Source organism: Quercus lobata, chromosome 4 (assembly GCF_001633185.2).
Source record: "Quercus lobata isolate SW786 chromosome 4, ValleyOak3.0 Primary Assembly, whole genome shotgun sequence".
Lineage (NCBI taxonomy): Eukaryota > Viridiplantae > Streptophyta > Magnoliopsida > Fagales > Fagaceae > Quercus > Quercus lobata.
Genome location: NC_044907.1, coordinates 39,867,348 through 39,928,295, shown reverse-complemented (window position 1 = coordinate 39,928,295; position 60,948 = coordinate 39,867,348). Strand labels below are relative to the sequence as shown.

The 60,948-nt window shown below is 33.5% G+C and overlaps 3 protein-coding genes and 1 long non-coding RNA gene across 18 annotated transcripts; 2 read left to right on the top strand and 2 right to left on the bottom strand.

Annotated features, from left to right (window-relative positions):
• Positions 1-6,615: 6,615 nt before the first annotated feature.
• On the bottom strand, positions 6,616-10,776 carry LOC115983463 (probable pectinesterase/pectinesterase inhibitor 36). Its single transcript, XM_031106138.1, has 3 exons — positions 10,389-10,776; positions 8,689-9,018; positions 6,616-7,307 (listed from the first exon to the last, which is right to left on the bottom strand). The coding sequence occupies exons 1-3, from the start codon at positions 10,774-10,776 to the stop codon at positions 6,616-6,618; spliced, it is 1,410 nt and encodes a 469-aa protein (XP_030961998.1).
• A 5,921-nt stretch (positions 10,777-16,697) lies between these two features.
• LOC115983247 lies at positions 16,698-18,298 on the top strand. Of its 2 annotated transcripts, none has more exons than XM_031105885.1 (4): positions 16,698-16,990; positions 17,133-17,200; positions 17,316-17,433; positions 17,529-18,298. In XM_031105885.1, exons 1-4 carry the CDS (start codon positions 16,708-16,710, stop codon positions 18,146-18,148), a joined length of 1,089 nt encoding a protein of 362 aa, XP_030961745.1. In that variant the 5' UTR covers positions 16,698-16,707; the 3' UTR covers positions 18,149-18,298. The 2 variants fall into 2 exon arrangements, with proteins under 2 accessions (XP_030961745.1, XP_030961744.1); XM_031105884.1 differs by having other exon boundaries at positions 17,133-17,242.
• Positions 18,299-20,002: 1,704 nt separating this feature from the next.
• On the top strand, positions 20,003-31,536 carry LOC115985482. 14 transcript variants are annotated; one of them, XR_004090579.1, is made up of 9 exons: positions 20,003-20,275; positions 21,426-21,487; positions 25,951-26,079; positions 26,853-26,946; positions 27,064-27,188; positions 27,856-29,412; positions 29,725-29,891; positions 30,033-30,088; positions 31,183-31,536. It is a non-coding gene; the product is annotated as an uncharacterized LOC115985482 (long non-coding RNA). The 14 variants fall into 14 exon arrangements; XR_004090577.1 differs by lacking the exon at positions 31,183-31,536 and having other exon boundaries at positions 27,856-29,132; positions 29,302-29,412; positions 30,033-31,176; XR_004090582.1 differs by lacking the exon at positions 31,183-31,536 and having other exon boundaries at positions 20,006-20,275; positions 29,090-29,132; positions 29,302-29,412; positions 30,033-31,176.
• An 8,244-nt stretch (positions 31,537-39,780) lies between these two features.
• Positions 39,781-40,694, bottom strand: LOC115985179. Its single transcript, XM_031108140.1, has 2 exons — positions 40,545-40,694; positions 39,781-40,203 (listed from the first exon to the last, which is right to left on the bottom strand). Exons 1-2 carry the CDS (start codon positions 40,692-40,694, stop codon positions 39,781-39,783), a joined length of 573 nt encoding a protein of 190 aa, XP_030964000.1.
• Positions 40,695-60,948: the final 20,254 nt, after the last annotated feature.

The following is a 60,948-nucleotide window of genomic DNA, read 5'->3' as shown; positions in this document are numbered from 1 at the left end:
CTAGTAAAGAAGGTGGATCTTTCAAAAGAGGAAGATGGACGATGCCATTAGAACAACATAGACTAAATTTTGGATTTTCAATCTTCCTTGATTTTTTAGTCCTCTCCTCATACTAAGCTTGTGCTCCATGAGTAGGAGTGTAAGCGACTAAATTTCTCGTTTCGAAATAAATCAAACAAGTAAAATAGTTACACAAATGCGAATTTGTATTTATGATTGTGTGGTACAATTCTCTGTGATTACAAAAGATTGATCCTCTGATTCAATCTCCTTGAAAGATTTGTTGATTGGATTTATAGTAATGTGATTTTGATTTGAACACCCAATGTACTTCAATTTGGCTGAAGAATGGATCGAAGATCTTTGGAACAGAATTACAATGAATCTCTGGTTATGAGCTTGTTGGAAATCCTTTGTTCTTCACGTTCTTCGTGTTCTTCGTGTGTTCTTCGTCTTTGAAGGTTTGTTGTGGAAGTTCTCCGGGGCTTTAGAGGCTTGAATCCGTGGAGCTTCACCGATTTGTGATTGTTTGAGGTTTCTGGAAGCTTTTGAGCTTGATTCCAGTAAATTTTGAGATCTAGGCAGATAGTTTGGATGATTCTGCTTCGAATGTTCTTTGTATTTGAAGATTTGTGGTGGAAGTTCTTCGGGGCTTTGGAGGCTTGAATCCGTAGAGCTTCACTGGTTTATGATTTGTTGATGTTTTCGGACCTTTGAGCTTGATTCCCGCAAACTTTAGGATCTAGGCAGATGATTTGGATGCTTCTGCTTCGAATGTTCTTCGATTTTGGGGTTGAAGTTCTTGAAGTTCCTGGAGGCTTCAGGGCTTGATTCCAGCAGAGCTTTTTCACTTCTCAATTCTGGTTCCTCTGAATCTTCGTCCTCTGAATCTTGGTCCTCCTAAATGTCTCAGGAAGGCTTCTATTTATAGGAGTTTTGGGGTGGGTGAGTGACACGTGGCGGAACTTGATTGGTGACACATATCACAGCCTGATTGGTCCGCTTGTGTCATCGCTTACACGTGCTGGACTGCTTGAGTCATCGCTTACACGTGCGAGGCTGCTTGAGTCATCGCTTACACGTACGAGGCTGCTTGAGTCATCGCTTACACATGCGCTGATGCGTGATTGGTTCTTGCATGACACTTGGCAAATTTCTGTTGGCTTTTGAATAGTGATAGCAAAACCTAGCAGCAATACATGGTGCTCTGTAATTGGCTGTATTTTGTGGACTTGGTAATGTGACGTGTCAGCTTATGATAGGTCGGGAATTTTCCCTCTCTACAAGGAGGACCAAAGTTCCAAGCTTCGATGAGTTTATATAAAACAAACACATATATTCAATGAAATTAATTTTAAATTAAACTAATTTTAAAATGAGAAATCCATAAAGAGGAATAAAGCATATTAAGTAAATAATATATCATTTACGATAAGTTTATCTAGATTCCTCTAAAGTGGCTCTTCACTTGATTGCATTACTGAACTCCCACCATTATTCATGTGTGAACTTCCTAAGATCATAATTGAATAATAAGTTGATATTTGTTATGGAATAATTTGGCATGCTAACAACATTTTAAAATATATAGATTTCACCTATTTGAGTAGAAAAATGCAGCATTTTAGTATGACGTTCTATATTTGATACGTTATGAGTAAAATGACTATTAACAGAAAGAACTTGGTCTTCAAATACGTTTGTGGTGAGAACAACATCTTCATTCAAACTAGTGCGTATACAAGTATTAGATTTTTTTTTTGCAGTCTCACAATTATAATCATGTCGCCTCTATCTAGTGCTCCTTACAAATAGATTATCCTCCATATGTCTTGAATGACCTAAAGAGTAATCAAACATAAGTAAATCCATCATTTAGATTATTATTATTTTTTTAAATAGAAGACTTTACAAATATACAAAAATGTAACTTTATGAAAAATCTACCAACAATACTCTATGAAGGTGAGACAATCGTAAACGAAGCAAATCTTCTTTCTACACAAACCTCTCCTCTCAAAGTATTAACATTGTTGAAGTTATTTATTAATAAATTACTTCTATTATATGTCGAATAAATCATATTTATTTGCCTATTCATCACAATACACTTATTCAACTGCAAGTCAATAAAAATGCGTTGAGTTGAGTTGCAGGAGCATGAATATTGGTTGGAAAATTGTGATTTCTCCTAGATGCAAGAATCATCCTTATTCTCAATTGTGCACAATAAGAAGACTCCATACTACCTATTAACCATCATTTACTATTTGTCATTATAGTAAAAAATCATTTCAAACATAAGAGAAGGGAAGAAAATGGGAAAAAGTTTTTTACAATACTAAATGTAGATTAAGGATAGGAGAATTTGATTCCAACTTCTGGACTTGCAATCTAACAGTTATTTCGTGATTAACTTGGTATAATATGAAAAGCTTACAAACCAAAAGATAATATAAGAAATATTTTAGCAGAGCTTTTTCATTTTATTTATAATTGACATTTAAAGATACCTGAAGAAATATTCCAGCTTTTGAACATGCAATTTAATAGGTAATCTATGATTAACTGTTGATAATATGAATAACCTACACAATTGAAAAATAATATGAGCATTATTTTAACATAACCATTTCATTTTATCTACAATTGAGATTTACAGATACTTGAAGAAATAATCAAGTTGTTGACCTTGCCATTTAACAGATAATTCATTATTAATTAGTGGATAATATGAACAACCTACACAACCAAAAGATAATATGTGCACTATTTTAGCAGAACCATTTCATTTTGTTTACAATTGATATTTACAGATACTTGAAGAAATAATCAAGTTATTGACCTTGCAATTTAACAAGTAATTCGTGATTAATTGGTGGATAATATGAACAACCTACACAACCAAAAGATAATATAAGCACTATTTTAGCAGAACCATTTCATTTTGTTTACAATTGAGATTTAGAGATACTTGAAGAAGTATTTCAAAACAGAAGTGACATTAGTGCTTGCAAACATTAATATTTGCGGAATAACATTGAAGTTGAAAAGATGGGAATTATTTAGGGGGTCATGAACAAAGGCTTAATACATGTATGATTAAGAATTAGGTTTTGAAAAGCAATTGATCAGTTCTATTAATGATTGTTTTAGCTATTTCAATATTAATAATTTATTTATGTAGGAATTTTGATAGTTCAAATATATTGTCTTTTGATTTTTTAAGGATAGTGGCAATTGAACAGGTATGAAGGAGTGATTAAGTTAAATGAGATGAGGAAGAGCTAAAGAAGGAGGGAGGAGAGAGAGATAGAGAGTTGGCGTTAGAAAGTTGTAGCTTTGAAATTTCAAAAATGTGAAAGATAGGAAGAGAAAAAGAAGGATTGGCGACTGAGGGGGGTTGGCGTTAAAGACTAATTAGGATGGGTTTGGACTTTATGGTGGAGAGCATTACATAGAAGAGTTGGTGTTAAAGAGCATAGAAGAGCATTACTATAACGTTTGGGCTTTGTGATGGAGATAGGGCCGGAGGAGAGGAAGAGTTGAAGGAGGGACGAGAGAGAGATTGGTGTTAGAAGCAGAGGGGTTGGTGTTAAAGACTACTGGGTTGGGCTTGGGCTTTATGGTGGATAGCATTAAACGTAAGGTACACACACACACACACGTATATATATATATTAAACACTCTAAAGCATGGGCTTTATTATGGAGATAGGGTTGGAAAACAATTGGAATGTATATTTAATAGTAGGCGAAAATGCACTTTTAGTCCCTATATTTTGACTTTTTTCCATTTTGGTCCCTATATTTTAATTTTACCACTTTTAGTCCATAAACCAATTAACGCGTGCTATTTTCGTCCTTCCCGTCAGTCAACCGACGGAAATAGCTGAGGTGGCTGTTAGAGGAATTAAAATATTATAAAAAATGTCATATCAGCATCTAATTTTTTAAAAATAATTTATCAATTTTAACTAAATAAAAAAAGAAAAAATAGAATTAAAAACAATAAAATACATCAATTTAGATCTAATTCATTTTGAGCAAGAACACACAAGAACATTCAACAAAAGAACAAGAACATAAGGGCACAAACCAGAACCAAACACAAACTCAAATTTCAAAACACAAAGAACGTTAATCTAATTTTTTTTCTTTTTTCGTAAGAACATTTCTTCTTTCCCAGCACATGAATATCATGTTATTCCCCAATCAACAAACTAGTAGACCCAAAAATTTTCTTAGGAAACAAACACACAAAAAACCCAAAAAATTTCAGCTCAAACACAAAATCATAAATCTCAAAGGCACCCTTTTCTCAAGCCCAGCAAAATCATCAAATCCCAAAACCCCAAAGTACCAAATCAATCCAAAAATATGACACAACCAACCTAAAAAAAAAAAAAAAATCTCAACCCAGAAAAACACATCTCAAGAAAATTTTTACCTTGCTCTTAGATCCAACAAACAAAGAACACAATAACAAACTAGTAAACCCAAAAATTAAAAATCTCAAAATCACCATTTTCTCAAACCTAACAAAATCATCAAATCCTAAAAGCCCCAAAGTAATCAATCCAACAAAAAAATCTCAAACTTAGAAAAAACCATCTCAAGCAAGTTGAACCTAACAAACCCACCTCAAGCAAAACCAGATCCGGTAGCCATGCTCCCCACCAACGAGCTCTTCTTTGACGGAAACCCGACCCGAATAATACTAGACTTGATTCTATGACCCGTACCAAGGGATCCAAGTCTCGATCCCGGTTCACAACATCTACGAACTCCCCACCGCCCCTCAATACCTCTTCGATGAAGAAGCTTGCCGGAGCCGTCGTAATCTCAACAACAACCTCACCTTCTTCATCGACTGCGGCTACCTCCTCGGAGCTCTAGGCGGTGGAGCTTTTAGCCTCGTCGTCGTAGTCAAATCGTTCGAGCCTGGCGACATCGCGAAGCTCCAGGCCAATCGGGTGCTCTAGGCCACCAGATCTGGGTTTGCTTGAGGTGGGTTTGCTGGGTTTCAACTTACTTGAGATGTGTTTTTCTGGGTTGAGATTTTTTTTTTAGGTTGGTTGAGATGAGAGAATAGTGTGTGGCCATGTAGTTTGAGTTTGAGATAAGAGAATAGAGTTTGAGTTTGAGATGAAAAAAAGAAAAAGTGTGTGGCCGGTTTAAGAACAGTGTTCAGATTTGGATCTTATGTTAATTTTTTGGGTTTTAAAATTTTTGGGTTGGTGTTCTTGTTCAAGAAACTTTTTGATCTTAATTCATGTAAATTTTAGTTTTTAATTCTGTTTTTATTTTTATTATTTAGTTAAAATTAATAAATTAATTTTTTAAATTTATATGCTGATGTGTCATGGATGATGTGACATTTTTTATAATATTTTAACTTCTTTGACAACCACCTCAGCTATTTCTGACGAAAAGGACAAAAATAACATGCGTTAATTGGTTTAGGGATTAAAAGTTGTAAAATTAAAATGTAGAGACCAAAATGGAAAAAAGTCAAAATGTAGAGACTAAAAGTGCATTTACGCCTTAATAATATTTAAAAATTATGGTAAAAATGTAGAAATAAAAAGGGTAATGACATGACTGTTGATGTAGTTTAACTAGAACGTAGCAACATTAAATGCTATACTTCAGTTTTTAAATAAATATATATATATATATATATATATATATATATATATAAATATATAAATATTTATATAGATGAAAGGGGTTGGCGTTAAAGACTATTTGGGATAGGTTTTGGCTTTATGGTGGAGAGCATTACACGGAAGGTACATATCTTGAATACTAGAAAGTTTTGGCTTTATGATGGAGATAGGGCCAAAGGAGAGGAAGAGTTGAAGAAGGAGGGAAGAGAGAGAGTATGGTGTTAGAAAGCAGAGGGGTTGGCATTAAAGACTACTGGGTTGGGTTTGGGCTTTATGGTAGACATCATTAAACGTAAGGTACATACACACACACACACACACACACACACACACATATATATATATATATATATTTATTGAATACTCTAAAGCATGGGCTTTATGATGGAGCTAGGGTTGGAAAACAATTGGAATATATATATTTAATAGTATTTAAAAATTACGGTAAAAATGTAGAAATAATAAGGGTAATGACATGACTGTTGATGTGGCATAATTGAAGCGTAGCAACATTAAATGCTACGTTTCAGCTTTTAGATATATAATGATATATATAATAGGTATTTCGACCAAATGGAACAATTATTACCATGCATACAAATAAAAATTGTGTAGTTGTGGTCAATAAGCATGGGCTTTATGATGGAGATAGGGTTGGAAAACAATTGGAATATATATTTAATAGTATTTAAAAATTATGGTAAAAATGTAGAAATAAGAAAGGTAATGACATAACTACTGATGTGGCTTAACTGAAGCGTAGAAACATTAAATACTACGTTTCAGTTTTTAGATAAATATAAATATAGATATAGATTGATTTTTTTGACCATATGGAGCAGTTATTACCATGCATACAAAAAAAAATTGTGTAGTTGTGGTTAATAAGCTAGTAAAGCACATTATCACTTTATAGTAGTATCTTAAATGGACAAAGTGACCCTTAAATTCCAGGCCCCATTGGCACACCAGTCATTGGAATCCATGACTCCCCCTGGATAAAATTACTAATTGTAAAAGGACTAGCTTCCTGAGGATTTTTAAGCACATGAAAACCAAGCCATTGCACCCTCCCTTTAGTAGAGGCACCAACACCTGTGTTCATATACTCCCCATAGAATAGTGTAGAAAGTGCAAAGTCTCCTAGCCATTCTATCCACCCCTTTGGATCAATTAGACCATCTAGGTCTGTTTTCATATACACAGTCCTAGAATATCTTTTCCATGGCCTACCCAAGTAAGTTCTAAATGAATTTTTGACACCAACAAAATCAGGTGCTGGCCTAACCCGTGAACCTTGAATTGAAATTCCTGAATTTTCATTTGGATCATCTCTACCTTGTGCTGTAATGATGTTGGCTTGGTGGTCCATTGGCCTCCTGACAAAGATGTCACAGTTTTGGAAGACTACTGAGGCATCACCGAATATGAAATCGATTGTGCCATATATGTGACAATCGCGATAAAATTGCCTTAGGGAGTGCACTAAAAGAGTGTCTTGGTACCCTTTGAAGCTGCATCGATAGAACACAGCATGGTCTGACATCACCCTTAGGGCCACTGCTTGCTGCTTTTGGGGACCTGCTGTGTTCTCAAATGTCATGTCCCTTGCCCAGAAACCATCCCCCCATACACCTGTTCAATGCAAATATGATTTGGTAAAACACAAAATTGTTATAATATTCAGATATAAGTGACATGATAAGTTGAAAAATGATGGGTGAATAAATCATTATTGGGAACCTATTGGCTAAATGAAAATAGTTATACTGTAAACATATATTACTTATATTGTTTCATTGAAGGTAAGTAGTGTTACATCAACGACATATTAACTCATTCTCAAAAAAAGAAAAAAAAAACATATTAACTAAAAGAGATTAAATTCTATATTCTCAAAAAAAAAAAAAAAAAACATATTAACTAAATGAGATTAAATTCTATAAGGATATGGTGTAAAATGCCACATCATCATATTACATATCAAAGAATAGGTACAACCACAGTCAATCAATTCTAATACACATTTGAAAATCAAACATTTTTTTTTTTTTTTGAGAAAGATTTGAAAATCAAACTTAACTGTGAGTTTTATTGAGATGTTATTATGTGAGGCAGGATTATGTATTGAGTTTTAAGTAAAAAACTGATGTGACAATCTTTTATTGGATGCTGTAAAACATGAGTTTTACACCAAATCCTTATCAAGTTTGGACTCTAAATAAATTACTAATAACTTTTTTTGTTTTGGATTTATAAGCTATTGCATAAATCTATTGCTTATATGATAAAATGTATAATATCCATAACATTAATAAAATTTTCTCATAATTTCTTTTTGAAAGAAAATTTTCCTTTACTATGCTATTAATCGATGTTTAATATTATTCATTTTTTCTTTTTAATTTGGTATTACATTTCCAAATGAAATATTACAGAGTCAACATTATTTAATATTTTTCAGTTATTATTCTCACCGGATTTATATCTTAACTTTTTTTTTTTTTTTGGAGCATTGCATCCGATTTTAGCATTAGAGAAATGTTCTTGGTACTGTTTAAGGCAAAATTTATCCTCACCCTAGTCCTTCGTATCAGCATAAAAACATTTATAAATATTAAGGGTGTGTTTGGGTACCACTTATTACTGAAAATGAAAAACTATAAATACTGTAACAAAATAAATTTTAAATATGTGAATAGTGTTGTAGAACCCAGTTTTGAAGTTATTTTTGCTTAAGAAAGTACTTGCAGGTCCCGTAAATAGTACACAGAACCCACTAAAAAACATGAGATGCAGCTGAAAAGTGCTATTTAGCACTATCCAAACATACACTAACTAGCTAAGGGCTTGTTTGGTAAGAGATTTATAGTAATATTGTTTAAGTGTTGTGAAAATACATGTATATGAAAAAGTATTGTGAAAATATGTGTTCTTTTGTTTAAACGACGAAAACTGTTATTCAAACAACATTACTAAACATGCTCTAAATGACATTTTCTTTTATCATTCTTACCAAATGTAGCTGAGTTAAAAGTGGTAAAACCACCTGGGACATTTCGGTTGCCAGTGACAATTGTTTTGTCCATGCCATCACCTACCAACATGACATTCTTCATGTTCCTTTCAATTTCCACATTCTCATTGTAAACTCCAGATTTCACATAGATTATCACTCTTTGGGATCGAATGCGACTCATTCTGGAAAGAGCAGCAACTGCATCGTTGATTGTTCTGTGAGTGCCAGACCCATCTTTTGCCACTATGAAATTGGCCTTTGAAGTTGCTGGATTCCATGATAATAAATTGCCCCCATTTTGGTCCATTTTTTGTCCATTTGGCTTTCCTAGAAAAACAAAATTGAAAGAATATTTAAGTTCAATCTTACAAAAACCTTATTCAGAAAGAAAGAGAAACACAGCTGGTATTTTGTTTTTGTGTACGTGCCCATACCATAATTTTTTGGGTTTATGACCTGCCCAATGGGCTGTGCAGATGGACTGGTCTCCATGTCTGTTTTTCATGTATGGGTTTTTCTTCTAAATGATGCAGATGGCTCCAGCCCATCTGTAGTCCCCCCCCCCTTTTTTTTTTTTTTTTTTTTTTTTTTTCATAAAAAGAATACTGGGCTAGTGGTTGTATATGTGGTAAATGAATCAGGTAAGTTTGAGGCTAGAGACTAAGGGAGTGTTTGATACATGTACTTAAAAATTGAAAACACGTGTTTGAAAACATGTGTAAAAATACAAGTAGATGAAAAAATGTGTAATATTGTTTAGAAATTGAAAAGATATGTTTGAGTAGGTGTACTAAACGCCCCCTAATAATCAGAATTTTAATAGGCTAGTAAATGATTTAATATTTAAAAAAAAGAAAGAAAAGAAAACAAATGAATTAATTGATAAAAAAAATTACAGTGGCAATACCACCAAAAAAAAAAAAAAAAAAAAAAACCATTAAGGAAGAATAGAATATGAAGAAGTCAAAATATTAAAATTACTAAGAGACTTGTAGTCCAGCATCATAGTTTATTTGTTTGTTTGTTTTTTTTTTTTAATAAAAGAAAAAGATAAATTAGGGTTCAAATCCCTCTCCGATACTTATAAGTAATAATTGGATTAAAAAAAATACCATTAATATTTGTGTGAAATGCTTAATCGCTATATAAGTTTAGATAGGATGGAGACATTTGAACTATTAATCTTCGTTTCATGAGACGTGATCCGCCAACAGTTATAATATCCTAAGTTTTTCTTTTATAATTTTATTCAGAATTAGTTCAGATTCACATTGAGTTTATCATTTTTCATATCCACCCCAATAACCCAAGTTACTCATTTTTTTTGGCCATTAGGTTACTCGTATTTAATAATGATACTTCCAAGTGCAACATGTAATCGGAAAGAACAATGTTTTTTTTTTTTTTTTTGGAAAACTGGAAAGAACAATGTTAAATGTATTACACATTTTTTATATATAAAATTTACCAACATATGCATAATGAATGTGATTAATAGACTTTAACATCGTAATAAATAAACATTTGAATTGTTTTTGACGATTGAAGATACGAGTTGTTAAGTCTTACATGGTAAAATTTATCATATCCCTAACGTCACTCAATGTTAATCATGTTTTTTAAACCTTCAATTTAAAATATTACATACCACAAGGTGAGACAAACGGAGCAACTATATATGGTTATATACCGCTTACCCTTTGTCTTGCCCACACTCTTCCCATACAAAGCAAGAGCTTCACTCAATAACATGGTCAAATTTTTTACCACTTCATGAGCCTCAGCAAAACCCTTCTCACCCAACCCATCCAAGCAACTCCTATAGTTCGCCGAAACACCACTTAGCCACGTACGAGCATCATCATGTGTGTAACTCTCATCGGAGAATAACCGAGCAAGCCGGGACTCACTCTCATCGTAGAGCTTAGCACAGTCACTAAGAGACATACCAACATGATTATTCCAATCTTGGCTAGATTTATGTAATGCCACAAAGGCTTGGACCCAATTTCTAGCTTGCAAAACTTGGGTATGAGCCATTTGTACCACCTCCAACTCTTGGAGGCAAGAGATAGTGGTAACCATGGCTAAGAGGAGAAGAAAGGTAGTGACACAAATAGACATATTTTTTGTTCTATGAAGAGTGATAAAAATGCATGGGCTTAGTTTGAGCTGTCTTAGTTTTTATAGATAGGTGAGTGAAGCATGAAAACACATGGATCATTGTTGCATACAAGTGTCATGAGTAAGGGTGATAGACTGAGTATGTGGAGGTCCCTTGAAAGCATGAAACTATGGATAAGCGGTGCTATGTAGCAACAAAAAAAGGGGATGATCTAATAAAATCGAATAATGTTCAAATTTCTTCTTATTATTTTCAAACTTTCTCTTAATAAAATAATAAGAGGACCGGATCTTTGATCCATATAGAACAATTTCTAAATCATATTTCTATTGTAAATAAAGTAACTAAATTTGTTTTTATAGCGATCAAAGAATGATATATTAAACATTCTTTCTGTCTATTGAAAAAAAAAAAAAAAAAAAAAAAAAAAAAAAAAAAAAAAAACACACACACTACGCTAGTAGTCTTTGAACCAAAATGAAATACATCCCTCATACACAAGAGGTAAATACAGGGTGGATTAGTCATATTTACCTAACAAAATGATTTAGGCCTACATAGGGTCTGTTTGGATTGAACTTATTTTGCTGAAACTGAAAACTGAAAATACTGTAGCAAAATAATTTTTAAATGTGTGAATAGTGCTGTGGGACCCATTTTTAATGAAAAAATTGATAAAAAGTGGAGTTTGTGGGATCCGTGAACAGTGCACGAGAGCACTGTTCATAGAAGACCGGTCAACAATTGTGGGTTGAACCAAAATAAAAGAAAAAAAAGAAAAGAGAAAACGCAACATTGAAAACGCAGACTTAAGATAATCCAAATCCAAACTCCCTCATAATGACTTTTACCTTTAAAGAATTCATTTCATTGTTGCTATGTAATCATGCAATTTTTGAAATTCATAGGTTCATAATTTCATATTCATTGTCTAAGAGCTTATATTTTATTGCTATGTACTCTTATACAATAGATATATTAAGTACATGCTATATATACCTCTTCTTTCAAAGTCTGAAATAGTTCAACAACAAATAATAGTTAGCGTGACATGGTTTTTTCATTAACTTATAGTGGTACATTGTTTTTCATTTTCAATGATATATAACTAGCTAGTACGTAGTTAGAGTTGATTTTTGGATTAAAAAAATATGGAGAAACGTATTAGAGATGCACTAAATTTTCAAAGTATATATTCGTTAAAAAAAAGAATTGTTAAATAATATTTTGATCACATGTCAAATGTGTAAACAATATGTATTAAACTATGAGATGAGAAGCTAAAAAAAAAAAAGAATTGTTAAATAATATTTTGGTCACATGTCACATGTGCAAACAATATGTAATAAACTATGAGATGAGAACTTTCTCAAAAAAAAAAAAAAAAAAAAAAAAAACTATGAGATGAGAAGCTAAAGCACGGTTAAGAATATTGTATTCCTGTGTGGTCTGCCTCTTATGGGAGAGAATCTAAGTTCTTCTCTCACTTAGGGTCCGTTTGGATATAGTTGAAAACTGAAAATATTGTAACAAAATAATTTTTAAATATGTGAATAATACTATAAGATCCATCTTTAATGAAAAAGTTGCTGAAAAGTTGTAGAAAGTCAACATTCACAGCTAAAAAAAAAAAAACTGAAAATGCAAACGCAAAATGCAAATCATCCGGATCCAAATGCCAACTTATTGTGATTTAGGGAGAGGGAAAAAAAGTTTACTAGTCATTGAAAACAATACTAAAGCCCTGTAGAACATTGAGGTCCAATTTCATGTTGATGCGGCAGGTGGCTTAGCATTAAGAGATTTGGGCAACAAGACTTCAGTCTTAGGTTTATTGAGTGTCTCTCCTTACCAGGTTTATTGATGTCTCTCCTTACTAGTGAACGTGTTGATACTCATCTCTTTTTTTATTGTCCTGGAGATATAAGGGTCGCCTCATTATCCTATGCATTTTTTCTTTCTAAAAAAAAAAAAGAAAAAGAAAAAAAAAAAAGACAACAACAACAACAATGTTCCCTCTTTAATGTATGGAAAAAAAAGGACAAAATAGAGGGTTTTCAATCAATATTCAGAACCTACTTTCATTTAAAACTTCTCTTGGAGTCATGGAAAAACAATGATACCAATGGCAGCAGAAGTATGTATAGTTGGGTGATTATTAAGAAACAACGTGTTTAGAAAAGAGTAAGCTCAGGGTGATTTGGCAATAGGTTGTAGCTTGTGTACGTGTTTGGTTTCCATCACTAAAATTACATTGCAATGAATAAATTTTGGCATATAAGTTGGGATCCGGAAAGTTAGACAAGACACGGTTTCGAGAAGCCTTGATGGAGTAGGAGCTTGGAGGGCTTAGGTACATTGAGTAGATTAGGCTTGGAGGGTCTCTTACTATTCGTGTATTCCAACTAATTGTTTAGTGGATCGATTTAACGCTTGGAGGGCGGCGGAGAGGTTTTTCACCAAGTTCTTTGGTTTCCTCTTCGATAACACATCGCCGTATTATCTTGTGTTTGCATCTTTCTTCCCTTACTCTTGTGCTTTACTTTTATTGTTTGTTATTCATGTTTATGCACTAAAGTAGTTATCAGTTTATTGCGCTTCATTTACTCTTGTTCCGCACTTAGATAAGTTAGTGTAAAAGCAATTTAGCCGTAATTTTAAATTGGGGGGTCTCAACAAGCTCTTGTGTTTTCACACATAATCAAGCTTTCATTGTTGCTAATGATGATGATGATGATGATGATGATATGGAGGAGTTAATATATTATTTTAATGTGTAGTAAGTATTATTTTAATATATAAAAGTGAAGGATAAAACATCTGATGAATGAGATATTGTAAAATGATGTGGTAAAATAATAAAGTAAGCTTTTGGTGTGTCAAAATGATATTTTTTATTAAACAACTAATGAGAATGCTCTTATTTTATTAATTTTAAAATTCAAGTCTCATATTGTGTCCTAATCAACTTGAAATTTGATATCTACGGCTCACTAATAGATAATTAATACTTTATTAATTAGTTTTTTTATTAAAAAAATATAAATAAAAAATACTGATGTGAAAAATTGTAGAGAGAGCAGAAGTTTCGGTTATATATATATATATATATATATATAGAGGCTAGTATAAGGAAATACTATATTTAAATTTGCTTAGGATATGATATATTTATTATTTGTCTTGTGAAACTTATGATATGAAAAAATATATATGAAATATAGATTTTTACATTTAATTAGATTATTTTAATTAAATACTCTGTTTATACTAATTTAATATATTTAGTTATGCAAAAAAAAGAGTTCCATAAAAAAAATAGTTATACAAAAAAAATATATATTTAGTTATATTTAAATAATTATTAAATTAATTATAACGTCATCATGATTCGATCTTGGTCTAACATTAAAAACCTTAAATTTTTTTTTTTTTTTTTTTTACGTTAATTGAACCGTTCAAATATGAAAACCATGCAAAATTTATGAATTTATTTTACTGTAGACATTACTGTTGACACTCACTCGGTTGACTGGAGTAACTGGACCGGTAGCGGTAGACTGGTAGGTAGCTATGTGATAAAGAAACTTTGTATGTATTTGTATAACTCATCATCTTTATACAATTACCCTAATTTGTCCTTTCTTTTTTTGGTAAACCTAATTTGTCCTTTCAAAAAAGGAAATTACCCTAGTTTGTGTTGATTGAGGCGAGAGAAAATGGCGAAACACTCGAGGCGTATGAGACGTGTCGACCAGCTTTCTCGACGCTCCGGGTAACAGTTTTTTGATACTGTTTTCTCTGTGATCGTATTTGCTAGTTTTCTGTGCTTTCTCTGTTTTTGCTATTTTTTTTTTTAAATTAAAAAAAAGAGAGTATCAAAATTGGCACAATTAAAGAACATTGAAGGCTAAGTCAGAGGTGCAAGGTACCTCTGACATATCTTAAGACATGTTTAGTAGCTTCTTAGTGAATGGTAGTAGGAATAGTATTAGTGGTAGTATTTGGGTGTGAGGTGGAAAGTGTATGTAATGGAGGAGCTAGCAGTAACAGGTAAGGCCGCAGATGCAGTGATTGGTAAGTCAGATGCAGGTGCAAATGCAGATGTAGGTGGAGTGATAGGTGATGCAGATGCAGGAGAAATAAGTGCAGATTTGGAAGAGCCTAGTATGGAAGGTTAATTGCTGGAGTGAAGATATAGCAGATTTGACGACCAAAGAGGTGTAGAGAAATGAGAAAGACAGATTCGGTTTTTGTTTGGTGGAAGCAGTGAGACTAGGAAAAGGGAATTTAGACTCATTAAAGTAGACATGTCTAGAAGTTATAGCTTCTTAGATACTCTATCTAAGCAGATATAACCCTCGAAACCACTTGGATAACCAAGAAAGATGCATCAGTGGTTCTTTGGTCCAACTTGGGATTGGTATATTGTCTAAGAAAGAGATAGCAGGCTGAACCAGAAATCTTAAGTTGGGACAGATCAGGTGTTTGATGATAAAGTTTGGACCAAGGTGAATGGAAATTTAAGACTGAGGTAGGTAGGAGATTGATAAGGAAAGTGGCTGTCAATACATCAAATGGCCAACAAACAGAAGGCATGCAGGCTTGAGAAAAAAGAGTAAAAGTTGTCTCAATGAGATGTCTATGCTTTCTTTCTACTAGCCCATTCTGTTGTGGAGTGTAGGGACATGACATTTAATGAATGATGCCATTAGAGGATGGAAAAGTCTCAAAAGCTTTGGAAGTGTATTCACCTCCTCCATCAGACCTTAAAGCTTTAATTTTAGATGAGAATTGAGTTTCAACCATAGCTTTAAACTGAACAAACTTGGCATGAACTTTAGATTTATGAACAAGCAGATATATCCAAGTGAACCTAGTGAAATGGTCTACAAATAGAAAATAGTATGATCTTTGAAAAAGATGGAGATTGAAGCAAACAATGCTATTACAGTATTGATCAACGAGAAAGTGTAGGAGAAAGGAAGAAATATCAAAGAGAAAAATACTGAGGAAGAAAAAATAGAGAGCTCCAAAGAGAGAAAAATTTGTAACTGAATTTTCTTCTTTCCTGATTATCATAGATTACACACACTTTGATTTATATAGTTTCATACACTCACGCCGATACACTGATATATGTATAATAACATAATTAAAACTCTGTAACCTCTAAAACAGAATTTCCAGAATTCCTGCGTGCACAGTTGTATCCATAACATCCTATAAAAAAAAAATGTTGTATCCATAACAAACTTTTGGAAAGCTAATGGCTACTGCCGAAACAACACCGTTTGATGCTCTTTACTTGGCAATCAGTCACTAACCTAAACGATGACATTTAGATTAGTGTTAATACGTGTGTTATTTCTGTATCTTGGTTTTGGCATGTGGGTCCTGATCTGATGCTAGCTAGCATGATGTTGTTTGGACCCTCTGCTTCATCTTCTTTAATAGGTACTGGTTTCCCTTTCTTTTCTTTTCTTTTTATAAAAATTTTATGACGAGAATTGATTTTCAGATGTATGCATGCAATACACTGTGGCTTCTCTGTTTGACTGTTTAAATGGATGGGATATTCTGTTTTAACAAGTTTTCTTTGGTTTTTTTTTTTTTTTTTTTTTTTTTTTTTTTTTTTTTTTTTAATTTCACTCAGGTCAAGTGAAAATTCATCATCTGGTTCTAATATGAATATCCACCCCCGGCCTTCATCGAAAGTGCAGCCTGCACGTCTTACTAAGCGAAAATTGAATGATGGACAACCATCCAGGCATTCCCTTGCTTCTTCAGATGCCAGCCATATTGGCTATGCTTGTAGAGCAGATTCTCTTCAAGCCTTAGCAGAAGAGTGGGTTGATAAAATCTCTTTAACGGATGACGATCTCCAAAAAATGATAAATAAACTTAAAGTTATACTCACTGGTACGAGTAACGGCCACCCATCTAAAATAATTTGCAGATGCCAAGACTGCTTCAAGCTGATTTGTCAGATAATCGAGTCATATTTCAAAGCCTGTGACAATACGCCAGCAATAAGGGATTTTGATCTTTCAAATAGGAACTTAAGCGATAATCCACAGGATGATCTCTCATGGATACGTGAGGCTATCACAATCCTGACGAAGAATGGTACTAAATCAATAACAGCCAAAAATTCATTTGAGATTCTCCAAGGTACATACACTTCATTGTAGTTTTGAAAGCCTTTTCCTGGGTTTATTTCTCATCTCTATTTTGGGGGTGTTTGCATTTGAATTTGAACTTATTGTTTTGGGGGGATTCTGACATGTGTAATTGTGTATGTCTCTAAATGAAGAGCTTTACATGAATGCAACTAAGAGCGTGGAAAATGGGGAAGGCGGAAAGCTGATAGCCCCACAAGAGGTAAGCAATCAAATTGCTGAAGTGGGCAGGAAGATGGAAAGGGTAAATAATTAGTTGATCACATACTTTCTTGTTCTGTAATTCACTTTAATAACAAATAAAATTTTCTCTGCAGGACATGCACTGTTCTTCTGAAGGACATGCCCAAGTCCAACCCTCGGAACAGCTTCCACCCCTTGTCGATGCTGGTGGTGCACAAACAGAGGATGGTACTAGAAATGAAGTCCCATCAAGTAAGCCCGTCATTTAGGATTTATTGCTTTACTCGGTTTTGTCTAAGAAATTGCTTGAGCATATGCTTTTTTTTTTTTTTTTTTTTTTTGTGCAGGTCCAAACTCTTTGTTTCCTAACTTTCCTTCCATTCCAGAAAATCTTTCGGTCTGGCCCAACCTAGTCCTTCCTAATTTATCTTTCCATGGAACTTATTCTTCTTCAAACAATACAACCGGAGCAACTTCTCTGTTTCCTAACTTTCCTTCCATTCCAGAAAATCTTTCGGTCTGGCCCAACCTAGACCTTCCTAATTTACCTTTCCATGGAACTTATTCTTCTTCACACAATACAACCGGAGCAACTTCTCCTGATCAAGAACAGATCCTAGATGATTTCTTCCGTACTCACCCCACTGTCGAAGTTCACATCAAGGGTTTACCTGAGAGTTTACAGCAAACCCTTTTTGAACGCATGGCCACCTTGCTATACCACCTGAAGTTTGTTAGGGCGAGGGACTTTGATGAAGCAGCAAGGGCTCAAGTTCAAGAGGCCTGGAATGACCTGACTGGTGCCGGGTGCGAACTTCAGGATTTGGAGCCTGCGGTGAATCAAGCTCTTACTGCAGAGGCGACAAGAAGGAAGAGGGAGGAACTTACAGCGACCATCCAAGCCTGCCGAGATCAGCTGGACACCCTCCCACTCCAGAACCCCGATGACCCGTTTCTTCCGCTTTAAAGAAAAACTACCATAGATCATTTGCAAAAGACTAAAGTGACACATATCAGAGATCATGAGCATGGCACATGACTTGTTTGGAGGTTCAAGCCTTTTGGTACTTGCGTTTAAAAACTGAAAATTGTTGTTTAATATTTTTTGTAGAAACATGTGTGGGTAAAAAAATATATGGAAATACGTAAAATATTGTTTAAAAACTGAAAATTGTTGTTTAATATTTTTTGTAAAAACATGTGTGGGTGAAAAAATGTATGGAAATACGTGAAATATTGTTTAAAAACTGAAAATTGTTGTTTGGAAACACTCACCAAACACCCCCTAATTATCGGATTTTTTTTTTTTCAAAATAACCTCATTTTTCTAATGATTTTATTAGACAGCGCCATTTGAAAACTATTTAGAGAACTAACATCTTGAATATGAGAAATCGAGTTTCTAAAGTTGTTGTAAGGAGCGTATTTCTTTAAAAGTTTTGTGTGGTACACTTATTTTATGGGATTTATATGTTTTATTATTATTTAAGATATGAGTGATTTATGAGGTTAATAAGTCCTTGCATGGGACTGAGAAATTGAGTATGTGAGAAATTGAGTATGTGAGAAATTGAGTATATTTCTAAAGTTGTTTTATATATATATATATATATATATATCTATCTTCTATTTGCTCCATGTATAAATCTAATATATAATTCCATATATACTATAGTAGAACTTGTCCACATGGACCACACTATGAAACATATTAATATTGCATGATTTGAAATGAAGATATCCTTCTAAATTTTAATATACAAGATTCTTTTTCTTTTGGCATAGATTTCACCAACATTTTAATAACCCTCAGAATATTTCTTTTGACCAAAGAGTGTATAGATCGAAATCTTATTTCCAAAATTAATAAAAAGCAAACATGATTCGTAAATTTCTCTTAATTTATTTCAAAATGTTACCAGAACACATTTGTGCTTGTTTTGTCCGTCCAGTTTTTTTTTTCTTATTTAATTTTTGTACAGATTTTTAAACTTCATTTCTTATATATAGATGTAAAAATACTTTTATCCTGATCCAACTTATTCTTAAACAAAATAAGTCAATAATAATTACCTATATTAATTCTGAGAGTTTGTTTAGACCCCTTACACAGATTGTTTAACCTAATATATTAGCCAAGTGATTACTTAGAGTATATTTCAGATCTAAGTTAAAACAAATAAATCATATCATGCAAAGATGCGGAAAAATAAATAACACCACGATATGATTACTCAGGAAAACCAATAAAACTAACCCGTTTCAAAGTAAAATCTTGGGGAGAATTTAACCTAACTATTCTCAAGGTAAACCAAATCCACTATAAGAGAATTGAAGTTTTTACAAAAGATTTAACCCTAAATCTAATGCAATCTCACGTAGTAACTTACTGACACGATCACATGCAAGCTCTAAATCTACAGACTCCTTCTCTTCTTGGATTAACTGTAACACCCCGACCCAATTTTTATAATTAAACTATATGTTTAAGTGGTTAAGTATTATTAGTATTTTAAGCCACTTACTTGCAAAAATTAATATAAAAGTATTTAATAAATATATTATTTTATAATGTCATTGAATAAGAATTTTAAAGATTATAAACAATTGAAATGACTATTTGTATTATAAATATATATTTAGCATGTACAAAACTATATTAGGTGGTTAAGTTGTGAGATATATATATATATATATATATGCAAAGTGATATTATCTTTGTAGAAAAGTAAGTGTGAATGCAATGAATTATTTTGGTAGAAAAGTAAGTGTGAATGCAAAGATTATATATATATATATATATATATAAGTGTGAATGCAAGAAAATTTGGAAGAGTGGGTGTGATATTTGTTTTTCCCTAGCCATACACGTACCCCACCCCTAAAGTCAATTTGACTTATGTTTATTTTGCTGCATCTGAAGTCCAGCAGCTCACTTTCCTCTTTCTCTACTCCTTTCTCCCCTTTCTTTGTTCTTCTTTCCTCTTCCCTTCTTACACGGCAACATCTCTCTTCCTTTCTCACCAAAAATTCTAGTTTCTTTAAAGAAGGAATTAAACAATTAGCCTTAAGGTTTCATCTTCCAAGTGTGTGGGTAAGTAATTAAACCTCATCTGATTTTGTGTATTTGGATAGTATAATTGTTTGCTTACTTTCCCTCTTTGTTCTCTACTCTGATTTTGGAAGCTGAATTGGTGATGCTGTTTTAGTTACTGGAAATATTGATGATATTTGGTCTATTGAATGCTTATTAGGGTATTTTAATATGTATATTATAGGTATAAAAATACTCAAATTAAATTAAGACCTATTGTTATTTGTTGATGATTTTGTAAGATTATGTACTGGAGCTGTCTCTGTGACAGATTTGATGCTTACTACAAGAAAATTATGTATTAAATTGTATATAGTGAATTTGAATGCTAGGGATAATTCCTTTGAAACCTAAGACACTTGTGGTTGTTATTGAATTGGTCTCACAGCATTTGGACGAACATAAAAATAATGGTTTAATTTATAAGTTGCATGAATTTCTGACAGGACAGATTTGAGTATGCCGTCTTGCGTGATTTTTAGTAAATCATGGGTTTATGATTTGACTCCGAAATTTTTATGGTTTATACTGGACATACAGGGGAGTAGTTATATAAAATTTCATGACAATTGGATGTGTTTGAGCATCCCGTTTGTATTTTACAAATGGAGCCTATGCTGCTGGAATAGAACAGTGAATAGTAAGGGACATGCCTAACTTTGTGGATTTAATTATCAAGTTAGGGTGAATGTTTTGAGCTATAATTTAATATGCTTGTCTTTTAGTATGTCTCGATCATAGATTAATTTTGTATAACTTGTTTTGAGGCTTATTACTCAAAGGAAGGGGTTCTAAACCATGAGACGGTTGTATGTATGAAGCTGTTTTGCCTGACGTGTTGTATGCTATCATATGAATGTATATAGTTACATGATCATGCTTAAAAGATTTTATATTTATGCATACATTATTGCCCTGACCTTAAAGCACCTTTTGAAACAAAGTTGGCTCTTTTAGAGATATGGGATTAATATAAGAATGTTGGTTTCTCTAGGATTTTGTACTTGTTGTTAATGAATGTATTTTGTTTGTGGGAACCTCGTTGAGGTGGGATTAGGACTTCCTTGATTCTAAGAGATAGGCTTTGAGATGAATGTGAAGTTTATGATAAGGAATTATGGATAGTAATAAGTTTTGAATTATGGTTTAGGTGTTATCAGTATCCAAATCTGAGCTCCTTCGACTTTAGGCTCTCGGTTCCTCTGCTTTCAGGTAAGGCATAAGTTATATGAGCATTTGGTAAGTCATGAGGTTATTTTAAAGTATGTTATGCATTAAAATGTTTTTGATTAGAGATATGGCATGTAATCATTATTCTGACAATGATATGTTCGTGAGCTTTCGAAAAACTTATGTATATGATTTAAGCATATTGATGCTATCATTGATTCCACGAACATGATGTTTAATGAAAAGAATGGAAATGCTATTATTATGAAATGTTATGCAAAATAAGAAATTTCAGTATGATGTAAAGTATGAAATGTTTTCGGGTTATGTCCTCTGATAATTTGAACTCAGCCAGTAGGGGTTAATTATTGACTTTCCATGGAAATATGTTATCTGTTTGGCCATTTAAAGTAGAGGAAATGGGGCTGCCCGTAACTCTAGGCCATTTAAAGTAGAGGAAATGGGGTTGCCCGTAACTCTAATCTGACTAAGGCCTTCTCCCCAATGTGTACGGACGGTGGGGAGGAACAAAACCTGGAGGAGATGTGCCATCAGGCCTCTCAAAGGGGACAATATCATGCACATGAGGTTTTCCAAATGTGATGAGGCCTTCTCTGTACAGCTTATCAGACATGGACTAACCAATATGTTATGAACAGCTATGTTATGTTATTAATCATGAGAGAATTATTTTGTTTAAATGCATTGTGAAAAGTGAAAGCTCTCATGGCAAGAAGAAGTTTCTAATGAAAAGAAAAGCTGTTCATTAAAGATAAAAGTTTCTGAAGTTCTGTTACGCTATAAAAGTAAAGTTTCTGATAAAAGTACAAGTTTATGTTTAAAAGTATCAGATATCTGTTTTTATGAAACGTTAAGTTTTCTGATCATGAAAGTTATAGTATTCTATGAGAAGAGGTTTATAAAGAAAGGTTTTCTTATTGGATCAAGATGTTTCTAGTTTAATACAAAGTTGCCGAAAAATTGATTTACGTTAAAATGATTATTTTGTAATGAGAATGTATGTGGTGACTTTGTAGAAAATGATAGAAGTTTAATCCGAAAGGTTTTGGTAATATCAAGCTGATAAGAAAAGGGAGAACAATTATTTTCCTATGAAAAGCGTATAAGTTATTATTCTGAATAGTATAAAATACTATGCATGGAAAGCTGTTCTCCTATTTGATTATGCATAGAATGAAATGATTTGATTTACATGCATCCTTATTGAATTCTCATATATCTTACCTTTACTGAGCTGTGTAGCTCACCCCTTCCACTCTTTCAGTTAGCAGGTTTTATTTTGGAGCAGAGGGAGCCTTAGTCGAGTTTTGAAAGGAGTTGGTTTTAGTTTGATATGTATAGATCCTAAATTAGCATTCTGACGTTTAGCTTTATAGTTATTGTGTATCTTAGGATCAAATGAAAGTTGTGTATACCTTAAAGTATCAAGCTATGTATTATGTAAAAGTGTGGAAATTAAATGATTGGTGGATTATGTTATTCTTTGGAGTACAATGTAGATGCTCTGAATGTCAAGTCAAAGGTTATATAATTTAAGTAGAGAAACAAGGATTGAAAAGAAAAGGAAAGCTTTCGGTAAAAGTTTTGTAAAAGTTAAGTTGGTTCTTGTTAATATCAGATTTAGACTTGATATTAGCATGCCGGTCATGGTCACAAATCCGGGTATCGGGTTTGGGGCGTGACATTAACAGCAACACAAGCACACCCTTGCTTAGGGCTATCCACGGACCACGGGTTGGGTCGGGTTAGTTTTGGATCCAACCCTGACTTGACCCGCCGGCGTAGGGTGGAGGCGCGGAGAAACCTAAATCCGATCGTCGAAAAAATTGGTTGAGTTAGTTTCGAGTGAAGGTGAGCGTTGGTTGGGTCTGATCGGCTGTCAGAATAAAAAAAAAGGCATTGAAATTTGAAAAAAGTATCGCGGGAATTTGGAAAAGTCGCCGGAATCTAGAAAAACTCATCGGAATCTGCATTTTTTGGCTGAAAATGGCTGGGATTTGGCCGAATCTGGCTTAATCCCACCAGATCTAGCCGGATCTAGTTGAGATCTCCCCATATCTGGTCGAGATTTCGCCGGATCTAGCTTGTTTTTGCAGATTTGGCGGGATTTTTTTTATAGCTCCAGTCGAGTTCGGATTGCTTTGGTTTTGGAGATGCAAACCCGCCACTCGACTTGCCAGTGTCGGTTTTTGAGAATGGAAACCTGCTGCCGACTGACTAGACCTTCAATTCGGGCTGAAATCGGGTCGGTGTCGGGTGGTTTGGCCGGGTTGTCAGGCGCCAGTCAGGTCTGGACAGCCCTACCCTTGCTTATGACTTTGAGACTCCACTCAAAGGTTTCAGATCACATTCACTTGTTGATCTTGATGCAGCAACTAGTTCTACCAAATCTTGAATGCAGTTTAAGCTCCGATAGAATCTTGTGTAGTTAGAAAGTACAGAACTTCTCAAATCTCACAAAGAGTAACACACAAGTCTTCTAAAAAGTCTTCAAAACATATCTAGGGTTTTCTTTTTATATGTAGAGAAGTTTAAGTGAAGCCCTAAACATTTTTATAGTGATTGGACTGAAATAACCTTCTGCAGAAAAACCCTATCTGTGATTTTCGATCGGTCGGGTCTATTTCTTGATCGGTTGAGAATGACAGAACTTGAATTCTCTTTTCTACAATTAGCTGGACTTTACAATCTTGAAAGACACTTATTTAAGCACACTCTAAACATTTAGACTAGACTAGTTTTGCTCTTGGTTTGCCAACACATTACAACCATGATTCTAAACATTTAATCTAAAACTTTAGAACCTAACAAATTCAACACTTACACTATAAATGTCAATGATTTGATTAAACTTGGGTTTGTTCACAACGGATTATATTAGGTTGGGCTCAAGTAAATTAAGCTACTTCGACCAATATGTATTTTTGGGTTCATGCAGATCCTAGAAAAACCAAAGTATTGTTCAAAATAAAGATCTTTTGCCCATCTTGCAATTCACTGCTAGTTTTTTTTTTTTTTTTTTTGCTAGTTAGTACTAAAAGTTTTACACTTGATATTTTCTTGGTGGTGACATTATTTTATAAGGTAAAATACGTGCACACTTCTTGTAATTTAATGTAGATTTATTTATTTATTTATTTACATATATTCTCGGTGTTTTAAATTTTCTAATCACGTATAGGCAGAATAGTATTTAATTTTATGTAAATTTTTTATTGATATGTGTCGGGGATGTTTTTGCGACAAGGGCCGAAAATGCAAAAAGGGCCCAAATCTCCCCTTGGGTTCTTTAGAAGTGTTTATTTGTGAAGAATCAAGCCCAAAATTCACAATGTATAGAAAACAAAGGCTAATGGTGCTTTGACAAGAGAGAGTCAAAATGCTAATAACAAAAGTGCAGAAAAAGCATAAAAACATTACAGGTTTGAAACTTCGACACTTCTGTACCCACACTTCCACTCCTAAGGTTCAGAATCGTGAGAATGTTGACTGGCTGAATGGGATTTTACTCTGAAGTTTCAGGTATATGGGTAGAACGTGGTTCATTCCTTTTTTGAGCTGAAGAGAAAGTTTTATATAAAGTTTGGGGTGTTGCTAATGACTGCTTTTTGAGTAGTGGAAGAGGCTTTTATCCCCCATAATACTAATTTGGTGTTTTGGCTTGGGTTGCGTATAGGGAAGAGTTTATCATGCTTTTAGCATGATTTTGGAAATAAAGTGGCTGACTCTATTAGCTATTGTTTCCTTGTCATTGTGGGCTTTTGATAGCTGCATTTGGTGGCTACAATAAGCTAGCTAATTAGTTTAGGATCAGCTGTGTTTTGGTGTGAAAAATGGAGCTGGGCTAAAAATTAGTGGTACAGTCACCCAGGGTATAAAAGCTCTTTTGAGGTGGAAATTTTGGGTACAAGATCTCCTCCATGAGCCTGAGGTGCTACCAGTGTCCCTTACCCACTTGGTAGCACACATGGATTGGGTTCATGCAAAAGGTCTGAAAGGAACCGACTCATATCCTCCAAACCACACTTCCTCAATTTCTCCCATATATTGCATTGGCTTGAGCCATGCTTAAAAGAATAAAAAATAATATAATACATGAATTGGGCCCATAATGAGGTCGGGCTCGATTGAGTTGGGCTTATAGATAATGTGTCGCGAAAATGGGTATCAACAATGTGTAAAATACATGTATTTTGAGAATATGTTGACACACAGTATCTAATCTAATTTAATCTAATCTAATCTAATACTATATATAATAGCAGAAGCTTTTAAGGTGGTTCTGCCATGTTAGGAAAAATGACCCCTTTAAATTCTGCCACGTTTACAATTTATTCTTTAAAATACCGTACGGTGCGTTTGGAGAGTCATTGTCTTCATAAAAACACAAACCCAAACGATGTATTCCCAATTAAAAGTCAAACTCACTCTAACTTCAGTTTCTCTTCTTATGAATACTCTTAACACCGACGCTTGCGATACAGAGAAGGAGACAGAGTTCGTACCCGCCACCGTCCGTTCCATTGCCAGAATTATACCACTCAAAAACCGGCGCCGGTAACCTAAAGGTGCACACAGGAATTGAGATACGGACATAGAGAGAACTACCACCGGTAAGTTTTTCTTTTTCTCATTCTTTCTTAGATCTGGGTATGGGTATGAAATATGATTTAGGTTTTGAGATTTCTGTTTCTTCTCTGCAACAAAGTGCAAACTTACCCACTTAGATTTCTGCCACCAAGTCAGTTTAGAGTCACAAGAGAACGATCGTTACATCGTTTGAAGATTCTTTTAATAACCGTTTGGAATAAGCTGATACAAAAGGAGAGAGGATGATAGAGAGACGATAAGTCTGAATAATCAATTCTGTCATAACCGTTAGGGCCTTCACCCATAAGTTATGTTTTTAATTTTACAAATTGGGGCTTTTTTTGGGAAAATCATTTGGGCATTATTTATGATTCGGGTATTTTGGTTTGATCAGTTATGATTTAGGTTTTTCGGTTAGGAGTAGTTTTTTTAAATTTATGTAAATAGACGGGTTAGATTTGGTTTTGGTTAAGAGATTTTGTTTAGAAAAAAAAGTATTTTACCAGGAACTCTCGATATCAGACCATTCTTTCTTGGTAATTTTCAACTAATCTCTTACCCTATTGTCTTCAATTAGGTTTGCTGTCAATTTAGGGATTTGAAATCAAGGACACAACCTAGAAGATCTAATTCTAAATGATTTGTTATTAGGAATTTTTAGTTTCTGGGTTTTGTATCAAATTCTAACTGAATTGTTATTAGGAATTTTCAGTTTCTGGATTTTGTTACTTTGCTTTCATGAATTTTAGTTTCATATTTTGTTTTGTTTTGTGACTTGCTATCTGGATCATTAAAGAAGAAGAAGGATTATTATATAAGAAGAGAAAGCCAGTGGAGCATACACAGGTCAAGAAGGGAGAAGGTTTTTATGGTGATTGGCTTTTTGATTGGTATAACATGGGTTGATTTTTTGTTTTTTACAGATCAATTTTTTCCCTTCCGTTTTTCAATTCCCCTCAAACTATTTGAAGATTTCCCCTTAATTCTGATTTTGGTTTTGGTTTTAGTTGAGTGGAACCATGAAGGCAAGCGGATATAGAAGATGTCCATGAGACCAAATGTAAGAGAGAGTTTGAGAGACAAACAGCATGGCAAGCATTGGAGATTTGTTGCCCATCCAAAGAGATTCACTGTAAGTCATTATTTTAGGTATAGTCTAAAATTTAAATCCACTCTATGTTTGGTTTCCCATAAGCACAAAAGTTCAGAAAAAGAAAAGTTAAAGTTTCTTTTTGTTTTTTCTTTCCCCTACACACCAACGCTAGAATGAATATGGTTGCTTGGAGTTTAAAGTATTTGTTTTGATTTTTAATTTTTTTGGGTATAGCTGAATTTAATTTTGATTTTGCCCTTTATTTTATTTTTTGGGTGGAAATTGTAATTGGATTAATGTTGATGAGTTTGCATACATAATTGCGGATGATAACAAACATTATGGCATGACATGGGTTGTTTATTGCATACTGTTGTAAAAGAAAAATCTATTTCACTGATCAATGTACAAAGAGAGAGTCTGTAATGCAATGAGAGAGAAATTTGATGGCCCTGCCACTGCCTTCTCGGTCTTCTGCCACTGTCATACTTTCAGAACCATTACCGGTAATTTTGTTCTATCTACTTATTTTTAAGTTAGGTGACAAATATGATATAGGAATTAATTTTGTTAGAGTTGCTTCTGTTTTTCATATTTGTGTCTAATTTAGTTTTGTTTTGGGTATGTCGGTTAAATTATTAATATCTTCTGTAACAAAAACTGAAATGACTTTTCAATTTGTAACATTTGGCTTGATCTGCAACAGAAAACTCCTTTTAGCCTATTTTTCCCCGAAACCAAACACCCAAAAACCTTGAACCAAAGAGAGCCATAATAGGAACAACTGGTCATGAGTCACAACCACAACCCATCCAAGCATCTACAATGACAAGAATAGAAGGTATGATAATAAATGATTTTGTTCTTTTGATTAAATCTATAGAGCCCAAAAGTTTAATGTTTTCACCTTACATTACACTTTGTATTAATGAGCATCCTGCTTAATCCTAGATTTACAAGTTGAATGATGTCACTTCTCATTAGATGGGGAGTCCATATGCTTATAGGTGGGCTTGGTAGGAAGCCAAGAAGGTGAGCAGCTAGGTGGATTAAAATTGTTTCTTTTTGAAACATTGTTCAATGCTGTAGACAGTGAGGAATGCATACTTTAATGCTGCTATAGTCAAAAGATTTAAAAAAAAAAAACCATAATTCTTCTTTAGTTGAATTATTTTTAATTAGCCTTCTCTTATTATGATTTCCTGGGTATGTCATGTTTGTGTATTTTTAAAGCCATGTTAAATGTTGTATGCACAGAATTGATGTTTGAAGTGTAGTTATTGGAAATGGTTGCTGCACTTTTAGTTCTTTTAATAGTGATGATCTATGTGTTTGGTTTGATTGAACAGGAATGGCCAAAGAAAATTATGTAGTTTCTTTTCCAAAAATTGTTGAAACATAGTGATGTGGGTACTTTTGGAATAATTACTAGCAAAAATGTTTTCTCTATGTCATGCAACCATGTCGTTAATACAATTTTTTTTTTTTTTAAATTTCTTATAAAATCTTCATGAATAGTCTTTCAGTGGATTTTGTGTATATATATATATATATTATATAGTCCAGTATTAACAAATTTGTTTTAATTTTTTATTTTGGTAGTTAACTTGGGACTGTTTTCAATTGACAAGTAGAACATTAACAAATTTGTTATTTGTTCTTTATGAAATGTATACATGTTAATTGTGATATTTATGTTGCAGAAGCTTACTTTATTTGCTGCAAATGACTAAAGCTGTTATATTGTAAAACTTAAAATGATTTCTCTTTTGGCCGAAATTGTTAAATTACCTACAGATTATAATATATGCCAAATATAATTGGCCAATATAGTTTGCTTCTGTATTTGTTAATTTTTTTTTAATGCTTAAATGATCAAAGATTGTAATACATTACAAATTATTGAAGGAGGCATTAATTTTCACTCAGACATTTTTTAGGTCTATTGCCATTCTACAACACTACCTTAAAGTATGAATAAAGGTAATCCTTCGCCAAGCCAATTGTGGGATTTATTACTTATCCTACCATGTGCACCAAACGTGCTAAACTTTGTTATTTTGCATTTGATATCAGAAATGTGCTTGAAACGTATTTTTTTGGCTTTGGATTATTTAAAAGATATCTAACTTAAATCTATCTTAATATATAGAGATAAAAGCAGAAGCCTTTCCCTGCAATTAAGGCCATTGCAACATGTAGGAAGCATTTGGCAAGGGAAAGTGCTCACTTGGTTTTAAACAAAGCTCTCTCTCAATGCAAGGTGATTTTTTATTTTTTATTTTGGCTTTCTTTGTTTTTTGATTTTTTTTTTTATATAAATTTTTAGAAGAAAAACCAAAATCTTGCGATAACTATGATTTATGTTTGGCAGTTTAGGTATTTGCTTTGTTTTGATTTAGGCTTTTTGGTCAAATTTCTATCTCCCTCTCTCTATGCTTTACCATTAGAATTTCTCTGCCTTTCTCATTTTTTTTCTTTGTATAAAGTTTATTTACGGTTATGGGCTCCCTTTCTATGTTTTTTTTTTTTTTTTTAATATATAAAGAGTGGATTTGTGGGTTTTAATGATTAGGAGTGTAGATACTGAAAAATTATAGACAATAGAAATAGTATTTGGAGAAGATAAAGTATTCAAAGAGGATGATCAACATTGCTATGCTGAAACTTGGGAATATGGTGTTGCAGAGAAGAAACAGAACAAAGAACCCTCCCACCACTGACCTGCCAGAACTGCAAACAGTAAGTTTTCCTCTTTATTTTTCAATTTGTGCATTAAATATTATCTTCTTTTTTCTATAATAGTTGGATTGGTTTGGATGTATATCATTGGGTTATTTGTGGCTTTGATTAAGGTTTTTGCATTATGATGGTGGTGTTTAGGTTAAAACACATAGGAATGGAATTAAAGTCGGTGACGTGACTAGCATAAGAAGCAGGTACACTCTGCACCACTTAGCGGTGGCGCATCCCAAGTGGAAACTGCATCACATCTCTTTGACTCACCAAACCCTCCCTTCATCAAAGCCCCGCTGACTGCAATGCTTAATAGAAAACATTTTTAGCTAGAAGTCCAGTATTTCTTCTTTTCTTGGTTTGGATGGAATTGGATTTTTTTGGTAGTTATGGTTGTGACTCCTATTTTGGTAGTTAACTTGGGACTGTTTTCAATTGACATGTAGAACAGTAACAAATTTGTTATTTGTTCTTTGTGAGATGTATACATGTTGATTGTGATTTTTATATTGCAGAAGCCATTAAGAGTAGGAAAGAATCCTTAAAATTGCTTCTAATATTGTTGCATTTGGATGATTTAAAAGTTATATAGGCATGGCTTTATGCATAAACTTGTGATTTTTTTGCTGCTTTTGCATGTTTGAGCTTTTGACATCTGATTTTTTGAGTGAAGATAATGGGATTTTTCTCCTCAGTCTATATGTGTGTTTAATTGTAATATATGTGTTCCAATTTTGGTATTATTCAATTCTAATATATGGGCGTTGCATTGTGTTAATCTTATAGGAGTCTAACACTAATCATCTTGAATGCCATTTGAATTTTTGGTACATGTTAGTCTATTGGTTAAATATTTTCGTATTTTTAGCTTCTATTGAGAGATGATGTCTTTAGGAAATGTCTTTGAAATTCCTATACACAATCTATCTTTTTCTGAGTTAATTATTTTTTAAAGATGATGCTTATTCCTAAATCAGTTTATGATTCTTGATGTGCAGAGTATTTACAAATAGAATGTGCTATATATATATATATATATATATATGTTATTCCAAATGCTTGCTGAACATTGAATTTACATTTTAAATTAGTTTAGTCTTGGTTCCATGAGCATTCAACATTACAGGCATTCTTTTTTTGCTTATACCCAAAATTTTGTACATGCATGTGTTTGCTGCACCCATACCCAGTTAGTGACAAATATATTGAATGATTTGTGTTAATAATAATCCTTTGAAGTTTATAGAGTGCATCATAGTGCACCATTCTCTAATTTATGTTGATGTTACTTTGTTAGGTCTTAATTGCTATTAAGAGCCAGAGAGTATGAGAGTAGTTGAGAAACTGCCAGAGACAAATAAGGAAATGGCTATAAATGAAGTTAAGAAGAGGGCAAAAATTGTCAATATCCTTATGCACCAAGAAATTTATGGAAAAGGATTGCACTAAAAAGATCAAGTTGATGTACATGGCTTAGGAAAGGGATCAGGTAGCTGCAGATTTCTCTATGAGATTTCATAAATGTAACTTTGATTTAGTGCTACTGTCTTTTATTTTTTTATAGGGCAGTACAATGATTGGAATTGATAAAACTCTATAATATAACTTTTACAAGAGTTTTAGTTTTTTATTTTTTTCCTACCCTAAGATATATCTTTTGTCCAGTCTTTGTATTCTTGAAATTAATTGTCCTTTGTGTGGTTTAAATTGGATTGTTATAGTAAGAATCCTATAATCGTGACAAACATAGTTTGTATAATTGAGGTTCTTTGTATTTTCCTTATTCAGTATGTCTTCATTGACCATATTTAATGCATAAGCAAACCTTCAATTTTAAGGGAGTTTCTCATTTAAAATAATAATAATAATAATAATAATAATAATAAATATAAGAGGGAAGGTTTTTTTTTTTCTTTAAAAAAATCAGTATACTTCTTTTAATTGTCTATGGAATTATCATAATATTTTTATGATATCATGATAATGTTTGATTGGCTAATGGAGTTCGCTACTAATAGAATTTTATTATGATTTTACATATTTTTCTGTGAATAATAAAAAAAATTTGCCCACGCATTGCGAGGGTCATGCACTAGTTATTATAAATCAATTTCTTCAATAGATTGCTTTTTAAAACCAGAAATGAATTTAATGGAAACATAAAAAGAGAGAGTTATCTGTTAAGAGTTTTGTAACTTAATGGCATTATCTGGTCTCCTTTATAAGGATAATTATAGTTTAAATTTCTCATCTTTTGCCTATTATAATAATTGAATTATCGAGAGAAACCCACAGTTGAATCTCCATCTTTTACTGTTATAATAATTGAGAGAGAGAGAGAGAGAGAGAGAGAGTATGGGTTTATATACAAAAACTAAAAAACCTATGTCATGGCTATAAAAACAAATAGGATTGTAGTTTAGTAGTTCCAAATTATCCAATTTTATATGGGTAAAAAGCGATACTACTTTAATAGAGAGCACAATTAAAAGAAGCTGCATTGTTTATAATCTGGGTTTCATACAGGAGACAAGTTGATTATGAAATCAAACCATTATTAGCCGCACCCATATATAGCTTACAGCCTTACAAGCTCTACATCACCATTCCAAATCCATTAACTACAAGTCAAAGCAGACTGACAAAACAAAATGTGACATGAAAATTTTAGCAAAATACTTTTGCAGAAACTGTTTCTTTTACACAGTATAAATTATTCGATTTTCATTCATGAGCATTCCTATGTCTTGCAAGGTAGTTGCACTGCATAAGTGATCGTGATTGGTAGTAGAAGGTGGAGATTCTAGAGTTCCTGAATGGATTATTTAAATTGTAAAACACAATCTGCAATCGAAAATTCAAACATAAAGAGTAAGAAAGACATAGCTTAATATTTACTGTTATAAAGAACGAGAAATCAAGATAAACTCATTAATTACCTGATTGAAGATGAACCGGGTTATATTCATGCATTACCCAAAGTATCTTTAACCTAAACATAATGTTCAAATTTGGTAAATCACTGATTCGATAGATTTAACCCTAAATCTATTGCTATCTCATATAGTAACTTACTGACACGACTACGTGCAAGCTCTAAAACCACAAACTCCTTCTCTTCTTGGATTTACAGCAACACAAGCATCCACGCTTGTGACTTTGAGATCTCACTTAAAGGTTTAGCAACACAAATTCTCTAGTTTATGACTTCAAGACCACCCTCGAAGGTTTAAATTATCAACAGTTGCTGATCTTGTTACAGCAACTTCAGATCTATTGAATCTAATGATATGAGAATGATTTCTGATAGTGACTTTGAAAAAGGAAGGCACAATACCTTTTAGATCTCACAAGAGCACCTCCAAAGTCTCATCAAAACGTGCATTTGGGTTTTCTTTCAATACTATGTGAAATAGATCTGAAACCCTTATCACTTAATGGGCCAATGGGCTTTTGGGCTTAATTAAAATTCTGCAAAATCTGATTTTTTGCGATTTTCGATCAGTCGGATCTAATTTTTGATCAAACGGGTTTCATAGAATTTGAATTCTTCTTTCTGCAGCTTATATGTTCTTGTGTTCTGACTTGTAACATTTTGAGCATTATCTAATGAACTCTATAGACTCTAAGATCTATACTTAAACAAGTTTGTGTTCATGGTTTACCAATTGTTCTAAACTTATAGAACCTAACATATATATATGCTAACATACTAGTATCTAATTTTTCTAAATCAATTTCTTCCATAGATTGCTTATTAAAACCGTACCATTAATGGATTTAATAGAAACATAAAAGAGAGAGTTATGCGTCAAGAACTTTGTAACTAAGTAGTATTGTTTGGTCTTCTTTATAAAGAGAACCATTGTTCAAATCTCTCATTTTCCATTAATTATAACAATCGAATCTCCCATCCTATGTGGCTAATTCCATTGATTTTTTTTAAAAAAAGGTAGATTAAAGTAGTTCATTAGAATAATTGGAAATTTTACTATATATATATATATATATATATATATAAAAGAATAATTGGATATCACAGGGGCTGTAATTAGAAAATTTTAAAAACCTATGTCATAACTATATATATAAAACATAGGGTTGTAGTAACAAGTTATTCAATTTTATGTGGGGAAAAAGCGATACGAGAGCACAATTAAAAGAAGCAACATTGTTCATCATCTGGGTTTCATAGGGAGACAAGTTGATTATGAAATTAAACTATTACTAGCCCCACCCATATCTCACAAGCTATACATCACCATTCCAAATCCATTAGTACTACAGGTCGAAGTATATACACTGGAAAAACAATATGTGAGAAACCAAATAATTATTTTTGCAGAAGTTGCTTCTGCTACATAGTATAACGTAATTGATTTTAATTAACGAACACTCTTATGTCTTGCGAAGTAGTTACACTGCATAAGTGATTGCAATTGGTAGTACAAGGCGGAGATTCTAGAGTTTCTGAATGGATTATTTAAATCGTCTAACACAATCTGCAATAAGAAATTCAAACATAAAGAGTGAGAAAGACATGACTTAATATTTATTGTCATAAAGAAGTAGAAATCAAGATAAACTAATTACCTGATTGAAGATGAATTGGGCTATATTCATGCATTACCCAAAGTGTCTTCAACCTAAACATAATGTTCAAATCTGGTAAATCACTGATCCGATAGATCAATATCATCTAATACACAATCTCATGGGGCTACATCAATAAAAAAATTTCTAATGAATGAAAAGGTTGAAGAGGGTCTATTTATAATCAAAATTGCTTATGAATAATTACTCTCGACATCTATAAATGTATATACCACAACAATATGCCTTGTGAAAATGTTTGCATGCAAATAAAGAATAGATAATCACAAATTGGATTTCTTAACATAAATGACAGGTGCGTTTATATTGTTTTCAATTAAAATATACTATTTAATGTAAATGAAATGGTCCCAACCATGTTACCAAGTATATTTCCAAAATTTATCAAAAAAAAAAAAGTATATTTCCAAATTAGGATTATCTTATATCTATCTTATATTGGATTCCTTTCCAAAATAAATTGAAAGCATCTTCTCAAAAATAAATAAATAAATTGAAAGCATTTAAATTTTAATCTTGCCAGTTGCCACTGTATGCATTAGGGAAAGCATTTAATTTTTTTTTGTTTTTGTTTTTTTTGTTTGAGAAAACGTGCATTGGGAACTTTTTTTCTGTTTTTTTTTTTTTTTTTTTGGTACTTTTTTTTTTAAAGAAGCATTGGTAACTTTTATTGTTTCCCTAATGTGAGTTATTTGCAATAAAAATGAATCTTAAGAAATTAAATTCTTGCCAGAATAAGATCTATAAGGCTTTTTTTCTTTTTTCTTTTTCTTTTTTTTTACCTTAGAAATTAAATTCTTACCAGAATAAGATACATAATCTCTCTCTTAGCGTTGACGGGATTTTATTCCAAGATTATTATTCGACAACAAGATATTTAATCAATTTTTTTAACTAGTACCCACTACGTACCCATAACTCTAGATTTCTTGTCATAACACATTTCATGTTCCGACTAAATATTATCTAATATGTCATTGCCTCCATGATCAACTGTAAGTTTCTTAATACCCACAAAAGTAGGGGAAAAAAAAAAGGAAAAGAAGAAAATCTGTTCTAGAGTTTATGGAATCATTTATGCTATTTAAAAAATAATAATTATACTAATTTAAAAATATATAGTTGCTCCCTAGAGATTTTCCCTTTTCTTATATACTGCCCCTTGACATGAGAAAAATTGAATCATGATTATTGGACCTTGTGTGTGTTGTTATAATGGTATTACATGAAAAAAAAAAGAAAAAAAAAAAAAAGAAGAGACAAATACAGCTACCGGATTTGAAACCACGCTCGGCTCAAGTTAGAGATGAAACCCGAAAACCAGGCTAGGCCCAAGTTAGCCTAATGTCAGACTTGCTGTTTGGCATTTTCTCAATCTCAAATCCAGCCCAAGATGGTGTATTATACATCAATCTTGGTCTATGGAGACATCTTCCAGAACTATTTAAAAAATTGGGCTAGGCAAGATATCTCAACAATCTTTTCAAACAGAGATGAAGAAGATAAACAAAACACAAGGAGTGTATTTTTTTTTCCTTACATTATGTGGGAGATTCAAACTCAAACTCTACCTATGAAGATACCAGATAATATCAATGGGTCACAAAGTCCTTAGAAACACATGGAATTGATTTCCAAAATATTCAGCCTTTTCCAATTTGTGCTTAATAATTGCTTAGAAAAGTGGGTTCCAATTAACTCAATTGGTAAAGTCTTTAATGGTTAAATAAGAGATCTGGTGTTCAATCCACACCTACACTAAAAACAGATTGATGTTTTGGTCTAATGATAAAAAACTATCATCAGAAACAGATGTCTTAGGTTGAAACTCTTTAAAAAAAAAAATTGCAGAGAAAAGATCTTGCCGACTAACACATATAGAATCTTTAGCTTTGACTATGGATATGAATGTACTTAAAATAATTAGATTGTTTTGTGGTACAGGTGTGATGATTTTGACTATGGATATGAATGTACGTTAAAATAATTAGATTGTTTTGTGGTACAGGTGTGATGTTTTTACTATGTGCCCTTTAACGCAATTCGAAATTTGATATAGAGACTTAAGATGATTGGTTTTTAATCCTTGCCAGTTGTCACGTTTAATATCATAAATGGTTTCAAAATTTAAAGTCAACTCCGACTTGTCTTAGTCTATATGAGAGGATCAAAACTATGAATTTCTTTACATCTTCACTCTCTTTCACGTGCTTTTGAGAGCTTCGGTCCATTTTATGACTTCAATGTCAACAAGTGACATGTTTTACTAGAAGGAAAGGATATCTTATGGGGCAATTGTATGTAGCCAACTAGCCACCCATTGAATTATATGAGGTCTACATGTTGTGAGGGTCTACACATTATAAGAAAGTGAATACATATAACGGCTACGTTATAGATAATTTTTCTTACTAAGACGACTTTGTAGGATTATATCTCCTCAAAGAAAATTTTTTGTGGCCCACATTTGAAGATGAAACTCATGTCTTAAGTTTCTTATTTCATGTCTTAAGTTTCCTATTTGTGAAAGTTACATTTTAAATATAACATCCTTTAGTAACTCTCAAATGGTGTAACCCATTTGGTTAATAACCACCATGAAGTTACAACTTTTAAGCTCCTTGATGGAAGGAGAGTTATGGAAATCTTCATCTAAAAGGGTCCCTAGTCTAGCCTATATATATAGCTTGTGTTTCCATCAAAAGGATATGTGTGAGATAAATGCCATAGACTAGAAGACCCTTTTATATACACTATCATCATGTATTGAGTCTTCTTTTCTTCAATAACTTAAACAACTATGGCTGGAGGTATGTGTATTTTATTCCGCAACTTTAAATTTATCTTACAGACTTTACTTAAAAATTAAGTTAAAAATATCTAGTCAGGATGGAAATTGTCAAATTGGACTATTAACCGAAATAACGATTTGATGTAGTAATAATAAAGTAAAAGGAACTCAAATATGAGTTCGATTTGATCTCTGCTTACATCAAAAAATTAATTGATGTCTTGGTTTGATGAAAAAGAGTAACCATCAAGAGCATACGTTATACGACTATAGGTTAAAAAATATCTCTTAAAAAAAAAAAGTCAAATATAAACTAAATATGGAAAATGCAAATATATAGAAGGTCCTCATGCCATGTTAAGCTGTGAATCTAAGCAAAAAAATTGGTAAACTTGGTCAAGCCGCATTGGGGTCCTTTTCCAAGCCACTAAGGAACCACGTGTGGCAAGTGACAATTGGGACCCTAAAATAACACAATTTGATGTATGAGAGTCAACATTTTACTTTTGGGGTCACAAGGGATTCATTATTGAGGACAATTTGCTATTGGGTTTTGCCACGAGGTTAATTTATTTATTGCACCACATACAATGTTGCAAAAACTATCAAAACCCTGATTTGACACACAGTTTTGTGTCTAAGTTTGCTTGGGGCCCAACCCAAATGTGACCAATGCTTTTGTGGGGGCCTTTGACAACTCAAAAGTCATCTCTATGCTGTCGTTTTGTGCCTCTTTTTTAATTAGCACTCTCTTAATTGTATCAAATTAGGGATGCAAAGGCTAATCCAAACCCAAGTTTAGTCTTCCTAATGATAAATTAAAACCCCATATCCCTGAAAATTTTTAAATCCCTTAATATTATTGGGTAAGTGAGATTTAAACATTACCAAGATGAAAAATAATGAATTCAACCGTCTTTCCTTGGTTGTTGACCAATCAAAAAGCTATTAAAAAAAAAGTCAAAAGATGTGGAATGGAAACATTCTTTTTTTTTTTTCTTTTCTTTTTTTTGAGAAGAAAAGTAAACAGACAACAACACACACAGGGAATGCGGACAAAGGCATAATATCACACAACTTACCTCTTACAAAAGCCGGTATAATGTGACTTTTTGATGATTATTGATTTATTAGTGAGTCATATCTAGAAGCTTATAATATTAAATTAAACAAAGAGAAACTCTACCTAAATTGTTGGACTTGTGAAGAACACCTCCAAGTGTATATATGTTATGTTAATTATTGGTTTAGATTTTAAAATTTCTATTTTTTAGAGAAAACTGAGAATATTGGGCTATTGCTGAGGAATATGCGAGTCTTGATCAAAATTTGTGACATGTGACTTGGCTTCGTTAAGAGCAATAAAGATGCTACATGGTGCCAACTTGTCAGAATCGAGTACCTCTCAGAAATTGACATGTGGCGTGTGACCCTAGAACATGCATGTGTTGGAATTTAATAACAAAATTGAGTGTAAAATAAAAAAAATAAAAATCGGCTGCTGACCCTAATATTGGTGGTTTATAAACTTGAAAGAGAAGCAATTTTGGCATATACATACTCCATGATAAGACTTTTTTTTTTTTTTTTTTTTCCTTTAAAAAAGAAGAAAAAAGAAGAAGAGGGTTAACAGGATATTAAGTGGTGTGGAGATTTTTCTCAAAAAATAAATAAATAAATTGTGTGGATACCTTAGCCTAGAAGCAAGTAGACAGACATTAAAACAAAATAGACACTGTTTCCCTAAAAAGAAAGGATACGATGGGGGCAGACCCTTTCTTAAATGGGTTTAACCAAAGCTTGAAGTCTTGAACCAGCCTCACTAGGATCCAAAGAATTTTTCCTTGGGGTCAAATTTCAGATGTTAATTCCAATCAAATCACATGCAGATAAGACTTTGTACCCTTTTTTTTTTTTTTTTTGTGGGGTGTGAACAGTCTTTGTCCTTATCTCATCACCCTAAGGATAATTATTGACCTAATTTTGTAACGCAATGAGAATTTGGTTCATTAGACCATAACTGTAAGGTTGAAATTCTATCGTATTTATACCAGATTGGTGTCTCACACTGTCTAATTTATTGTCTCTCATTTGGTTGTAGATATCGTACATGTCAAGAATCAATATCCTTAAGCCAAGAGTTTTGTAGCTCAACTAATTGACACCTTCTATTGTTTCTAACAAAAACATCTAGAATTCAAATCTCCCCTTCTCGTTATATACAAATTTATCTTTTGACTAAAAAAAATTTCTCAATCATCATGATAGCCTATTATCGTCTCAATTGTCCGAAAGCAATCTTGGAACAATGTGAACTATGAAATAGAGGAACTTTATAAGAAAACATATAAAATAGAATACATATTATAGTTGGAACAATGTAGTCCATAGATTACTCACATACATAACTCAAACCAAATTACAATAAAACTCACACGTTCGCACAAGTTCCTATGACTCATGCTTCTCAACATATAAAAAAGGAAGTTTCTACGACTCGCCTTGCAATTGCCATAAATGTTCAATGAGGTCCAACTGGAGTTGAAAATGAATTTCTCGGTCTCTAATGCGTCCATTCCTCTTAATGTATGACATAAATCCATCACTTTGTTCATGTAACACTTGCATAGAAGGATTATCCACTCTATCAATTTGTTCATAATCCAAGTCTACCACTTCATTATCATCCCACTCATCTTCAACAATCATGTTATGGAGAATTATGTATGCTTTTATGATCTTTTGGAGTGTTTCAAGATGGAAAAATCGTGCAAGTCCATGGACAATTGCGAAACGTGCTTGAATCACTCCAAATGCACACTCAACATCTTTCCTACACGCCTCTTGGGCTATTGCAAATAATTTTCGCTTATGTCCTTGAGGAGATGGGATTGTTTTCACAAATGTTGCCCACTTGGATATATATCATTAGTAAGGTAATATCTCATTGTGTAATCATAACCATTGATCGAGTAATGTACTGCAAGAGTACGTCCTTCAGCAAGTTCATTAAATACACGAGATCGCTCTAACACATTAATATCATTATTTGACCCAAGTAACCCAAAAAATGCATATCATATCCAAAGATCATATGATGCTACTGCCTCTAAAATAATAGTAGGCTCACGAATATGGACACAATATTGACATTTCCATGCAAATGGACAATTTTTCTACTTCCAATGCATGCGATCAATTGAACCTAAGATACTTAGAAAACCTCGACGTTTGCTATGAGCTAACAGTCTAACAATGTCTTCATTGTTTGGATTTCTCAAGTATTCCTCAGAGAAAACATCAATTACCGCAGTAACAAATTTTTTCAAACTTTCTAATGCAGTAATCTCTTCAATCCACACAAATTCATCTATCAAATCACTCGATACTCCATACGCAAGCATTCTAAGTGCTACAGCTATTTTTTTGTAATGAAAATAAACTAAGTTTGTTGGCACTATTTCTTTTTTAGACAAAGTAAGAGTCATGAGCTTTTACCTTAGATTGAATACAGAGAAAAAGAGAACGCTTCATTCGAAATATCCTACGAAATAAAGCGGGTGGATATATTGGTGCGGGAGCAAAATAATCAAGAAAAAGCCTCTCATGGCCTACCAAATGATTACGTCGGATAGAACGATGACATTTAGGTTGTGATGTTTCCATAACAAGTTATTCGATTATCTCATCCTCATCTGAGTCATCAAAAAGCAACTTGCATAACAAAGAGCGATTCATGGATGCAACCTTCAAGACAGTTGGAAAGCAATTATTACTATAGATGCAAGATTAAAGTCAAGTGACATAAGCCACAACAAAATGAATATAAGCAATTCACGCACAAGTCACAACACAAACACATACATCTAGTTTATGTTTAAAGTCAAGTGACATAAGCTACAACAAAATGAATATAACCACTTCATGCACAAGTCACAACACAAACACATACATTTAGTTTAAGATTAAAGTCAAGTAACATAAGCCACTACAAAATACATAAGTTACTACCAAAATACATAAAGACCTACATAAGTCACTACAAAATACATAAAAGCCTAAGCTACATCCAAAATGTAATCAAACCCATTAATTATGTGAACTTCGTCTTGTCATGATTTCCTCTTGGAGTTGTTCATAAAAAGCTTTTTGTGCTCCGGTCAAGCCACTTGTATCTTTCATCATGATTCTATCCTCCTCTAACATATATTCCATATTAAATTTTTTCTTCTCAATAATGACTCTTTCCTTCTCAATCTTAAGTTTTTCTTCACTTCTTTCCTTCTCAATCGCAAGTTTTTCCCTCTCAATAAACATTTTTTTCCTCTTCCAATTGAGTTACATCCTTAATAAATTTCAATTTTTTGGTCAAATATTCCCCTACATCTTTTCAGGTGGCTTTGTTCTTTCAAATGGCCATTTTGGCCTTCCTACCAATTGGCCTCTCAAAATTGGAAGTGTCACCAAGTCCGGACCCACAATCCCTTTCGCCAATAGATGTTGACTTTGAAGTTGGAGGCACGGATGCTCTCGATTTTCCATTAGGATCAACAAACTTTGGTTGGTCCTTTAACATGAGCCAACAATGATCAAGAAGAAAGGGTTTCTTATGCATCTCTTTATACAAAGTCTTCGCATTGGTAATCTAAAAAAATTAAAAGAAATATAACATGATTAATATCTTCAAACTATTGGTGAATGGATATGTTAACACTATTGCAAAATAACTTATACCTTATCTTCTTCGGTTATACCACTTTGATGATGTGCATTAACTTTAGCCATATACTCGGCAAACTTATTTGTCTTTTCACTAATCGTTCCCCAACGACTTAGCAAGGAGATAATAGTATGTGTGGTACTGGATGTATTGTATTGTGTGGTCATGGGCATCAACACTAGTATTGAACCATGCTGACACTAGGAGTTGATCTTCCTCTACACTAAAGTTAGAGCCCCATTTTCCTTTTGTAGAAGAGGCATTTTCAACTTAAGGTTGAGGTGGAGGTGGAGAATCAGAAACTGACATAGGAGTATTTTGAGACGTTCCCAAAAATTGTGAGTCAATTTTTATATCCTCATTCATGCTACCCGTGAAATATGGTAGGTCTCTATGTAACTTCGTGTCTCTATGTGACTCCATAAAATTAGAAAAAAAAAATGTAAACTTCCCTGCACACAGAAAATTCTCAAACTAACATTTATATCAAAACTTAAAATACTTAGAATTATAACAATAGAACATGATTATGCATAAATACTTAATTTGACATGTAGCTTAATCCCACTGATAAAGAAAACAACAAATTCATTTTTGAGCATCTCAAAACCAAACTAACAATTTCTCATTAAATTGACCACAAGAAATCCTTTTTGTGTGCTCTATTTCTAGTTTTATGCAACAGAACATAAAACTAGGATAAGAACTTACCCCAAGTTATACGGAAGAAACAATTGACTGGCTAAAAGAGGTTTCTATGGCTAAATGCAATTTCATAAATCCATCATTCTAACAAAAAATGCAACACAACACTTCTAAAACCACACTCATTACACAACAATACTTAAAACTTTTTAAGTGCCCAATCCCAATTAAACAAACTCTATACTAATATATTTCTCCACAAATCTGAAACACCATGACCCGAATCAGAGGTGAAACATTAAGAGCCCAACCCGAATCAGATGTGAAACATTAAAAGCCCAACAAAATTCACCAATACAATATCACAAACCATCTTAATATCTCTACTCAGTACTCACACTCACACTTACCAAACCATAATCATCGTCAATCTACCAAAATCAGATATGGAACGTTAAGAATCCGAAAAAGACTACCGTATTCATCCATTTCTAGCAACTCAAAACAGCTAATACAAAGCAAAATGAAATCCCATAACATAAAATCACCAAGCCAGTAATCCAGAACAACAATAAAATATCATATATAAAAAATCCCACATTCTTTGATGTTATACCCAATTCAAAAATCCCAAGCATCCACAAGAAGAAGACAGAGACAACTACTTGAAGTGGATCGGTGGAAGAGAAGTGGGTTTGAGGTGGATTGGCGGTGTGGGTCTGAGGTTGATTAGCGGCTGGTGGGTCTGTGACGTCGAGCTTCGGTGGTGGCGACATTGATAATGAGCTGGGTCGGCGGCAGTAAACAGAGTGAGCTTAAGAGACTGGAGTTGAGAGAGTGAGCTTGAGAGAGATGAGCTTCAGATGAGATGAGAGTGAATGAGAGAGAGAGAGAGAGGGAGAGAGGCACGGTGTGATAAAAGAATGAAAAAAGAAGAAGCAAGTGGTATTATTTTAATCCCTGGCTGGAATAAAAAATTATTTTCTTTTTTAGCTCTTAGCTACAGTGCACATCTATCTCACATCTATCTATAGATGTGCACTGTAGCAATAAAGCTAAAAAAAATAGCTACAGCTCCACTTTTGGATGGTGGTTTTTTGTGTTTTGGTGGAGCTAAAATAGCTATATAGCTATTTAGCTCCACTGCTATGAGTGCTCTAACATGTGCAATAATGGTACTATCCTGCTATGTCCTCCCTTAAAGGTTTCCACCACCCACAATAGATATATATATAAGACTGTGGCAATACCATTGGTCAAGAGAAGATAGAATGTATAAAGTTGTCTTAAGCATCTAGGGTTATAAATGAGTCGAGCTTTGTCAAGTAGTGCATGTTCAAGTTTGGCTTGTCAGGAAAAGTCAAAAGCTCAAGCTTGGCTCGAGCTTGTGACAAGCCTAAAAATCATGTTTGAACTTGAGTTCATAGGAAAACCAAAAAACTTGAGCTTGGCTTGGCTTGGCTTGATAATTAGTCAAGCCAAGCTCAAGCTTAATATTAAGTTCAAACTCGAGCTCAGGTCATGCTTTTGAGCTTGAGATCTAAGAAAATTACATTATCAAAAGCTTAAATCTCTAAAATTAAGAAGAAAAAAAGAAAAAAGAAATAGTTTACTCATTTTATCATGCATCTAGTCCTACTTATGATTAGCCATTATTCAAATTAAAATTTTACATAATTAAATTCATTCATTCACTTCCTTGTCTACAACTTCAACATGCAATTGTTCAAAATACAATTTTTACATTCATGTTAGATGGTGAAGAATTAAAAAAAAAATACTTGTTTGTAACTGTTATGAATGGGAAAATACTAGCATGTTTCATAACTATACATTAAATGATTGATGGGGAAGAATCATTTGTGACCCATTTAATTAATTAATTTATTTTTAAATGTAACTAAAGTCTAAAATGGTTTTTGGTCAGTTTAGAGGAAAGGAAAAAAAATTAAAATAATGAATAGTGGTCCCATGTTAGCCATGTTATTATTAAGATATGTGTAATGAGTATATTTAGTTAACACATATAAATTTATAAATGAGTCTATACTTGAATTGTTTTGTATCAAGTCTTATAGCTCACAAGCTTGTTCGTGAACAAATTTTTTAGCTTAGGCTCTACTTGTTTATTAAACAAGCCTAAAACTAAGGCTTAAGCTTGGCTTATTTATAAACAAAAAAATAAAAATGAGCTTTTTATCGAGCCGAGCCCAAGTTGTTCATGATCAATTTGTTTTATTTACAGCCTATATTATCATAGGTACAATGATATAGAAGATTGCTTGGAGACGGATTTCCATCTAAAATAGTACCATTGCTCACAATAATGCTTGGGCATGATCACAAGAATTTATAATTCATTTGCATCAATATTGTCACCTAGTTTTCTTTATTTAAAAAAAAAAAGAAAAAAAAGAAAAAAAGGTATTCTTGCTTTGCATTACCATGTAAGGATTTGAATTTTCAAAAAGACACCTTCATTCATCTACATAAATGTTAAATCCAATATGTAAGGTTGAATTTAATCAACCATCTTGTTGGCTTTATTCTATGCCAAATTTGCTTGTAATTTAGCAATTAGTAACCCTTTGTTTAGGTGGAAATCATGTAAAGGTAGTGTGTAAGAGAGTATGAAGAAATGCTCAAAATTGTGCAGTGAAGCAGGGACTCGTGGCTGGATCTCGCGGGTGGCTCGCGGCTTGCAAGCCGCCAGAAAATGTACATGAGTGAAGTATGCAGAGAAGTTGAATCGTCATGCCAGTTGTAGCACTACAGGACAAAAAGTCTAGACTGGCCATTCAATTAGCTCGTGGCTTGGACTCGCGACTCAATCAAGTCGCGAGGCCAAGTTGCTAGTCCACTCTATTTTGGAAAAATTGACTCTTCGCATTCCTTTCTCACTCTAGTATAAATACCTCTTATACTTACAAAATATAGAGAGCTTCCAAAGAGAATTTTGAGAGAGAAACCCTAGAGAAAAACAAGATTGACTCATCCACAATCTTTACATAGTGATTCTTCAAATTCCTCAACTCTTACCCTCTCCATTGTTACATCCTTGAGAGGTTCATTAGCCAAATATTTTTCTCACCATATCCATATTTGCGAGAAGGCTTTTTAGTGCTTGGGAAGTAGTTAGGAAGGGACCAATTAATGTTGGTTGATGCTATGGGTTATAGCAGAATCCGGTAAGCTAGAGAAGACAAAGGTACTACGTAACCTCGTTGGAGTAGGAGCTTGAGGGCTTAGGTACACTAGATAGATTAGGCTTGAAGGGTCTTCTGCTGTTCATGTATCTCAACTTGATTCTCTAGTGGATTATTGACCACTTGGAGGGCGGCGGAGAGGTTTTATGCTGAGAGCTTCGGTTTCCTCTTCGATAACACATCGCTGTGTTGTCCTCGTGTTTGCATCTCTCTTCCCTTAATCTTTGCCGTTTAATTTCTGCTGTGGATGTGATTTTATTTGGTTTAGATTGTTTATCAATTTTGTTCTAAGCTTATGTTCATATTTCGCACATACATTGTTTGATAATAAGCTTGAATTGGTAATTTGTAATTTGGAGATCTAAACGTTCATAGTGTTTTATACGCTATTTGAACATTCACAATATATAATGAATTTAACCCAAAAAAAAAAAAAAACAAATTTTACATTATCACCATGATAAAGTTTATTTTGTATAACTCATTTTTCAGCTTTTTGAAAATAGATTGTTTGGAAAAGTTATAATTAGCAAAAGTTAGATTTAAAAAAAAAAAAAAAAAAAAAAAACTGTACCATGAACGAATAGTCCATGAAATGCTAGTGTTGCATCATAAGATTTGTCACAAACACATCTCATTACACTTATTTTACTTCTCATAAAAATTTAGCTTTTATATATAACTAGTCGCGGACCTATGCGTTGTGCGTGATAATCTTTTTTAGGATAGTTTTATTATAATTAATATTTGTTATGTTATTACAACTCAAGCTGCGTTATATATGTATCACCAATATATTGCAAGATTCACGATTGATTTAGAATTGATAATAGTAGTTATATTCCCTCATCATTTGATTCACATAACAGTTCAATTGCCATTCCATATTTTGCATTTTGTCCCCTTCTATGTTGGCCAATCCATAATAGTAGTTAGAGAAGTTCATATTCTTTTGGTCTTTGATTCAAAAAATCCATTTTTAATACCCTTTTAAGTCTACAAATTGTTCATTCTATAGGCCTAGACACATTCAAAAAATGATATCTACATTGTAAACTATATGGTCCTTTATCAATTATGTGCACAAATTTTCTAATTCCCCTAATGTACATTAAAGGAAGGTAGGTGTGTGTGTGATAGAGTTTCATTTCAATGGCCATCAAATCCAAGTACCAAGATTTACAGTTCTTTTGCTGTATACTACAAAAACAGGCAGTCTAGCCATTTGCTTTGATTTGTGTTGCATAATTCTAAAGTGCCAACCTAGCCATGTCTTAATCAATATTATTGTGTTTTCATTAGCAACCACACATTCCATTCATGCCAATGATCAGCAAATGATGAGCCCACCGAATAAATTAACATGTGTCCATAGCATTGCTATGTCTTCCCTTATTCGCATGAATAGTAAAATAACTGATTTGGATATTAATGATTGTAATTTCAGTTGTTTTAATATTAAATTTAAATATGTATGACTAAGAATCGGTTTCTCATAAGCAACCTAATAGTTTTATGCATATGTAAAGGTAAAATAACTGATGTTGATATTAATGACTATAATTTTAGGTGATTGGAATTTTTAAGGACAGTGGCAGTTATACAAGTATGAAAAATTACTAAAACAACATTCGGCCTTAAACAATCAAAGACAGTGGCATCAACACCCTCTCGTTTCCATGAAAAACTATATTTTTAGTCGATCCGAATATTTTTCTCTGTCCAATTTTGTTACTCATTTCCCCAAAAGAATGAAAGTGTTAGAGAGAAAAAGTGTAGAGAGAATGCGTGAGCATCAAACTGATCCTTCAACTCCATCTTGCTCTTCCAGATTAATTTTAAGTTAACAAGTGCAAAAAAATAAGGCATTATAATCTGTAATTTCACCAAGTTTAGTTAAAATTAATGACCAAAATAATACTAAATAAATGATAGAAGAGGTGGGTATAGACCTGTAGGACCTCCACTGTCTTGATCCAAAAGAATGAAAGTGTTAGAGGGAAAAAGTGTAGAGAGAATGCTTGAGCATATCAAACATTTGATATGCAGCGGAAACATGCAATACGCGTGGTAGTACAAACAAATCACCAACTAAGTTAATATGGAACGGAAAATAAAGTTGACACGGTGATTTGTTTACGAATAGGGAAAACTTCCAAGGCAAAAACTTCACCGGATGATTTTAAGATCATCACTCCTGAGAATCAACTATTATCACAACAAGCAGTTACTAGTAAAGGAATTCCAGTACTTTATACCAACCTATAGTTGAACCTTTACCCTAATATCCAATTGAACTTGTTCTGTAGTGACAATCTCTTCTTTTCAATGCACGGCTCCCAGTACGTAACTAACCAATCGATGCATGGATCCAAATACGTGACTAACCACCAACTTGAGAAGGATGCTGGCTGCAAAGTTCTTCAGTTCATCAACACGATGAAGATCACGAAACTCCTTGGTTACAAAACCCTACGGCGAACAAATACGATGAAGATCACGAAACTCCTTGGTTACAAAACCCTATGGCGTACAAATGTAGCAGCTTCTTTAAAAGAAAGATGAACTAGGGCAAATTTGTCTTCGGTCACAATTTTCTTGTGAAAAACCTTTGCATCAAGTTGCACTCACTTGCATCAGCTGTGACGACCCTTAAATTAATCCTTATATATGTTTAGGGTTGTGAGAAAAGAAAGTCTTAACATGTATATACGGATATGTGTGAAATCAGATCTGAAAAACTGATTTTCATAAATCTCGATAGATAGGTTATCTATTGAGCAGCTGTCGAGCATCAGGCTAAGTTTGCCTTTTAAACCTCAATAGATTGCTATCTGTTGAGTTTTAAAATACAACATTTCTTCACTTGATTCTTGGATAGATTTGCATGGCTTTAACACTTGAACTTGAACTCTTGTTCCGTGAAGTATTAAATACATCCTAGATCTACCCAATTACAAGTAAAGTGCGTTTTGTCAAAGGATTAGCCAATTCTAAATAACATATGTTTCCTAACATGATTTACATATGTTCTAACACTAAATAAATGATAGGAGAGGCGGGACAAACCTATAGTAGGAATTCTATTATTTGTTGTATCAATGATTACATAAGACCTATGAAAACTTCTTTATAGACAATATTTTTTGTACGTGACTCTTCTTTGATTTCATTGTTGATGATGAGGAACTTTAGGCCGTTTCTACTTGTAACTCTTGATACTAAAACATATAATTGTCCATGATTGAAAATCAGATTTGGTAGATACTATAGACATCCTATTTCATTTCGACCGATATCCAAGCCCCCCATTCCCAATAACGAGAAATCAAATTGCTACCAGAATGTCAAAATTCCCTTAAAATACCTAAACCTAAAGTTTTAAGGCTATAAGGGCAAAAGGGTTGAGCATTAGATTAATCTTTAGATCCTTGTTGGTTTGAAGGTAGTCTCTTTTTTATCCATGTTCAAACTTCTAGTTGGTTCAAGCTTGCAAACATACTACTTAGGGTCTCTTAGTTAACCCTAATCAAGTCACCCAACTCATCCTCCCCCACACACAGCTGTAGTAGTCAATTTCAGCTGAGGGGCTAGTAAAAAACAACATCTTTGTAAGTGCTACGAGGAGATGTGGATCTTTTCCATGATCTACACTCTCCTCTTAGATTCTTGTTTCCTTTGTGTTTCTTGTTGTTTTTAAGCATTTTACATTGTTTTGCATGTACATAATCTATTCTGTGCCTTTGGTTTAGTTAATTTCCCTTGATTGTGTCAAGAACTTGTAAGAACTCTAATCTTCCTCAAGATGCGTACGCATCCATATCCCTATGTATGCACTTTTTAGACTGCTAGAGTTCTTGTTTTGGTTGTTTTTTCTGGAAATCTGTTTTTGAATCTCAAATGCGTATGCTGATAGAAGAATGTGTACATAACTTTCTTACAATGTACGCCAATTTGGACCTAACCAGATTTCTTTCCTTTTCTACTTTATTTATCATTAATGCTATGTTTTATTATCTTTTCTTATTTTGAATTTAAATGGTAACATCAGAAGTCAAGTCAATCAAACCTTAATTAATCAAATCCTCTTAAGCCTTAAAAGATGCAAGATCCTTAATATCAAATCAAGACAAATTAAGTCTAATAAAGAGAAAAAACATATCAATTAATGAAGATTTCACTTTAATTAATATTTTTTCCTCATAGGACTTAAGCATCCTTTGGAGTAAGACTCGCTCGCAACTCTGTTTGGTATCCACATGCATATGCCTGCGCATATGCATAATTAGGTATACACATGCACACACTTAGATGTTATTTTGTCTTTTTGCACTTACATGCTTGTGTACTTGAATACTCAATTGCCTTTATCCCTACCATGATGACATGCTAATATTGTTGCCTATTTCTGTGCTTTCATGCTTACATGTCTACCTCGCTTTGAAATGCACACTTTTGAACCTCTAGGATAAATCTAATTCCTGTCCAAATCAAGCAACAATATATGAAGGTTAGGTACGGCTAGTTAGGCTTCGGGTGCCTAACCTCTTCTTATCTTGTACCCTAACTCCGAACCTTATCTAGTAGGAAGGCTTTCATGGAGTCTTTTCTTTGGTTCCTAGATCTATAACCAGGTGGCGATTCCTTTACTTATTTTTAAGAGGCATCGGGTACTCCCAAAGCTTATGTCAGTTTGAGTCTAAAACCGTTTTTAGGGAGATTAAGTACTGCACACCCTGCCTTTGCAAGAGTGAACCAACATGCTGATATGTCATCTAAAGGGGGTACGAATCACAAATTTACAGATACACTCCAACATTTCAGCGATTGCCTTTGGCTCTTATTAAATGTCATTGTAAAACATACTGAAACTGGAACGTGTCATCTCTTCTAGAGAAATGGCCATTTAGAGTCACTTGGAGACAAGGTGATTCTTGGAATAAGAAAATGTATTCTAATATTGGTATCAGTAATGATCTTTGCTTCTATAACCCATGTACCCAATTTAGTAATTACCGATCTTGTTCAATTACAAAGACCTGCATTTTGGTTTAGGTTTTGAATCAACATGATAGGCAAACCTAATTTCAGCTTCAATTTATGATTTGGCAATCTAGGAGATGTTAATGTGTTCAAGAATTCACCTAGACACAATAGATCTTGGTCAACAATATTTGAGGAAGCTTTGCATATGGAATCTGAGCTCAAATATGTTTGCTCTTCACCATGTAAACATGATACTACATAATTATTAAGTTCTTCAACAACTTCATTAGTTACGCAAGTATAGCTCTCTCTTGTAAGTAACTATGATCTATGGATTTCATTTTTAAATCAGGATATGTGCTTCTTATTATATCTTCTATTGGATTTTCAATATATTTGATAATCAAGTCAGCTGGAATAGTAATTGAATTTTTTTCATCTCCTTCACCTGATTCACCATTTCCAATCTTCAAAGTCCACTCACTAAAATTCATCATTGATGTATATTCTGAATTGCTTAATATATTCTGAAGAAGTCTCATATTTGTGTGTGACTTGAAAACTTGACATTCTTTCCATAGATATGTTTGTTAATTGTAGAATGCACAATATCTTTGTAAGCGACTAAATCTCTCGTTTGGAAATAAAGTCGAACAAGTGAAAATAGTTTCGTAAATGCGAATTTGTATTTATGATTGTGTGGTACAATTCTCTGTGATTACAAAAGAGTTATCCTCTGATTCGATCTCCTTAAAAGATTTGTTGATTGGATTTGTGGTAATGTGATTTTGACTTGAACATAAGATATCCTTCAATTTGGTTGAGGAATGGATCGAAGATCTTTGGAACAGAATTACAATGAATCTCTGGCTATGAGCTTGATAGAAATTCTTTGTTCTTTGTGTTCTTTGTGTTCTTCGTGTTCTTTGTGTGTTCTTCGGGCGTTCGTCGTCTTCGAAGGTTTGTTGTGGAAGTTCTCCGGGGCTTTAGAGGCTTGAATCCGTGGAGCTTCACTGATTTGTGGTTGTTTAAGGTTTCTGGAGGCTTTTGAGCTTGATTCCAGTGAACTTTGAGATTTAGGCAGATAGTTTGGATGATTCTGCTTTGAATGTTCTTTGTATTTGAAGATTTGTGGTGGAAGTTCTTCGGGGCTTTGGAGGCTTGAATCCGTAGAGCTTCACTGATTTGTGATTTGTTGATGTTTTCGGACCTTTGAGCTTGATTCTCGCAAACTTTAGGATCTAGGTAGATGATTTGGATGATTCTGCTTCGAATATTCTTCGATTTTGGGGTTGAAGTTCTTGAAGTTCCTAGAGGCTTCAGGGCTTGATTCCAGCAGAGCTTTTTCCCTTCTGAATCCGGTCCCCCTAAATGTCTCAGGAAGGCTTCTATTTATAGGAGCTTTGGGGTGGGTGAGTGACATGTGGCGGAACTTGATTGGTGACACATGTCACAGCCTGATTGGTTTGCTTGTGTCATCGCTTACACGTGCTGGATTACTTGAGTCATCGCTTACACGTGCGAAGCTGCTTGAGTCATCGCTTACACGTGCGAAGCTGCTTGAGTCATCGCCTACACGTGCGCTGAAGCGTGATTGGTTCTTGCATGACACTTGGCAAATTTCTATTGGCTTCTGAATAGTGATAGCAAAACCTAGCAGCAACACATGGTACTCTGTAATTGGCTGTATTTTGTGGACTTGATAATGTGACGTGTCAGCTTGTGATAGGTCGGGAATTTTCCCTCTCTACAATCTTCTCTTTTACCTTTTCTGACAATTGGTAGTATCTGTCAAAAATCTCCCCCTAATACCACAACCTTTCCTCCAAATGGTTTGTTAACACAATTAGGATCTTGGATGCATAAAATATCACAGAGAGAGTGATCAAGTGCCTCTAAACAATTTCTATGTGCCATAGGTGCCTCATGGCCCTCATCCCATGATATAACACATGTTTTTAATAGAAGTTCAACTTTTTTTGCATTCCTTGCTTAATTTCATAAGTAGATTTATAAAAAATATTAATTGGTATATGAAATCGTGAGTGAGTAGTCCTGCCTCTAGGGAGTAACAAAGAAGCAATTCTTGATGATAAATAGCAAGAGTAATTTTTTCTTGGAATTTGACAATAGCCAAAATTGTTTTCTAAAGATGAGTCTTCCCAATTCCACCATGACCATAGACCAAAAAAAAAAAAAAAAGCCATCGGTTTGATTAGCAATAGCTTGCATTATTAAATCGAATTTTTTTTTTTTTTTGGTTCACTATTTAAACCAGCAAGTAGAACTTCATGTTCCTTTCTTAAAGCTAAGATGTCATAGGATATTTCTTCTTGAATCAACCTATTTATACTCTTTTGAATCAAATTCATATTAGGTTGTGGCATTTGTGGATAGTCTTCAAGAGATTTCCCAAATTATTGAAGTAGTTTCTCAGTTTCATGTAAGGCATAATTTTTTAACAGTGTTTCTCACAATTTAAACTCATGAAATTGCAAGATAGGCATTTGAATATGAAGTATGTCTTTTGAGAACAATTTCCAATGTGATTTACATAGATTGGATGGATTAGCTACTTCACAAAGCATCAAAATAGTTACAAACAATTCACGTAGCTTTTTTCCAAAAGCCCAGTTTGATGCTTCCAATATAGAATCATGCCATTTCTTGTCATTATCAAGAAGCCCAAGCGCATAACATGCCTCCTTATATGTTTCATAAACAACACTATATATTGTTCTAATTTCAGCAAAATTCCTTGGACCTTAAACAATGTTAAGCAACATTCTTAAATAATACTTGTCACCACTTGAAAGATGTGCAAAATAAATCTTCCCAATACATTTTCTAGTTTTTCTTCACTTCATTGCTTTACATTGTTATGCCAAACCCATTTTGTAGGGATTAATATATGTCAACTCTTTAGCATTATTAGCCTTCATCCTTACTGTGAACATGGTATCTTCAATTCCAGGACAATGAACTAATTGCCCCAGATTAATCGACTTTGGATATGGTATGTTATTTTTTTTAAATGAAAATTTAACCTTTCAACAGCTGGGGTCCAATATTGAATTTTAAATTTAAATATCCTCCAACACACTTCAGAAGCTGAAATATACCTACAGTCCAAATAATCATTTGTTTCATCAACAACAATCTCATAATGATCAACACCATTTGTTATTGGATCATCTTGGAAAACAATAGTTGTTGATTTGATCCTTTGTTTATATACTTAAACAAATACTTAATTGACTAAGATCGGTCGCACCACTCAACATTTATATGTGATTGGTATTTGATTATGAGGTCTATGTTGTAAGGAACAACATACCGGTTATCCAAAAGTATTCCATTTTTTTATACAATTTGTCCATCATTTCTTCTCGATAACTTGGAAAACCATCATCATCGATCATTGTTTTTGCATTAAACTTTTTGAAAAATGCTTTGAACGTTTATACTATCAATATGTGTAGGAATTGGCATTTTTTTTTAGGATCAAGGAAAAGAAGAATGTGGGTATGTGGTAGGCCCCTTTTTTGGAATTCAATGGTATAAACAACTACAATTAATTAATAAGTTTAAACTTAAAACTTAAAAAAAATATACAATCATTATATTACTTAAAAATGAAAAAAATTTATATAAAATTGCATACCTACAATAACTCTTTCAAAGTTACCTACAATAACTCTTTCAAAGTGCTCTCCATAGGTGAGATCATGCGCAATAGTTGACCTAACTTTATTTTGAAAACTCTTGCTACAATATCATGTTGGTAAGCCTTCTAATCAGGAATAGAGTCCAAAACAAATCTATTTCTAACCACTTTTGATTGTAGGTGAATGTTATAAAAATATTTTTATAGCTAGCTCATCTACATATTGCCATTGTGTCTTGATAATTTTGTGCCATAAAGCTTGGACTTCCTGTAAATATAGAAGACAAAATTACATGTTTTCCAACTATTGTTGAGTCCATATCTCCACTAAGTACATCATTTATTAGACCACTGAAAAGCTCTGTTCTGAAGTCAACTTGATGGTCTTGAATATATTGAAGATGTGCTTCCTCAATATAGGTGTACGCATCTACAATAAATTGCTGAAAAGACCTCCCACCAAGAACTAATGTTTGACCCTCATTAGCATGTTGTTGAAGTATAAAAGCATAGTGTTCTCTCATTGTAACAACTCCTCTTTTCCTTAATTTCCCTTCACCATTACTTTTATACCTTATATTCTTCGTGAAACCATCTTCGCCATATGGAAAAAGTAAAGGATATTACAATGACATAAAACTTGGATGAAGCTCACTTATTCGTTGCAATCCTGAGGTCTTATTTTCAACTATGATATCATGATTGGATCTTTCAACACTAAAGTGCCCAACAATGATAGCAGCAATTTCAAATGATGTAGGAAGGTTATGGTACCGTTTGGTATGGGTGTTTCAGAACTGTTGTTTATTGTTTAAATGCCTAAACACGTGGGCCCCACACTAAGTTTTGTGTTTGGTAAGGTGTGTTGTTGAAGTGGTATTTGAGTTATGTTGTCCCAAAAATGTTACCGTTTGGTTGAAATACATTGGGCTCACCTGAAGTGATTACACCTCTTAATTCCAAATTCATATGGCCTAATTCATCTCCTCAACCACCATATTTACTCAGCCAATCCAGCCACGCCTTAATCACTATTTTAGGCAAGATTTTTTCAAACAAGTATCAAACTTTATCTCAAATCAAATTAAGTTCCCTTGCATAGCTCATCTACCATTACCACGATATATTATGGAGTACGCAAACACAGTGTCTTCCTTTTCAGCCATTCCACCATATTCATCCTCCTCCAATGCAGTTCCTTTACCTACTGTAAGTGTTTAATTTTACTGTTCAATTAAATGTTTAATTTTGCTGTTGCATTTGTTCTTAATTGCTGTAGAACAATCCTTCACCCACGGTGTTCATATTTCTTCACAATTGTTGTTGATTTTTGTTCTTGATTTCGGACAAAATTTTCCTCCATGCCCATCTAACTAAAGCTAAGTATGGTTTGGAAAATGGGCTTTTTGAAGCATAATAGGGTTTAGGAAAATGGGATTTTCGAAAATCATTTATAAAGGCCTAAAGTGTATATTTGATTTCATATAAATCATTTATAATTGTGAATTTTGTTTTCTTTCCCCATGCTGTATGTAACTTGTATTCACTGCAATCTCTTTTATATATACCTCTAATAACTTGTTTGAGTTAATTGTTAAATGCGTTGCTTTAGCTATATCTAAACTTAATACATAATGCTACAACATGTTTGGTAGAGTTTTTCTGTGTAAAGGACCATTTTCCTATTCTATAGTTACTAGTATTAGTGAGGATTAGGTTCCAATCTGATAAATTAAAAAATAATTTAGGAAATCAAAAACCTTGAATTTACTAGGAGATTATGTACACTCTATGTTGCCTACTATCCATGTAATTGGATATTTTTTTGTTAAGTGTGTATCTTTTATTAGATGGCTACATCAATCAACACTAAGGATTGGAATTTATGGTCTCCTCCCATTGAGAAACACTTCATAGATGTTTTGGTTAAAGAAGAAGCCAAAGGGAATATGCCTAGTGGGCAATTTAAAAAAGAGGTTTGGAAAGTTGTCCAAAACGAGTTCAATTGACGAGCTCGAAAAACCTACCACAAAGATTAATTATGCCAGAAATATCAAAGGTTAAAGCAAAGACATTGAATTTTTTCCCAAATAATTAGTTGAACCAGAATGGGATGGGATTCTGTCACTAACACGGTCACAGGTAGTGATGCAGCTTGGGCATAGTAGCAGCGGTGAGTGTTATAGGTTTACTTTATAATTTCTATGCCGTTGATTCATAGTATTCATACAAATAAATACCACTTGTAAATAATCTCATATATACCACATGTTGATAGGCCAACCCTAGGTGCAAAGAGTTTCGTAAAAAGGGGCTAGATCACTATGACTTGCTAGGACAGTTGTTCAACGCAAGCACTGAAACTGGATTTTTACAAATTTCCTATGCTGAACCAGCCCCTAATAGCAATGAAGAGTGAGAATTGGATTCTGCTTTCCTAACGCATGGAGTACATGTCAATGTTAAACCCGATAGTGGAGACGATGTGAAGGAGCTGCCCACCCCAGTTGCAGGACAATGTAGCAAGCGTGCTGGAAAGCAGCCATCTCACTCAGAGACCTTGGCAGGGAAGAAGAAGAAAGGAGGGCTCATTGAATATATGACCGATGCTATCATGGAGTTCACGGACATGTTAAGGAAAAGGCGCAGTAATAAGGATAGCGATAGTCAAAAGGAAACTGTTGAATCTACGTCGATGGGTGATAAGTTCTTAATGGACAAGGCCATCACAATTCTTAATAGTATTAAAAATGTAGACGATTATACCATGTTCAAGGTCTTTAACGAACTCCATAAGCCTGATAGTAGGGCCGCTTTCATCATGCTAAGGCCAGATGGAGAAAGGGGCTGACTAGATTTAGTCAGTAGTTTAATGTAGGAGACTTGGTTAAGAAAAGGGGGTGAGTTTGGGCTGCTTTTTGTAGGGATGCAGCTACTGTTTCTGTTCTTATGTAGTATTATGCTAATAACAAATAGAACCATTTTTTGTTGTATTGGTTGTATGGTTTAGTGGAGTGACATTCTAGTTTACTAAGGAACAATGATCTTACTACATGTGAACTTATTGTTAATGATAGTAGTACATTCTGGTTTGTTAAGGAGCCATTTATTTTTATTATTAAAAACTACTATTGTGCTTATTTTATTTGTATATTGTCAATGAGGGCAATACATTTTGGTCTATTAAGGAACCATGTTATCTTTATTGTTAAAAACTACTATTGTGCTAAGTTTTTTGTATAAACTTTTTGTTAATGATTATTCCAACATTCTAGTTTGTTAAGGAACGATTATTTTTGTTGTTAATAACTACTGTTATGCTGATGTTGTTTGTATAAACATTATGCTATCTTTGCTGCAAAGACATTATGCTATCTTTACTGGTGGATATTGTTTGTATAAACATTATGCTGTTTTTGTTGCAAAGTTGTATAAACATTACTTAGTTTTCATAATTATGCTGTCTTTGTTGCAAAGCTCTGATAGATAAAGTGAGTGCACGAAAAACCATTTCCTCCCTCCCTTCCCATTCTGAGGTATATTCTAATTGACATGCTCTGTATCTTTCATAGCTATTCCTAATTGACATGCTCTGCATGTATGAAGTGACATAATCTGTGGCATAAGTTAATTGTTTTTCCCTTGTAGCATAAAGAATATCATACACTATATAGATTTGGCATTCATATACAGATGTTTACATACAATACAGACATTTACATGAATGACCACAAATTGAGAAAATCATATTCAAGAAAATTTCAGAGATGAATCCTTTGAACACAATAAGTCAGACATGAATCCTTTGAAATAGTATATACCCAATTTAGACAGCCTTTCCTCTTTCTATTCTTCTTCTTTTGAAATTGAGAAGATGTGAAATAATTTTAGGTACAGCTAATGGTCTAAAATAATTTGATTGTCCTTCCAAATAGACTACTACATACATAGAGAAACAAAACATAACCTGTTGATGGATGAGAAATCATTGATCCTTAAAAACTCCCAATCAAGCAAATTTTAATATTTTGCATTTCAGATTCACTAAATCTGTCCCTTGCCATTCTAAATGCTTTCACCAATTGATTTCAATCATCTAACATTTCCAATAATCCAAGAGCAATATTAGGATCTACATCATTTTTCCTATCTTTTTCGACATTTGCATCAATTCTACATCCTATTTCATTCTATGTATCATATATATAAAATTGACCAAATTTACTCTTTTTTTTCCCTATGAATAGGAAGAAGAGACCCAATCTATGATAATTCTGGCCACTGAGGTGGAAAATATATGGATATGTACCATTATTCACATATTTATCTACTTTACCACCTAAAGAGGTAAAAGGAAATAGTGAATTATACAACCTTATTTCCACTCAAAACTTTAACGACTTTTTTCCATCATTTAAATTGAGTAGTTTTACTAGTAAAGAAGGTGGATCTTTCAAAAGAGGAAGATGGACAATGCCATTAGAACAACATAGACTAAATTTTGGATTTTCAATCTTCCTTGATTTTTAGTCCTCTCCTCATACCAAACTTGTGCTCCATGATGTTCACAAATATGACTAGGAGGAGCAAAGTTCCAAACTTCGGTGAGTTTATATAAAACAAACACATATATTCAATGAAATTAATTTTAAATTAATCTGATTTTAAAATGAGAAATCCATAAAAAGGAATAAAGCATGTTAAGTAAATAATATATCACTTACAATAAGTTCATCTAGATTCCTCTAAAGTGGCTCTTCACTTGATTGCATTACTGAACTCTCACCATTATTCATGTGTGAAATTCCTAAGATCATAATTGAATAATGAAAGCTCGAAATGTGTGAAAACACAAGAGCTTGTTTAGACCCCCAATTCAAATTACGGCTTGGTTGATTTTACACTAACTTAATACTAAGTGCGGAATTGTGTAAACACAAGCATACAAGCACGAGAGCTACTCTAATCCATATTTAAAGCAACACAGCAGTAAAAATTAAATGAACAAGAGTAGGGAAGAGAGATGCAAATACAGATAACACTGAGACGTGTTATCGAAGAGGAAACCGAAGAACTAGGCAAAAAACATCTCCGCCGCCCTCCAAGCGATAATCGATCCACTAGATAATCAGTTGGGATACATGGGTAAGCAAGAGACCCTCCAAGTCTAATCTACCCTCTGTACCTAAGCCCTCCAAGCTTCTACTCCAACAAGGCTTCTCAGAACCGTGCCTTGTCTAGCTCTCCAGATCTCGCAACAAGCTCCATGTTGCATCTGCCATCCTTGGCTTCTTCCAATGTTTCCCAGCAACACCAAAACCTCACTGGACACTCTCAAAAGGTGTGACAAGTGTTTGGGCTATTGACCTCTCAATGGTATGGAAATGGAGAGGTAGGAGATGAGGAAATTCCACAAACAAATGTGTAGAGAATTGTTGGATTAACAATTTTTAACTCTCAAGTGTTTTAGCTAGGGTTTTCTCTCAGAAGCTCTCCATTACATTTGTGGGTAATGTGGGTATAAATAGTGTAGGTATAGAAAATGTGTATCAGACTAGACAGGTCGGCAGAACAGAATGTCTCACGGGTGTCTCGCGGGAAGGCCTTACCCGCGAGATACTCGTGAGACACAACTGTCTCCATTTGGCCTGACTCTTCGCGTTCCAGTCATGTGCAAGGCACATGCTTCCTTTCGCGGGATGCTAAGTCACGATATACCAGCGAAAACTCTTCAGTCTTCAATAGCTTGAGTCTTCACACTCTCTCTCACTATCACACAACCCTTACAATAAATTCTCACAAAAATACAGGATACAAAAGATTGAATAAAATTACAATCAAATTTTGCATGGAATAAAAGCCAACAAAATACAAATTTGTAAATCACAACTTTACAATCTCCCCTTTTGGCTATTCCGTGACAAAACCCTTAACAATAGACTCTAGACTTAAACGTGAGTTTGGGAACAATGGCAAAACTCACTCACACCTAATCTAGAAACTGTGAAGCACTTGCTATATATACTTGTAACCTGAAACACTTGCATATAAACAAAACTTTCATTATGCTTATGACAAGTTGAACACAAGGTATGAACAAGAGCAACCATAGTGCGATCAAGTATGTAAACAATAGATATCATGCAAACAAACACTTGATCAAACAAGGGCAATCATTAAAGAATGACTCCAATGAACATATAACAAGTAAATGTTCATCCGGACATGTACAAAGAAGCAATCACTTATGATTATTTGCATGTCCAATCACACAACCAATGCAAAGTACACGAAGTATATGCATTTAGGAACAATCCTACTAAGGGCACAAGTGTGAAGTACTCAAGACATATTAGCAATATCTAGAAGTACAAGAAAAAAAATGCTACAAAAGCATTGGGATAGTCACAAGCATACTGAATATAAGACTGAAT

Excerpts from the sequence above, each read along its gene's own strand:
- LOC115985179 (XM_031108140.1), bottom strand. The coding sequence starts at position 40,694 with ATGCTTGCGTATGGAGTATCGAGTGATTTGATAGATGAATTTGTGTGG. Across the intron at positions 40,204-40,544 it reads ATCCAAACAATGAAGACATT|TGGGCAACATTTGTGAAAAC; the intron begins GTTAGACTGTTA and ends TATATATCCAAG.
- LOC115983463 (XM_031106138.1), bottom strand. The coding sequence starts at position 10,776 with ATGGTTACCACTATCTCTTGCCTCCAAGAGTTGGAGGTGGTACAAATG. Across the intron at positions 9,019-10,388 it reads GAGTGTGGGCAAGACAAAGG|GAAAGCCAAATGGACAAAAA; the intron begins GTAAGCGGTATA and ends TTGTTTTTCTAG. Across the intron at positions 7,308-8,688 it reads TTTTAACTCAGCTACATTTG|GTGTATGGGGGGATGGTTTC; the intron begins GTAAGAATGATA and ends TGCATTGAACAG.
- LOC115983247 (XM_031105884.1), top strand. The coding sequence starts at position 16,708 with ATGATAAATAAACTTAAAGTTATACTCACTGGTACGAGTAACGGCCAC. Across the intron at positions 16,991-17,132 it reads TTCATTTGAGATTCTCCAAG|AGCTTTACATGAATGCAACT; the intron begins GTACATACACTT and ends CTCTAAATGAAG. Across the intron at positions 17,243-17,315 it reads TGGGCAGGAAGATGGAAAGG|GACATGCACTGTTCTTCTGA; the intron begins GTAAATAATTAG and ends TTTTCTCTGCAG.